The 72,089-nt window shown below is 30.7% G+C and overlaps 4 protein-coding genes across 5 annotated transcripts; all 4 read right to left on the bottom strand.

The window, feature by feature from the left end:
* Nucleotides 1-18,677: 18,677 nt before the first annotated feature.
* Nucleotides 18,678-31,252, bottom strand: LOC126837043 (cytochrome P450 4C1-like). 2 transcript variants are annotated; one of them, XM_050570764.1, is made up of 11 exons: nucleotides 31,162-31,252; nucleotides 23,190-23,375; nucleotides 22,417-22,523; nucleotides 22,263-22,353; nucleotides 21,998-22,183; nucleotides 21,551-21,620; nucleotides 21,318-21,444; nucleotides 20,996-21,241; nucleotides 19,417-19,585; nucleotides 19,176-19,355; nucleotides 18,678-19,091 (listed from the first exon to the last, which is right to left on the bottom strand). In XM_050570764.1, the coding sequence occupies exons 1-11, from the start codon at nucleotides 31,199-31,201 to the stop codon at nucleotides 18,916-18,918; spliced, it is 1,578 nt and encodes a 525-aa protein (XP_050426721.1). In that variant the 5' UTR covers nucleotides 31,202-31,252; the 3' UTR covers nucleotides 18,678-18,915. The 2 variants fall into 2 exon arrangements, with proteins under 2 accessions (XP_050426721.1, XP_050426720.1); XM_050570763.1 differs by lacking the exon at nucleotides 31,162-31,252 and having other exon boundaries at nucleotides 23,190-23,486.
* Nucleotides 31,253-34,488: 3,236 nt separating this feature from the next.
* Nucleotides 34,489-39,014, bottom strand: LOC126837041 (cytochrome P450 4C1-like). The gene is made up of 10 exons (XM_050570762.1): nucleotides 38,722-39,014; nucleotides 37,046-37,152; nucleotides 36,892-36,982; nucleotides 36,621-36,812; nucleotides 36,275-36,344; nucleotides 36,043-36,169; nucleotides 35,721-35,966; nucleotides 35,075-35,243; nucleotides 34,834-35,013; nucleotides 34,489-34,749 (listed from the first exon to the last, which is right to left on the bottom strand). The coding sequence occupies exons 1-10, from the start codon at nucleotides 38,945-38,947 to the stop codon at nucleotides 34,574-34,576; spliced, it is 1,584 nt and encodes a 527-aa protein (XP_050426719.1). The 5' UTR covers nucleotides 38,948-39,014; the 3' UTR covers nucleotides 34,489-34,573.
* A 2,991-nt stretch (nucleotides 39,015-42,005) lies between these two features.
* Nucleotides 42,006-46,523, bottom strand: LOC126837044 (cytochrome P450 4C1-like). The gene is made up of 10 exons (XM_050570765.1): nucleotides 46,259-46,523; nucleotides 45,494-45,600; nucleotides 45,340-45,430; nucleotides 45,075-45,260; nucleotides 44,627-44,696; nucleotides 44,394-44,520; nucleotides 44,072-44,317; nucleotides 42,507-42,675; nucleotides 42,266-42,445; nucleotides 42,006-42,182 (listed from the first exon to the last, which is right to left on the bottom strand). Exons 1-10 carry the CDS (start codon nucleotides 46,482-46,484, stop codon nucleotides 42,007-42,009), a joined length of 1,578 nt encoding a protein of 525 aa, XP_050426722.1. The 5' UTR covers nucleotides 46,485-46,523; the 3' UTR covers nucleotide 42,006.
* Nucleotides 46,524-49,145: 2,622 nt separating this feature from the next.
* LOC126836950 (uncharacterized) lies at nucleotides 49,146-62,798 on the bottom strand. The gene is made up of 23 exons (XM_050570671.1): nucleotides 62,487-62,798; nucleotides 60,415-60,456; nucleotides 59,345-59,664; nucleotides 58,967-59,073; nucleotides 58,813-58,903; nucleotides 58,542-58,733; nucleotides 57,554-57,692; nucleotides 57,332-57,458; nucleotides 57,195-57,255; nucleotides 56,938-57,119; nucleotides 56,227-56,395; nucleotides 55,981-56,160; nucleotides 55,706-55,887; nucleotides 52,370-52,640; nucleotides 51,636-51,742; nucleotides 51,460-51,550; nucleotides 51,189-51,380; nucleotides 50,902-50,971; nucleotides 50,671-50,797; nucleotides 50,349-50,594; nucleotides 49,732-49,900; nucleotides 49,491-49,670; nucleotides 49,146-49,406 (listed from the first exon to the last, which is right to left on the bottom strand). The coding sequence occupies exons 3-23, from the start codon at nucleotides 59,562-59,564 to the stop codon at nucleotides 49,213-49,215; spliced, it is 3,297 nt and encodes a 1,098-aa protein (XP_050426628.1). The 5' UTR covers nucleotides 59,565-59,664; nucleotides 60,415-60,456; nucleotides 62,487-62,798; the 3' UTR covers nucleotides 49,146-49,212.
* Between the last annotated feature and the right edge of the window lie 9,291 nt (nucleotides 62,799-72,089).

Below are 72,089 nucleotides of genomic sequence, written 5' to 3'. Positions count from 1 at the left end.
CGAATGAAATCGCAAACCTCGGTATAGAAAGTTTCAAAGGACTATTATTCTTTATTTGAAAACTTTTTTGAAATGTAGTACCGACCTTAAGTACTCGAGTAATTTCGAAACACGAGGGACAAGATACATTTACCAGATTCGTTTGTTTGATCATGTCAGAAGAGATTTTAAAAATATATTTGAATCAAAATATATGTTTAAACCTTTAAACTCATGTTGTTGTTTGTGTCCAAATTTAATGGGGCGATTTTATGTTCAGGTTATTTTACCGAATTTAATATGTTAAAATGACCGTTACTATTTAATTTCATTTCCACGACCAACCTTGTGAAATTAATCGTATATAGGAAATTCAATGGACAACATGGCCATTTATTTCCCCCATTAACTCGCCAATAACTTATGGTTTATAGCCAAGTAGCTATTACACTGCACCACTATATGTAGTCCTACTATGAAATACATTGTTATATAAAACTAGGTAGAATACTGGCTTAAGATGAGACCAGGTGGCTACGAATGAGGCAAATATAGAATTACCTTTTTTTTATTTATAAAATATATATTATGTTGTCTTTTTTTTTTCGCGTAACACATTGATGCGATGAAAGAAAAGATTTCCAGAGAGAGGCTAAGGAGGGTTAACACGCGGTTCATGACTTCTATCCTTAGTTAGTAGTGATAGGAGTTAAGTTAGTGTGAGTGAAGAAGGTGTTGGATGGAAATAACTTAAGAATAAGTAAGTCTAAAGTGCAAGACGTGGATATTAAAAATTGATAACGAGAAGTAAGTAGAGTAGAAAAAGTCAAAAGAGATCAAATTAGAGAGGAAGAATTGCCTACCCCCTCTATAATAATTATCCTCTCTAAGAGGTAGAATTTTGACCTTAATAATTATATAGTACACATTTTGTTGGAAATTTTAGTCATTTCTTTTATATATATATATCTTACACTTTACTCCTGTATAAAAATTGGTACACCGTTATTTCCCATTTCTGTTTTGTATTATAATATTTTAATAATGTATTTAATTTCTGGCATAAACATTGCAAAACTAGAAAACATTTTATTACATTTAAAACTAATATACTTAGCCGAGTGTTATTTATTTTTGAGCGGGTGAGTTCAAATTGATATAGAAATACTTACAGTTCAATGTGAAATATGCATTAAAGTTTATACGGGAAATATTATTTATGAGGTCGGATCACTAACCTAGCGTGTATGCAATTTACTTAAGTGTTTTTTAAAGTATATAATATACACAATAATACAGTGAAAAATGCTGAACTCAACATCATTCTAAAATACAGTTAACACGAGCAGTATTTTTAGGGGCCTATTTTTTTTCTGTAAAAGTGATTATTTTTTTAGTAAAGGACATAATATATTGTAACATAAGGTCTTACCTGATTTTTGAATATCGTGTCCAAATTAGCCAAAAATACATATTTATTAAGCACATTGTTGTCCTCACAGTGCTTTTCTCGATATTTGTATTCGTTTGCAAGTGATTTCACTACTTAACCTCGCCGACCCCGGTGTACTGGCTTTTTTTCTACTATAAAACAAACGAGGATAAAACGGAAAACATTTTTGTTACAAAACTATTTCCTATAATTTAATAAAGAAAGATTTAATTTAAAATGTGTTTAACTTGAAAGATTGTTTCTCAGAAAAACGTGTTCGCTCAACGGAAATTCCGTTTAACATAAAACGCTATTTTTCTCGGGAAATAATAATTACAATTTTATAGTTTTTCTTTTTTAAAACTAAAAAGGTTTTCTCACGCTGTTGTACAATATTATACCGCTTCCGAATGTTTACCTATTTTAGCCATTTGCATAGTGGTATCGACCAGTCATAATGTTTAGTACATTAAACTCAATTAAAAAATATTATGAATGAAATGTAAATTATATTACTGACTATTTAAATATTTTAATTATAAAAAAAAAGGTAGGCCTGATTAAAAATACTACGTTCTTTTCTAAATGGAAATTTTAATTATATTATTTAAACGGGAAAACGTCAGGTTTTATTGTTCAACGCACTTTGGTAACGCCATAGGCTATGTATTTTTTTTGTGTGGTTTTTGTTGTTTGTTAAAAGTAATTTAAAAAATAAAAAAAAATAAAAATTCGCTTGTCCTAGAACAAAGTGTCAAAAACAAGGTATGCCGATCAAATAACATTTCAATTTGTTCGAAGAAATATATATGATTTAAAAGTTTATATATTTTTGTTTTTTCTTCATGTTCAATATCGTTTGAGATCTTTGAGAAATTGATAGTGCAGCTTAGTGTGGTACTCGGAAGGTTTGTTTTTCCTCTTTATGAAACCCATCGACCGCATGTCAAAATGTTATCCACCTACGGTACACTATTCGCTTTTATCTCTAATTCTTATTGCTGGACAGAGTTCAAAATTACCAGATGTTTCTACGAAAAAATGGATAAGGAGGAAAACAACTAATAATTGAAAAAAAAGATAATCAAATTATAAGTACAAGTTCTACTTTAGAACATATAAAATTACTTTTTGTATAGATATACGATTATTTGTAATACTACTACCTATATTTATTGTTTTACTGTTATTTCAACTTTTCATAGCGAATCAATTATTTAAATATCAAAAGTATCAAGTATTTACTCGGAACCCAAAAATATTTTAACATAATTACCCATTTTCTTTTTCTAACAGCTTTAAAATAAACTATAACGAATACTAATAAATAGTAATTTAATATTTTCAAATAAAAATTAATAATATTGGAAGTTATGTAAATGAATGTGATCAATATTGTGAAGTCAAAAGGTAGATAGTTCATAATAAATATAGCTGTAACCTTAACCTGAGTATACTGTGTTTTTTCTTCCACAATTTGTCCAAAAAATCTGTTTTGACACTTATTTATATGTCTTTGCTCTGGCACATAACCGAAAAACTTGTTACCAAATGTAATGGGGATGGGGATGAGGGAATGAGGTTGTGGGTGGGAATGGGGTTGGGGGTAAGGGTAAGAGATATGAGATAGGGTAAGAGATAGGGGTAAGAGATGGGGGGCGAAATTTATTCGGTACTTCAACGAGACATGAAAATGCTATTTCGTGATTGCAGAATCGGCTGAAAAACTTTTTTTAAATTATGTGTTGTATTCACAACGATAAAAATATAACTGAAAAATAAATTCAATAGTTTAACAGGTCCATAGGCGTGAAAAATTAGTTTATGCATACAATTTTAAAATACAAAAATATATTTACTTATATATATATTTTAAAAAAATGTTCAGCCCCCCCCCCCCCGAGTTAAAAATTTAAATTGCGCCCATGAACAGGTCATATTCCCTTTGAATTGTTATGGGCCAGATATTATGAAACACTAAAATATTAGCCAAAAACTCGATGTTTACTAGCCACCTTAGATACTAACAACATAACATTAATCATCACCTACCTTTCGAGTACCGTGGTTACCATTGTTACAAACCAAGTGTTTATATTGGGTTAGCAACGAAAAATATTTCAACATAAAAATGTATCCCGTGGTGTTGCGGACGCAAGCTGTTAAAATATAATATGTAATACTCATCTTTATCGCTAAGATAGCCGACTTGGAGACTCCATTCACTTTACACATAAATTACATTTTTTGTTTGTAGCATGGCATCGAAAAAAATTATGGGACGTAGCAAAATTAGGAGGAAAGATCTATACAGCATATCTAGCCAGCAAGCAAATACGATGAGAAATTTCAATCATAGTATGTAATTTACAACTATGATTTACCTAAAATGTATTTAGGGCAATTATATTTACCCCTTGCTGATTTCAATTATTTTGGATTATTTGTAATTTCTGATTCATACTGAATAAAATAATAATATAAACCTTTGAAATACTGTTTAAGGATTGTTTCGTTAATTAATATTGTTGTAGTCTACCGAGTTCTTAATCAAATCGGGAGGATCTCGGGGATGTTTGTATTGGAATTTATGTAAAATAAAGTAATCATCGATATTATAAAATTAAAAATAAGAATAATTAAAAAGTACATATCATCAACACCGAAAAAAACATCAAAGACCCATTCCCCCAGACGGGGTGGACATTTTTTTTCTTCTATTTCGCTTTTACAGGTGTAGTCTTAGAAAATAAGGTGTGATAATTAGACTGAAAGAAGATCTTACATAAACGTTTTTCTTAAAATCCGTAGGCAAACTTCGTTTTTTTATTTTTATTAAGGAACAATCGACAAAAAATAGAGATCAGTGATAAGAGAGAAGTGATAATAGATAAATGATAACAAATCCATGATTCAATGTTTTTCCGTGGAGCGGAGAGAATAAATAGATTCTGTTTTTTTTCATTGTGTTGTCGGTTTACCTGATGATGTGACCTGAGCATGTGATCTCACCTTAGTAGCGTTCACTGTAATATTAAAAACTAAATGCTATATAATTAGTATTTCGGACAAATGTATTCATTTTTTTTTCTTAAGATTAATTCGATTTCATTTATTTCTCAGTCATAGTGGTGATTTGCCTTCGTCTCCGGAAAAAAGTTCTGGATAGCGCTATAAACCCTATCAAGTCGGTCTCGTCTGTTCAAAGTCGACAGTTTGCCGCTTGTTTATTTAACGAATCTGCGGATTTGGTATTAAATTATTCATCCGCTTGCCTATTGCAGTCGTTGCATAAACGAGTATGAATTAAATATAATCCGGTTGATCTGTGAACTTCGCCGGAGTTATTAACATTTTAATAGACCGAGAAGAGCATCTCGACCAAATTCATAATGTACAATGTGATATCCATTAACCCGAAGCCCTGGCCCTAACTCGAGTCTATATACTGCGTTAACGGTCGTGTTGTAATATTTACATTAAGGAATAATTTTAATAATAATGGCGCACATTTAGCTTGTTCGGATTTCGAACAACAGCGGCAGGTTAGTTACAGTAGCAGTTACAAAGTCGTTGCCAATGGAATGCCATCAAACCGTTTCAATATGAATTTATCCAATTTCTACGCTAAATTTAAGCATCTCCACAATATGATATCCAACAAATCGTTTTGAACTGCCTCAATATAATACTTAAAACTTTAACCTTTCGGTTAATTATGAATAGTTTGCTGAACATATTCACTGGTCGATAACCAGAGTTGGATGATTGCTTTTGAACTTTGTGTTGTGTATTTTTTGTAAGCTACAATTTTCAATTTAAATTTTAATAAAAATTATGTCAATATGTAATGTTATTATTATTTGTACGTTAGCTTTGTTGACATCTACTCTGCAGTTCTGGTATTTACCAATAATAAACATTTTTTGTTAAAAAATACTGATCTACTGTGCTTCGTTCAGTAGCCTTTTTAGTTTTGTTACTTTTTTTATTAATCAGTGACTAATAATTATTAGCCTGCAGTTCTGATAATCAATTCAATTTTTTATATTATTTTGTAATAAAAAAAACTACAGAAGTTTGTGCAATGGTATTAATAACATGCCTGTGTTATGTTAACCTTTATTATTTTATTTACATAGAAGGGGTTAGTTTTGACCCTCCGGCCCCTTTGAATGAGCCGCCGGTTACCTGGCAGCTCACATTATATGAAACAAAGTAATTAAAAACTTGTATTAAACATGTGTACAGTATTGGAACATTTTGTTTTCCAACTTAATTTGCTTACAGTAAAATTAGCTATTTATTATAAAAAGAACATATTAAATCGAGTGTGTTTTACAGATATTTTTTGAAATATGGACTATAAAGGTAGACTATATTTTAAAACCTTAAATTATTAATACCAGATTGAAATTGGGATCAAATGCAAAATAAGTTTAATTTCTCGAGTAATACGGTCATTCGTTTTTTAAATAAATACTGAACATGAATATCTTGCAAAATATGTATTGTATAATATAAGGGACAATACTTTGTCGACGATACTGAGTACACATGGACCCCAGTACAAAAATTGGATTTAGTGATTTATAGTCTGTATTGACAATAATAGTAATAACCGACCTGGATGGATACACACCGGGAAAGTTTTGTATCGAATGAATTTTGATTCTTTATACAAGTTATGAGAATGCTCATTTAATATACTTGGTCAAAGTTTACATTAAACTGAACCGCGACCGTTTTACTTCACTGCAAGCATTATGACGTGGGTTTATTGACATTTTCTGCAGTGGTTTGTATGATTTATTCGTGTACACTTATGTTGGGTTTATATTTATTTTATTTTTTAGTAGAGATTGTTTAGTGTTATTTTACTTGCGCTTGGCCAACCATTCGAGAACCGTCCAATTTATCTAACGAAATAGTTGATATTGTTATCCCTGTGTTTTATTTGTTATTGAATTCTGATGAACTTGTGAGTAAATAAACTTCATGGATTTAAAAGAAAAAAAAACTGTTGGTATTTTTTCAATAAATATAATATCTTATAATCTGCTGAGGGACACAAACAAGAGGGCTCTTGTCGTTTAGCTGTTTTTTTATGAGAAGGGCTTGGAGATAATTTTTCTACTCCCTAGTCCCCAAGTATAGGTCATAAGCCGAATGAAAATTTAATTCTATTCAATGTACAAATCTAGAATTTCACATACAGCCGAATCGTACAATTATTATCTTAAACTCTCGAAAAAACACTTGTGTGGAATAAAAAGAAATGAGAAAAAAAAATGCTAAGCGAATTCAAATCGCTTTAACGGTATTAAAAGCACTTTATTTTTTTTTTCGGAAAAATGTAATAAAATATAAATTTATCTCGTCCAAACGATGCGCAAACCCTCTCTCGTGTCATAACTTGAATACAATTTTGGTATAAGCACACACAGTTTTTGTACTCGAGAACATTTTAAAATACAATCTACTTTATATGGAAATAATTCAATTTGTATTTTCCATAATATCCCACACTACGGTGTAACACTTAAAACCGCCGCCTGGAAAGCATTAACGAATGTTTTTTATTTATTTTACTAGGCCATTTGTACGTTATACAAAAACACATGTACTTTGCAACCCTACGGCTAGATGTAAAGTACAACCATGGAGATATGCATTGCTATTGTTACTCACAAAAAATAGAAATTTTCTTAAAATGGTTGTATCCATGTAATTTTTTTTTTTTTAATGGATTAGCAATTTAAACCGAATATTGTTGCTATACACTGAATATGTATTCTATTGTGTATATTAAAAAACAATATAAATACAATATTCTGTACTTTCATAATATATTTTATATTATTATAAAATGAAATAGTAATTATTACAGCAGAGCGCAACGAGGCGAACAAATTTATTGATTTTTTCCAATGCCATAAGCAATAGCACCTATTATAATTATGTGGGTTGTATGTGGGTTGTATGTGTTATTACATTTTGATAAAATTTTCCAATTATTTTATCACGTTAAAGGTTAAGGAGCTAATTTTATGTTTTTTAATTAATTTTCAGTATTACACTTCAACTCGGGCGCCAATTAAACGACAACAAACTGTTATCCGTCTCACGTTATTGTAATTGTTTTTACTTGGTACAAAAATGTTCATTGCTTTTCCTTGTAAATTTTGCGTTCAACTTTAATGTCAATACACTTGTAAAAAGTAAACGGGTTAGAGTAAACAAAATAATCATAACGTTTTTGAATGGGAATGGTCCTTGGCCTCTGCTCATCCAGCTTTATGCAATTACTTCTGTTATCTTTTGAATGTTGAATTGTCCAAACAGCTAAATTAAAATAATTTTTAATTTCATTATACTTGAGAACTGGAAGTCGTTCACTCGAATGACTGTCTCGTCGAGCAATATCGAGTGAAATTTCAACAGCGAAAACAAACTTTAGACGACCAGGTGAAGTGCTGATAAAAATAACATTGAAAAAATACAATTTACCTGGCTAAACTTTTCAAAAAATACTTTGGGGATGTAATTGTTCGAAATTCTTTACCGGTTGACCGGCCACGGTTTCCATTATACGGTTGTTTAACTTAGAAAAATAATAAATACAATATAATATTATTGTTGCGCTAATAGTATAATACATTTTTAATAAGTTTGCTTTTGTAAATAATTGAATGAGCCATTTCGAAAACAGCATTTTCGACATTAGCCTTAATAGTGTAAATTTACATTAACCATAAACAACTTGAAATTAACACAAGTTTTTGGTTGTTTAATTAAGTACAAAACATAATGTGAGATAACAGACAACCGGAGGCTAATCTAAACCGGGTTTGAGGGTCATAGTCAAACTCTTCCACGAACGATTATCAAACAAGCACAAACTTGTATCGTACAAAATATGGTCAAACTTCATTCTATACAAAAACTTTCCTAACTGTCCAGATCGATTATTGTCCGTACAGACCATACATCATTAAATGACATGACCAACTTGAATTCCTTTTTTTTTTTTTTTAATTACTAATTGACTTACAGAAATTATCCATTCAATAGGTATATTAAAAGTATTAGTATGTTGTAAGTTGTAACCTTAAAAATATGTGTATAACATTCATCATATAATTAATGTTTGTTAAAGAAAATGCCAATTAAAAACCACAATAATATCGGTTTTTGTACAACTGCTCGTCAGCGATATTTCGGCCTTAGGTAAACTTTTTGGGTTTTTTTTTTTTTTTGGGTTGGCTTTTTGTTTATCGACTTAATGCAAACACCTAAGTACGATTTTTTTTTAGCTTCGATGCGTAGCTGAGAAGATATTATTGTTTTTGCAACGATGTGTATTTATTTTATTCGTTTGTGTGTGCACCCACGATATCTTCTAAACCGCTGAACTGATTTATTCAGACTTATTCGACTGTGATCAAATTAATGGAAACTATTTGGGAAAACTAAGTGAGAGCATCGCGTTTAATGACACAAAGGAGCTGGGCAAAAATCCCAACTTAAAATCCTCTAATAAATAATTTTGGATTAAACAAAAATTGGTTCGGATTTTTGGACTATTCTGTCCAGTTTGTTTATAGCTAATGCAAAAGTACCTGAAGGAAATATAACAAACAATATAATTTAAAATATTACAATCCGAATCATCTCTTTAAGGATTCTATGAATTCTCATGCAGAACTCACACAGAAATACATTGGTTACCCATTTTTATTTTTATTATCAGTTATTTTTTTTTTTACAATTTTTTATGGACTGAAAAAAAACTGTTTTTCCAAAATGTCTTGGGAATTTAAAGTGAAGAATGCTGGATCAAAGTGACCTCGGTTCGAATTGCTTTGCCTTTGGCTTTGCTGAAAATTATATTTTGGGTAAAACGCCATAAAGAATGACTGCTCTCGGTTTATTTTCATGCCGGTCAAATTAGTTTTCACAATAATAACAATATGATAATTCGGTCCGTGGGATGATTTCGCGTTATATAAAATGCAAGTCGACCAATTGTCTGGAATTCATATTGGCTGATTATTGTTAAATGAAAAACAAAAGAAAAATACTTGTCTTGTTCGCAAGCTCAATTTGGGTTGTTTGTACAACGTTTGTATTCAGTCGGTTCGGCCGAGTCGCGTTTCTGGATAAGAAGTTATTTAAGAGTAACATGCTTTTCTTATGTTTGAATTTCCATAATAAAAATGGCTGAATTCGACTAAAACCTTCTTATTTAGAGGGCGATTGTTTTTTTTTTTATTAAACATTTAATATTTAAATAAATATACATCTTATATTTATTTGTATTTTTTTGTTATTATGTCACTACCCCTATTTATTATTGATATCATATTTTCTACCCCCCCCCCCCCCGCTATCCTTTTTATTTTTTTATTAAACTTGGCAAGGCATTAGCGGGGGAAAACTGATTATTTTCAATAATAATAATTATTAAACCTTTGTCGTGCAGACTTCCATTAAAAGTTGTACACGACCAATAGCAATAATCGCTGTTCTTTAAGCTTTATTTAGTCAGTAGCCCGTGAAGGGCGTATTAAATATTGATGAACTTTGTGTTAACATTTCAAAACTTTTTGTTCAATCCGGCTTATAATAAAATATAAGTACATTACTATGCATTTCTACATATTAAACTGACGATGAATTTTTTTTAGCTTCGGCCAAGTAGTGGTTTGTTTTACAATAGCTTGTTTTTATTTCTACAGGGCGATCCAACTAGCGTAAGACACTCATTTTGTTATAAGTTTTACCCTGCGTCTAGTACCGAAAATTTAACTCTATAAGTACATCCTAGGTTTCACAATGACCCGTAGACTTGTAAAACAGCTCAGACTTGTGAAACAACTTAAGGGGGGCCCTTGGCGCGAAAAATTGGGTTATTCGCTGAAATGTGCTGTGTTCAAAACCGTGTGTGCTGTCGAGTAAAATGTAATTATCGCCAACGTCTCAAAAACGGCGACCGAGAAAATGTTTGCCACCCCCTTGGGGGGGGGGGGGGTCGTAAAAACACTACCACCCGGGTCAATACGGTGTGGTGCACACTCGTGGTCTTGCTTGTGTATACACAGTATATGAAATGTAGGTACTCGAACCGTGTACTAAACACATACACACATACACTTAGTTTGTGTACGGTTCGGACGCGGTTTGTCGACGAGTGCGTTTAATATTGTACATATAAATATATATATTATTTTACTTACATACTTACCGCGAGCGGGTACTTGGTTGCGTGCAACACGGGTGCCCACAAAGCGAATGGCTAATAATTAACCTAATGGAATATGTATGGGGTGCGGGTAGGTTCGTACACGGTATGTCGTGCACGGGTCCTGAAATTGCCGATGAATATATTATTATACATGATTAGGATCTAATAAGGAGGGAGTTGGAGGGGGGGGGGGTGATCGAAACAAATCAATAAGTGTATTGTGTGAACGCACAATTTGTCTATATCTTCTTCTTCTTCTTAGGCCTACCTCGACCTCTAAATCCCCCTACTGTGTAATCTCTCTTGACCGGTTTTCCTATTTCACTTTCCATCCTTTTTTCCCCGACTTGTCCAAACCGCATCTCGATCGGTTTCTCCTATATAATATTCTGTTAGTTTCTGTCCTTTGATGGTGATTCCTGCATGAGCAAGTAAAATCCTACACGGACATAGTGTAAACTCCTACAAACGTGATTGTTATTATTGCGCTGTAATCAAAACCGCAACCGAGTGCATTATATATATATTTATTTACTCCATAATTATTATCGCCATCGAATCATACGGATTCATTACCGGATGTCATGCACTTTGTAAATAATATTATATCCGTTTTTAAAACGTTCACGGGAGCGAACAACGACTGCCGCGGGGGATAAAACGCTGTCGAGTACTATTATGCTAGTAAAATAAAAAATATTAAAACGTTCGAGCTAGTAATGTTTTAATCATTTCGTCTATATTATATTAATATATACCGTCGACGAATACAAGTGTTTACGGTTTGTATGCTGGATATAACCCTAAAGGGTTTCCATTGCGTCCTCTGCAAACAAAATACATGTTGAGGCAGAGCAAAAGTTTATACTTGCTCTCTCTCCTGGAAAACATAACTAAGTTACAAGAATATTATGTTCTATTACTGCAACTAAATAAAAACAACAACCCTTCCATTGCGAAAACCCAGAAAAAATCAAACCGTTTTAGATATATTAGATCCAAATTTTTATGGAATTTTTTTGTAAGACATAGTGTTGTCAACATAGTGTTACATCTTTCCACGATCGTATCTTAAACAATTCGAGATGTTGTGCAATCGTACTCTGTTCATAGTTACACTTCTCGAAACTGCATTATAGAAACGTCGGAGGAGCTTAAGTGCGAAAGTAGTATCTAACATAAGCCGGGAATTATTGCCAGGGCGGGATTCGACGATAAAAGTACGGCTCATATCTGTCAATCTATCTGGCAGAGTACAAATTTCGCGGTGCTCGTTTTAATGGGTTTTCGTTTACGGTTAAACTATAAACCGTCGTTCTATTGCCGTACTTAAGTTTCGTCTCGTCTTGAAAAGGCAAGTTTAACGGTTGTCAATCACATTGTAGCTAAATATGAATAAAAAGTGCATGCCAGTTGCCACTACCAGACGTGTCATACGAACTTGACCAAAATCAAAATATACCTTTCAGTGCCACAGCCCTAAGTTCATTTCAATGCCGCACAATAGCAACATTTCTAAGGAGCCAATTAATGGAAATCAACTGTGATGGACTTGATGTGCTCTGAACCCTCCATATATGGGTAATTTTACTTAATGTCAATAAAGTATGTGTCACCTGAGTGTCCGTTGAAAATCTTGAACCATTCTAATGTGTCTGGAGTGTTTCAAAAATGTCTCGTTTTGGGTGTATTTAGGTCAACAAAGTATATCAATTTGAGTCGTTAATATGCTTCAAAAGCAAAGGTAAAAAAATCAGTGTATAGCCATTTCCTCACATCCCTGGCTTGTCCCAGCTGAGTTTTGAATTAGTCGCCAGGTTAGAGATGGTTTGAGACATATTTTTTTAAAGGATTCGGCAACCTTGCTACATTCCTTCTAAAACCAACCATAATTTGACATTATCCGGGAAGCAGTTTATTATCAGTAAAACGTGGTGATAGGGTGAATTTGTGAATGTGGCCTTCAATCACTTGACTCCTTTATTTAACTGCCAATCATAAGACACGCGGGTAATTTTATTCTAAGCCCCCATTAAAACGTAGCGTTATCCAGCAGTAGATCAGTGTCATTGAAATTCAATCTTTTTCATTTCCAAAACAACCAAGATAATTCCATTTTCCGTGGAAAATGTTTTTTAGTAGCATTAACCTATACCTACTGACCTAAATAACCGGTAGCTATTTGTTGCAAGCCGATATTGGTAAATATTGTTTTCCTAAAAGCCAATCAAAGCCTAGTCGATTAATCCGTCACTGATCCTCTCAAAACAAATCCCTGTAGTAATATTTAACATGCAATTACACCGGACAGCTGTTGTCGAGTGTATTTTAATCACCGGATTTCTATGGATTTAAACAAATGCGTCCAAGCTTATTAATAGTGGTCGAAACTGGTCGTTAAAAGTTTAAAGGGGATTCCCACATTATGGTAAGCACCGTGTTAGCCGTTTTGGACAGTACGCGAACAGCTGTAGAAATATATTCCATTATTTCGTTATACTAAATTTATCAAAATATATTTGACCATTTATAATATATTTATCTAAATTTTATATACAAAAGCGAATCAAGAACGGATTCATTTAAAAATTTGATTTACAGTATGCGATTATGGTAAAATATAAATCGCGTTACGATATTGAAATATGTAATTGCCTTGAAAACTATATCTCTTCATCTATCGATTCATTTTGTTCCATCAAAACACAATTATTGGCCATACAAGTTGGAAAAAAAGCCCAGTTATTTTCCTCGATCCACGGAAAAAAACATTGAACCATGGATATGTTATCTCTTATCACCAATATCTTATCACTTATCTCTTGTTTCTTATCTCTGATCACTAAACTCTAATCTCTAAACTTTAAACTTTTCTCTCTAACAGAAAAAAAATGAGGAACTACCTCGGGAATTTATAAATAAAAAAAATATATATTTTATAAAAATATGCCAGCGACACCTCATCAGTCCTTTTACGGATCGTCAAAAATGCTTTTAAACCATCTAAAGTAATATTTGAAAATAATCTATATTCATATATATATTTTTTTATCATCTCTATACATTATACTACTTATATAGAAACAAGAAAAGTATAAAATAATTGACTCTGTCAACCTGTCCACCGGCGTAAGTAAAAGTAATCTCAAAAGGATATAGCATGGGTTTTGTGTGGATCCTTTTTTTGCACACATTTTTTAGTGGTTATACTTACTTTTCGATTAGAAACAAATTTAACGGTCCGGTGCAAGAACCTCACTATTTATCAAAAATTGTTTTTCATTTTTTCAGTCTAGCTAAGTAATTAGCATCGAAGATAAAAAAAAAACTGAACCGAATAAACGCAACTATATTTCGACCTCGACTATAATAGTATAAGTTGTGCGGACGACGATAATTCGGTTGATTAATTTTGACGAAGATCTATATATTAATATTATTGCCGTTTATCACTTATTATTACCGCCGGCGCCGTTTGTATAATAATGTTTGATCGTGCGTGCGTTTCCATGGTGTCGTGTTCTCGGAACCCATTAAAATTCATTAATTAAACAGTACTTACGTATATGTATGTATATTATTATTATTTTTTTTTTTCATTTTATTTCCGACTTAGAAACTCCGTCATAATGAACGGCCCGGATGAAAAAACGCAAATTAACAAACGACAATAACGATAATGATAATAATTAAAAGAAATTCTCCCAGAGCTCGCAATTATTAAGGGTCACCGTCTTTGGGTTCAAATTAATTTCAATTTTAATTGCCGACACTGGCGAAGCCCAGTTGTGTTAACGCAACGTTATAATATTAGCTGTAGACCCAAACGTTTGTCGGCCGATAGTGTCCCAACAATCAGTGGAACCGATTAATTGTATGTTTATGTTATTGCGAACATTGGCAGTATGCTTGAAAGTCTTGGAGATAAAACTTACCTGGGCAGCAAGGCAACAAACCGGTCGTGAGTTGCGGTTAAAGGTGGTAGAAGAGAGAAATTTAAGTATTTGGGGCCAATTCACAGATAGAATGGTTGTATTGAACGAGATGTGGCGAGCAGAATAAAGGCATATGGTCAAACGTGTGAGCATTGTGGACATTGGCAACAGGTGTGTCGTGTGACAAAAAGGCGTACGGAAGTGAGTATTGGTGTCAGAGAGATGGGGGAAAATCGTAAGGGCTTGACTTGGTTGGAAACAATAAAACAAACAAAAATGTACACGAGGGGATGTATGCAGGAGTCGTGTCAAACGTTTTTTTTTAAAGTATTTTCGAATAACATAAAAAAAACCTATTACAAACACAAAAATGTAGGTTTTTGTTTGTTAGTTATATAAAAAATTTTTAATTTTAGTTTGATTTGGATTTCCATCATTTATTTTTTTATTGAAATAACCATTTCTTACTGTTTATAATTATACAATCATGAGTTATTGTGGTAATTTAATTACATTTTACTAATATTATTTACATCTCATGTTATACAATAATAACCAAATATAATAGCAAAAACAGAGAGAAAAAAGTAAATTAAAAAACAGTATTATAGCTAATTACGAATGAATTCATAGATATAATTATGTACATAATGAAATATATCTTCTAATTAGTTAACAAATATTTTACAGATCACATAATAATGATTGGCTTATTTAACTATTAACATTATAATATCAGTATTAGTTCTTAAGTATTTTTTAACAATTAAATTGAGAGAGTTGAGTAATTTAGATAATTTAGGTCCTAAGTAATCAATGAATTTTCGGCCTATATATTTTTTTTGCATAATTAATTTTTATTTCTTAAGCTATATTTTTGCTATCATTTGATGGTATATCTTTAAACCCGCCATAAACGGTTAATAAATATATATTTCTCAATTTTAATTACCATTTATTTGCTTATGGCTCACATTTTTTTTAACTGTACAGATTGTATATTTTTCTAATAAATAAATAAATACATATTTATTTATAAATTATGTAATTTATTTAGATCCGACGTTCTCAACGAAACCAAATGGGTCCAACGAAATTAATTGTTCTCCGCAAGAGACGCTTTAGCGGTAATGTATTACTTTCATTAACGTTTTAACCAAATTGGATTTACTGCATGACATAACAAATTGCACCATTTGTATTCGAGCGTAATAAATTGCTAATTGTTCCATTTTTTATCACCTACCACTCTCGTTTATTATTATTTTCGTTTAAAGCGTGCGTTGGATTCGGGCAAGTATTTTTGGGCGTTTATAAAAAAAAAATATATATATATATAAACAACACTATTATCTTATGGAACTAAGACATACAAAAAAACACTGTTTATTTATTTTTTTTTTTTAATTTATACGTTTCAAATTACTTTAAAAAAAAAATATTTTGTAGTGCTGTTCACCGGTGTCTTTTTTTTTTTTTTGTTCTGTTGTTGTAACATTTTATGGTTTTAATGGAATTATTTTCGCTCCGGGCCGACAAATCCTCGAGGACGGATAGTTTGCTGTTTGGAAAGTTTTATTTTTCTCTCTGCACACGAAAACAGAACTGTTTTGGAAAATCCTGTAAACGCCGACGGGAAAACATAGTTTTTCCAATTTTGCAGCCACATTGTAAACCGAAACGCCAAACACGGTACATTACCCTGACATTGTAATCCCCCCGGAGGAAATCGGATACTTAAACTCAAAATAAACCCACCGTTATCAGCTATTACGGTGAGTCGGGTCCGAAATTAGCGAAAATTTCCAAGAAAATTTGTGAAAATACTCCACGAGTCCACGGAAAACAGATACATTAAATATATTATTCGGCTATAAACAGTTGTAATAGTTGTCCAAAACTGGTTACCTAAACGTTCAGCAAATTATTCTTTATTTCAAAATTAACTAAACATCTATGTAGGTGTGTAACCTTGCCATTTAAGTGTCAAAAGTTGATCTTGAAAACTTCTGTAAAGATAAAATGTTAAATATTCTACAATAATACCAACTGTAGCGTGTCCATAAGGAACAACTACAAAATTGCAATTACTTTAAGTGCAAATGAGTGTCTGAATCGCCCTGTATTGGGGTATTGGAGTGGTCATTTGGCTAAATCTAAATGTTAAGTTTTAGTGAAAAATTGTCTACTCAATTTTTCTGATTGTCTTATTAATATTTCGAGTGTGTGTCAACATTGATTATTGCTCCGACCCGTCTTTGGTAAAATGTGCTGGATTCGTATTGAATACCGTGTTTTAGGTTGTTTTTTTTATTTATTAAATATTATTTACTCAAACCAACGTTATTCCGGTTCGTGTAGTAATATATACATATATATATGTACACACCGTGGAATTAAACGCATTTCCGTGTTTGCTCGAAGTTTGTACACAATGTACCATATTACATGTACATTCATTGGGGATTAGAAATGTCAGCGTTTCCCATCAAACCGTAAATCCAGGCACCAAGTTTTGCCGTGTACACGTGTGCATGAGTGATGAGTTCATGCTTATCGATTCCATATGAACACTTGTGTGGACTTGTTTATCGTTATGGAAAAACCACAAAAATTGTGTGTGGTTTTAAATTATGAAAATAACTAGACCTACTGGTGTACATCTTAAGGTCGAATTCGGAATCGGGAAAACACTGTTGTTTGGTTTTTGTTCATCAATTGTGTTTGAACGAAAATTTTGACCAAAACCCTATTGAAATGCTTGACTTTTAATTTTCAAAATAACAAATAATATCTACAGACTGATAACTGATTCGCCAACTATGAACCAGTCAGATAATGGTTTTTTTTTTTTTAAGTATTCTTTGTCATACATTCACAGTTAACAGTTTGAACCGAATTGGACATATTTTTCAAATACAAAACTCCATTTATTCTTTTGTGTTAAACATGATATACATTATAAAAAAACAAACAAAAATAATTTCCACAGCTATTGATCAGCACACTATACTATATGTTATTTCAACTAAATATTTGATTATGTTATTTTGTTCGAACCTTTTACACTGTCGTTTAATCAATTTACAGTATACACTATCGGTTACAACACACCGGATACAGCCCAACCCACATAATGTTACATTTTTATATACCCCGAACAAATTAAAACAACAAATTAATATTATAATAATTTTTCGGTACCGATTTAACTGACGTATTGTGTGTTCTCCATTTGATGTGGTTTTATTTATTGAGTTAAAAAGCGCTTGGACAACTTAGGTCATTAGCCTACATGTAGGTACAACAGCTATAATAAGATCTTCATTTCTATACTATCAGACATTAAAAAAACATCTCTAAGTATTTAACTGAAACCGACCTGAATCATTTGACTAGAAAACGTTGTAAAATGCCTGCAAACTTATCTGAACATTGTCAAGTATCAAAGTAATGATCCAAAAATGTACAAAACTCAATAAACGGATCTTTTATAAAAAATATTAATACCTTGACTAAAAAACAACTACTATAAGAACATATATTCATAAGGGTAAGTATGTTATGTTAAATGACAGGTTTAGTTCATTTTTTTTTTTTGAGATTATTTGTAAGGGAAAAAATAAACATAAATAATTTTAAAAAAACAAGACACTAATATTTTCTATCCAACGTTTTCGGAAAAACTGTAATACTTACTGACCAGCAAGTGTCCAAGAAAAACTACAATATATTATATCGAAAATATTGACAACTTTTAATAGTGTTGTAAAAAATAAAATAATTGAAAAGTAGCTCCAAATTAAAAGGTTCGAATTGACTTAGCCAAACGTTCTAATGAATAGGTTGTATGTCGGTGCTCTTTTGGCTTTTAAGTGAACTTCTACCTGAAACTTACTGGATAATAAAGTTTCGTTTAGCTGGAATTGTCAAATTAATTAAAACTCTATACCATTAGCTCGGCGTGCTTTGAAAATAGTCAATACGGCAAGGCAGTCCTTGGAAACGTTATATTTTATTAAAATGTAAGTGTGTGCTAAACATGTCGACTAAAAAATAGGCAAAAATGTTTATAACAATTTTTTATTTTTACAAACAACTATAGTCCACGTACAATATTACTTTTCCCGAATACACTAATAATTTAAAACAAATTTTAATAATATTGACATATTATAACATAAACATATTTAGCAAAAACTCAAGCACCACTTCTGCAGTTATAATATATAATAGTAAAAAATACATAAATATCCCTTAACCACAACAGCTAATACACCAAAATATATATAAGAATGGCTCCTCCACAGCGACCCAGGTACTTATTTCTTATGATTTTCGAAAAGTGGCGTTAATTTTAAGCTGGGCAAACGTTCAGCTTTTAATACCAGCCGTGGTTTAATCGCAATATCTTTTTGTGTTCCCAGTGTTTCCAATTTCATGTGTCTAACAACCGTTGATAGTACCGTCTTCATTAGATACATTGCAAATTTTTGACCTGGAACAGTAATTAATTATGGTTTATAATATGATAATCCAAATTGGTTTTGTTAGATTCATTTGTTAATTAATTATATCATACCAATACAGTTTCTTGGTCCTGCGCTAAACGGCAGGTATCCATATGGGTGTCGATCGTTACACTGCTCTGGTAAAAATCTGTCGGGATCAAATACTTCTGGGTTTGGATACATTGACTCGTCACGATGTAGTATATAAAACGAAACGCCTATAATACTATGTGCAGGTATTGTGTGGTTTTCTAGAATATTAATATGCTGATAACTTTAAGTCCAGTATAGAAATTAAGTTTTTAAACATACTAAGCTGTAATGGTTGGTTCAGTGTTCTTGTAACACCAGGAACACTGGGGTAAAGTCTCATGGTTTCTCTTATTACTCTTTCTAATATGGACATGGATTTAAGGTCTTCCATTGTAGCATCTCGATCACTGTCACCAAATATTCCCTGAAGCTCTTCTCGGATGTCGTCCTATAAATGTCACCGGTTATATAAAACAGGTGATAAGTGTTTTTTTTTTCGTTAGATTTTATTTTTAATGTTAAAACTTATGATAGTTTGTATGAAATATTGAAAGAAAAAAAAGAGGAAAAGGAAGTGTACAATTTGACCAAGATTCGAGAAAAGAGGTCCAGGGATTTTCAGAATGTGTGGTGTATAAATGGCGAAGATGAAGAAGTGCTAAGAAAAAGGTGATAGAAAAGAGAATACGGAGTGAGACTACAATATCGAAGAATCAATTTGGGTTTATGCCAGGGAAACAACAGTGGAAACATAATTTTGTATAAATCGGTGGTGCAAAAAAATAGTGGGTATGATGAGGATGTGAAAAATAGAATAAATTGTGAATGAATGACGCGTATGGGAGCGTCGGGTGTTTTTTGTGACAGGAGGATGCCTATTAAGGTGAAAGTAATTATTTGTAGGTCGGTAGTGAGGCAAGCAATGTTATATGGGTCAGAACGTTGGGCAGTTGATAAGAAAACTAAACAGAGAATGATTGTAGTGGAAATGAGAATGTCAAGATGGATAAGTGGATTGACTAAGGATGATAAAATAAGAAATCAATACGTTAGGGAGAGTCAATGGGTTGCATCAATTGTGGAGAAAATGAAAGAGAATAGGCTGAGATGGTTTGTTCAGTTTATGAGAAGAGATGAGGCAGAGGCAGTCAGAAGAGCTATGAAGATGAATATAGAGGGAAAAAGAGGAAGAGGAAGACCAAAGAAAAGATGGATGGATGGACTAGATAGTGGTATGAGGACAGCGGGGGTGTATGAACGAGATGTAGAACACCGAGCTCTATGGAGGTGTAGGACTAGGGTGCCCGACCCCCTGTAATTAAGAGTGTAAGGCGAAGAAAAAGGAGAAGACAATAATTTTAAAGAACTGTGAGGCTATATAAAATTGCATACAGTATCTAATTGTGATTAATTAATAAATTAAAAGATGGTATTATGGGATTAGGTAAATATCTATTATACTATTTGGTAAAAATCTACATAAGAATAAATGTTGGACATTTTCATTATCCTAAATTCATAGTAGTAGTTTAGTTTTTTTATTTCACTATCAAATATTAACTAATTTAATTGAATAATTTTTTCAATAGTATTTAATATATTACTTAGAAATCTTTGGTTGGAAATGAAATATAATCTACAAAATTGCCTTAACTTTAAGACTTATAATACTTTAGCACCTAAAAAATGCTTTAAACTATGTTTAATAAATAGAAAGATTAACTATTAAAAAATAATTTGTAAAATGTTGACCAAAAATTAGTGAATAAATGAAAAGATTAATTATTAATAATAGTTCACATAAAAAAATTGTCATATTTCATTTCAGATAATATATATTTATAGATATACTAAGCACCTGGATGTTTTGATTCATGCCGATGTGAATTAATGCCATTGTCATAGCTATTGAAGAGGTATCGTGTCCTTCAAATAGAAAAGTATCTACTTCTTCCTGAATGTCAGCATCTGTCATGGAGTTTGGATGTTCCTTGGAAATGCCGATTAATAGGTCAAGGAATGAATATACTTTTTTTCTGTCTTCCTTAGTCCCGGCTATTGGGTTTTCGGAAAAATTAAGTTTTTGTTTTCTTTGTTGAATAACCTAAAGTTTGATTTGTGTTAAAAATAGAACAATGACAAGTTGCGCATGACTGTCGATAATATTGTGTTTTTATTACATTTTTACTAAATTCATGTAGTACTTTTAACGACTTATAAAATTGTCTACCCCAAGTACTGACGTTGAAAATCGTGTCGCTCCAAAGCCAAACTGTTAACATTCTTTTCATAGCTAAATGACTCACACTTGTAAAACAAAGCATTTAATTAATCTTAATTTTTTACTTGGGTAAGCTTAAGCAGAGTAATAAATGTAATTTATACAAATAACTTTTTACTTGATTACACTTACGTTTTTACTGCTTTAACATAGTCAATGGATTGTCCTTCTTGTGATCTCACGTTGACGCCTAGCATTGTTTCTGTAAAATAAATCAAGAGCGGTATATTTAATTTTACAATCATCAAATAAATGATTTCAGAACGATAGTATTTTTAAGTAAAACTTCTTTACAATGGGTACGAACAAATATAGTAGGACGGATTATGGTGGGGTTGGGGCATAGTTATTGAAGAAAAATGTTATTGGTATGCAGTGATTAAATTTTTGTAAGAAATACATCTATAATTCTTTTTCGGAAATCATAAACTACTCTTCATTAAACTAATGCCAGCGTCACTCCTCATTTCTTTAACCAATTATATCACTGTCACCAGACATAGGTGACTTTATTTATTGTTACACCTATGTTTTAAAAAAATACCATCAATAAAATCAATAAACAGAAGAGCAACTTACCGCATACAATATCTAATGAGCATAGAGTCACGTGCGAGTGTAAGTCAATTTCATTGTTTTTCGATGCCTTGGCTAGGCTTTGCACTAAACCGTTTGCATGATGGTTAAAAGCTGGTATATATGATTCTAAAATTTTGAAGTGGAATGTATTAGTCAGTAGCTTTCTTCGCGTTTGCCATTTCTCGTCTAAAACATTACAATATTTAATAATAAAATATAGCGACCGCTTAATATTCGATGTAGACATTTAGGCGATAGATCATACCAGTGCTGGTCAGAAGCCCTTTTTTCAACCAGGGCTCGAGCATCCTGTATCCCGGTCCTTTGATAATATATTGAGTACTGGACAATAATATCTATAGCACAATAAAGTATTTCTTCTTGTATTAAGAATTAAGAATGTTGTAACTAACTTATACCTTTATGTCCTCTGGGTCGACTATAATGACGTAGTCCCGTAAAATAGTATTGATATGCACCAATGGTCCTATATTTTTAAGAACTCTGGTGTAATAGGGTAACAAATCTGAAATTTTCAGACAGTTGAGTAATTACATTTTCGACAACAGAATAATTTTTGATAATAATTGATTTATACTAAGGACGTGAATAAAAATAACTAATTATATGATACTAATTATATGAACTAATTATATTATTTTTCATGATTTTTACATTTGCCTGTGACCCTAGAAACGTCGACTAAATTTGATAATTTCCACCGGGTATTGGACATTAATTTAAACCGTATTCAATCCTGTTGAGTTATAATTGTATGATTTGACTTACCTACTACAGTGAATTATGAAATAAGCACCTACTATAACTGTACTACTCAAGTTATTAAGAAACTATTATTTAATACAACTTAATAGTAAATGATTTTCAATATTAAAAAGTAATAAATATTTCCTGACTATTTAAGACAACGATTCACAATTCAAGTAAGGAGGGTAAGAAGAATACCACTTTTTTATCTATAGTTTTAGTTAATAGTTTCTGTCTGAGTATGTTATACAATTTATTTTCGAAGGAATATTTAAAAAACGTTTTATGTTTAAAATATATTTTAATAGCCAGGGACATAAAGCCATTGAACAATATTTGGTCTATGCTATATCAGAACAAATCTTTTTTTAATTAGGCATCTACTAATAACTGAAAAATTCTAAATATATAACAAAAATACTACCTTGAGGGCTCATACTAGAGACGAGCCATATAAAATTGATTGTTTCCAAGTAGGTTTTCGTTAAACTCGGTAGTAGAGATATTTGTTTTCTACGTTCGATCGCACGTTCGTCATAATACATTTTGTAGAATCTGCAAGTTAGTAATATGATAAGCAATAACCATATTATTATAGAAATGTTCGAAACTGAAGCCAAAGCTCCAGAGAATATGCTCAGCAAGTTCATTGTGAGAAAACTATGAATCAAAGAACTGTTAACGATGGTGTGGAATCACACACTGTTGCATTCACAATATACGTTTGTACAAAAATGAATGTTAAACTCAATGTCAAAGAAAATCCAATTTTATTAAGCTGCTTTAATTTAATATAAATGTAAATTATTTAAATTTATTACTATTATACGTAATTTTCATAAATTATCATTTTACACATAAATTAAAGAAGTGATCAAATATATACAAAACTACAACTATGGGGGTTGTATGTGAACCTTACAATAGCTAATGACCATTGTAGTCGATACTTCATTAGTTAAATAAAAACAATATGCATAAATAATTATGAATAAATTTAAATTAATATTTATTTTCGAGCATCAATTCAAATTGTTTTCTCCACCTTCGTGCACACAGAAGGTCACGAAAACCCATGGAAAATAGGTTCAAGGCGTATTATCTAAAATATATCTGCAATTCAGTAGATTGTAAATTAAATTACCTATTAATTATAAACAGTGTCTTTGTATTAACGGTTTCGTGATTTTTAGTGCGCCAAATTTAACAACTAAATCATTTATTTATGAATTACGGTATTATGCTTTAGAAACACAACATGAAACAAATAATATAACACCAAAAATTGTTATCAAAACAATGGAAAAATCGAATAATTTTTCAATTCTAACTCTTGTGGGTCCTGAGTATACTTCTAGCTCGAAATGCTTAACGGTCTATTATACTACAGTTACAGGACCTCCTTATGCTCTACATCTCGGCTGTAAAGTTGTACATAGATCTTATAGGTTTTTATAGTTAAAACCGTTCATGAAGTGTTATTTATTTCAGAAATGTCAACAAGGTAATTATGTCCATTGTTAATGAAGCTTCACAATATTTTTTCTGTTTTTTATAATTCCTAATTTCTATTGTTCTAAATCTTATCGCCGCCACCAAACAATAAACATATTATGTATTCACTACTGCTGGTTTTCCTTATAATGTGTATAATATCAAATTGAATTTAAATATTAATGATTGAGGAATTAAAAAATTATTCAAATATAGCTGTTATCTTCTGACCTTGTGTTATTTTTTTTTTTTGTGTGTTTCAACTATTACCCACTTTATACATTTTAATGTACCCTAAATGTATACTTTGCAATATCATATGGTTTGCTAAAAAACAGATAGGCCCGTACTGCGAAACTCAGATACCAGTCGAAAAATGTTGTTAGGTATTTATGGGATTTGTGCAGAATCCAACATGCAAACATTCTTTTTGTAGACATGTTAAATCTTAAACTTCTGACCTTTTGTTTTTTTTTTTTTGTGTGTTTCAACTATTACCCACGCTACACATTTTAATGTACCCTTAATGTATCCTTTGCTATATCAAATAATGTTTGCAAAAACACAAATCGGCCTATGTGTGACACACAAATGCCAGTCGACAAATATTATTAGGTATATATGGCATGTGTGCAACATACATGTTACCGTAAGCGTTTTGATTTTTGCTAGAGCTTTTAACCTTACATTATTACATTATAATCATAGAATATAAGAATAATACCAATAACAGCTATTGAACTATTAAAATGATCTCAATTTCTAAACCACGTAGATGTTATATATCTCTCTACTCGACATTCGGTATATACGTACATATATAAATATATATATTTTTTTTTTTAAAGCCTAAAACGAAATGTCTTGCACTAGTGTATAACACAATAATATTATTGTTTCCGTGTAATTTTTCGGCTGACCGGAATAGGCTTTGTTCCGAAATATGTGAACACCAGTGTTATTATCTAAGCAATATTTCTATTGGCCTTAGCAATACTAAATACAAGGTCATTCACTTACTATAAGCGTCAGCTGGTTAATACATTTCAGAAGACATAATAAGACTTTTTGAATACTCTTACAATTGGCCCATTTTTTTTTTTATTAAAATCAATTTGCTCAGAATTTATAAAATAGATAATTAATAAAATTAAATAAAAAGTATTTGATATTTACTCTAACAGCTGTTGTTATAGATGAAAATTTAAGTAGGGAGAAATAGGTAAAGTGTCCTAAACAGGTAATCGACCAGTGGCCATTTTAATACTAGACGAATTAAATTTAATTACCAAATAAATATTATTACCTAATTTAAATAAAAATTATTTGCTTTTATTACTATCTACTGTTTATTACTATGATTTACAGGATATGTGAGGACCTGATGTTCTAAAGTATCTTTTTTGAATGATTCTGTCCTCTACAGTGCTAAATGATTTGACCAATGATTTTCGAAAAGTGGTGTTATTTTTAAACTGGAAAAAACAATCAACTTTAAATGTCAACAAAGGTAAAACAATAATATCTTTTTGTATTCCTATTGTTTCCCATTTCATGTATATAACAACCGTTGATATTACAGACTACATTTGATACATCGCAAATTTCTGACCTAAAAAGTCAAAACAGTCATTCCCACTTATTTTATAAAATGACAATCTAAATAGTTTTTATTAGATTAATTTGTTTAATAATTATATCATTCCAATACAGTTTCTTGATCCTGCGCTAAACGGCATGTAACCATATAGGTGTCGATAGAAGATAAATTATAGAAAATGGAATGGCTAAAATACGTTCTGCAGGTATAATGTGGTTTACTTAATTAATTATATTTTGACAACTTGTGCTCCATTTGTTGTGGTTTTTTTGTTGAAATAAAACGGACTTCGACAAATTAGGTCACAATTTAAAATATTTTACTATAAATAATAAGTAAAGCAATATTACAATCTTAACCATTTTTTCGTATAGCTACTCATTTTGGTTTCAAGTGTTTTTGTTTTTCATAAAAATATATAAGATAATTATTATAATCAGACATAAAAAACGTCTTTGAAATACAAAAAAAAACATATTTAGAAATACCTCAAGCTACGCTCGTGATGTTATAATATTTTATAGTAAAAAATATATAAATATCCCTTAACCACAACAGCTAATACACCAAAATATATAGAAGAATTACTCTTCTTCAGCGATCTAGGTACTTATTTCTTATGATTTTCAAAAACAAACAACTATAGTCCACCTACAATATTAACTTGGCCCGAATACACTAATAATTCAAAACTAGCTTTAATAATATTGACATATTATAACATAAACATACTTAGCAAAAACTCAAGCACCATTTCTGCGGTTATAATAATTTTATACTAAAAAATACCTAAATAACCCTTAACCACAACAGCTTATACATAAAAGTATATATAATAATAGCTCCACTACAGCGACCCAGGTACTTATTTCTTATGATTTTCGAAAAGTGGCGTTAATTTTAAACTGGGCAACGAATCAGCTTTTAATACCAACTGTGTAGAAACAACAATATCTTTTTGTGTTCCCAGTGTTTCCAATTGCATGTGTCTAACAACCGTTGATAGTACCGTCTTCATTAGATACATTGCAAATTTTTGACCTGGAACAGTAATTAATTGTAGTTTATAAAATGACAATCAAAATTGGGGTTTTGTTAGATTCATTTGTTAATGAATTTATCATACCAATACAGTTTCTCGGTCCTGCGCTAAACGGCAGGTATCCATATGGGTGTCGATCGTTACACTGCTCTGGTAAAAATCTATCGGCATCAAATACTTCTGGTTTTGGATACATTGACTCGTCACGATGTAGTATATAAATCAAAAAGCCTATAATACTATGTGCAGGTATTGTGTGGTTTTCTAGAATATTAATATGCTGATAACTTTAAGTGGAGTATAGAAATTAAGTTTTTTAACATACTAAGCTGTAATGGTTGGTTCAGTGTTCTCGTAACACCAGGAACACTGGGGTAAAGTCTCATAGTTTCTTTTATTACTCTTTCCAATATGGACATAGATTTAAGGTCTTCCATTGTAGCATCTCGATCACTGTCTCCAAATATTCCCCGAAGCTCTTCTCGGATGTCGGCCTATAAATGTCACCGGTTATATAAAACAGGTGATAAGTGTTTTTTTTTCGATAGATATTATTTTTAATGTTAAAACTCATTATAGTTTGTATGAAATATTGAAAGAAAAAAAAGTGGAAAAGGAAGTGTACAATTTGACCAAGATTCGAGAAAAGAGGTCCAGGGATTTTCAGAATGTGTGGTGTATAAAAGGCGAAGATGAAGAAGTGCTAAGAAAAAGGTGATAGAAAAAAGAATACGGAGTGAGACTACAATATCGAAGAATCAATTTGGGTTTATGCCAGGGAAACAACAGTGGAAACATAATTTTGTATGAATCGGTGGTGCAAAAAAATGGTGGGTATGATGAGGATGTGAAAAATAGAATAAATTGTGAATGAATGACGCGTATGGGAGCGTCGGGGGTATTGTGTGACAGGAGGATGCCTATTAAGGTGAAAGTAATTATTTGTAGGTCGGTAGTGAGGCAAGCAATGTTATATGGGTCAGAACCTTGAGCAGTTGATAAGAAAACTAAACAGAAAATGATTGTAGTGGAAATGAGAATGTTAAGATGGATAAGTGGATTGACTAAGGAAGATAGAATAAGAAATCAATACATTAGGGAGAGTCTATGGGTTGTATCTATTGTGGAGAAAATGAAAGAGAATAGGCTGAGATGGTTTGTTCATGTTATGAGAAGAGTGATAAGAATTATGAAGATGAATATAGAGGGAAACAGAGGAAGAGGAAGACTAAAGAAAAGATGGACTAGATTATGATATGAGGATAGCGGGAGTGTATGAACAAGATGGAGAACACCGAGCACTATGGAGGTGTAGGACTAGGGTGCCCGACCCCCTGTAATTGAGAGTGTAAGGCGAAGAAAAAGGAGAAGACAATAATTTTAAAGAACTGTGAGGCTATATAAAAATGCATACAATATCTAATTGTGATTAATTAATAAATTTAAAGATGGTATTATGGGATTAGGTAAATATCTATTATACTATTTGGTAAAAATCTACATAAGAATAAATGAAGGAAATTTGCATTATCCTAAATTCATAGTAGTAGTTTAGTTTTTTTTTTCACTATCAAAAATTAACTAATTTAATTGAATAATTTTTTCATTAGTATTTAATATATTACTTTGAAATCTTTGGTTGGAAATGAAATATAATCTACAAAATTGCCTTAACTTCAAGACTTATAATACTTTAGCACCTAAAAAATGCTTTAAACTATGTTTAATAAATAGAAAGATTAACTATTAAAAAATAATTTGTAAAATGTTGACCAAAAATTAGTGAATAAATGAAAAGATTAATTATTAATAATAGTTCACATAAAAAAATTGTCATATTTCATTTCAGATAATATATATTTATAGATATACTAAGCACCTGGATGTTTTGATTCATGCCGATGTGAATTAATGCCATTGTCATAGCTATTGAAGAGGTATCGTGTCCTTCAAATAGAAAAGTATCTACTTCTTCCTGAATGTCAGCATCTGTCATGGAGTTTGGATGTTCCTTGGAAATGCCGATTAATAGGTCAAGGAATGAATATACTTTTTTTCTGTCTTCCTTAGTCCCGGCTATTGGGTTTTCGGAAAAATTAAGTTTTTGTTTTCTTTGTTGAATAACCTAAAGTTTGATTTGTGTTAAAAATAGAACAATGACAAGTTGCGCATGACTGTCGATAATATTGTGTTTTTATTACATTTTTACTAAATTCATGTAGTACTTTTAACGACTTATAAAATTGTCTACCCCAAGTACTGACGTTGAAAATCGTGTCGCTCCAAAGCCAAACTGTGAAAGCTCTTTTCATAGTTAAATGACTTACACTTGTAAAACAAAACATTTAATTAATCTTAATTTTACACTTGGGTAAGCTTAAGCAGAGTAATAAATGTAATTTATACAAATAACTTTTTGCTTGATTACACTTACGTTTTTACTGCTTTAACATAGTCAATGGATTGTCCTTCTTGTGATCTCACGTTGACACCTAGCATTGTTTCTGTAATATAAATCAAGAGCGGTATATTTAATTTTACAATCATCAAATATATGATTTCAGAATGATAGTATTTTGAAGTAAAACTTCTTTACAATGGGTACGAACAACTATAGTGGGACGGATTATGGTTGGGTTGGGGCATAGTTATTGATGAAAAATGTTATTGGTATGCAGTGATTAAATTTTTGTAAGAAATACATCTATAATTCTTTTTCGGAAATCATAAACTACTCTTCATTAAACTAATGCCAGCGTCACTCCTCATTTCTTTAACCAATTATATCACTGTCACCAGACATAGGTGACTTTATTTATTGTTACACCTATGTTTTAAAAAAATACCATCAATAAAATCAATAAACAGAAGAGCAACTTACCGCATACAATATCTAATGCGCATAGAGTCACGTGCGAGTGTAAGTCAATTTCATTGTTTTTCGATGCCTTGGCTAGGCTTTGCACTAAACCGTTTGCATGATGGTTAAAAGCTGGTATATATGATTCTAAAATTTTGAAGTGGAATGTATTAGTCAGTAGCTTTCTTCGCGTTTGCCATTTCTCATCTAGAACATCACTGTATTTAATAATAAAATATAGCGAACGCTTAATATTCGATGTAGACATTTAGGCGATAGATCATACTAGTGCTGGTCAGAAGCCCTTTTTTCAACCAGGGCTCGAGCATCCTGTATCCCGGTCCTTTGGTAATATGTTGAGTACTAGACAATAATATCTATAGCATAATAAAGTATTTTTTCTTGTATTAAGAATTACGAATGTTGTAACTAACGTATACCTTTATGTCATCGGGATCGTTGATAAGTACGTAGTCGCGTATTATAGTATTCATATACACCAATGGTCCAACACTTTTAAGAACGCTGGAGAAATAGGGTAATACATCTGAAATTTTCAGACAGTTGAGTAATTACATTTTCGACAACGGAATAATTTTTGATAATAATTTACTTATACTAAGGACGTGAATAAAAATAACTAATTATATGATACTAACTATATGAACTAATTATATTATTTTTTATGATTTTTACATTTGCCTGTGACCCTAGAAACGTTGACTAAATTTGATAATTTCCACCGGGTATTGGACATTAATATAAAACCGTATTCAATCCTGTTGAGTTATAATTGTATGATTTGACTTACCTACTACAGTGAATTATGAAATAAGTATCTACTATAACTGTACTACTCAAGTTGTTAAGAAACTATTATTTAAAACAATATAAAAGTAAATGATTTCCATTTGTAAGAAGTTATATATATTTCCTGGCTATTTAAGACAATGATTCACAATTCAAGTAAGGAGGTTAAGAAGTTTACTAATTTTTTCATCCATAATTTTTGTTAATAGTTTCTGTCTGAGTATGTTATACAATTTATTTTCGAAGGAATATTTAAAAAACGTTTTATGTTTAAAATATATTTTAATAGCCAGGGACATAAAGCATTAACTATTTGGTCTATGCTATATCAGAACAAATCATTTTTTTATTAGGCATCTACTAATAACTGAAAAATTCTAAATATATAACAAAAATATTACCTCGAGGGCTCATACTAGCTAATTGCCATGTAAAATTAATAGTTTCCAAGTAGGTTTTTGTTGAACTCGGTAGTAGCGATATTTGTTTTCTACGTTCGATCGCACGTTCGTCATAATATATTTTGTAGAGTCTGCAAGTTAGTAATATGATAAGCAATAACCATATTGTTATAGAGATGTTCGAACAACCTGAAGCCAAAGCTCCAGAGAATATGCTCAGCCAGTTCATTGCGAGAAAACTATGAATCAAACAACTGTTAACGATGGTTGGAATCACACACTGTTGCATTCACAATGTAAGTTGTTGAGTAAGAAAATGTTTATTTGTTTATTTGTGTGTTAACATAAATTATCATAATACACATAAGTTAAAATAGGGCCCAAAAATATAACCTAGCCGAAGTAATTTCCAGAAAGGTTACACATAATTATATTAATTTTTAAAAATACCTTCAAACGTATGCTTCGTCGCATGTATTACATAACCAAAACACGTATCAGGTTTTCTAGTTAACTTTTGATTATACATACAGTCATTAGACTAGTTTTCCCATCGTTGGTTGCCTACGTTAAAAGTACACGCATACAACAATTTCAGTTAACGTTTTAGATGCTTAAGAAAAAGTATTTTGAATAGTTTAGACATGCTTGGTAGAAGCGATATCGCTGCTAAGAGGGGTTTTGTTCAGGAGAGACCTACGTTCTTAACGATAATATCAAAAGAATTTGGTCATATGTTAGATCTAATAGTTGTTCAACTTCAACGTAACTAGAAGAGATATCTTTAATTACGAAGAATTCAAGTAGATCTAAGGCTTCTTTAAATTTTTAGCTAGGAGGATGGCTTTTGAGATGAAATGATTTCAGAGTTTATAATGTCAGCTTCTTGGGGTGGAGCACGTTCTTTCGTATTCCCAGTGAGAGTGCTCGGCTTTATAGTCCCCACCGGCAATAAGCCTATGTCCTAGCGTTCAGAATGATTTAGTAAATTTAATTCCATATGCATCTCCTTGGTGTAAGTATTAGGTAATTTTTCAATTCAAACACTTGTGGGTTGTATGGGTAGTCCTGAGTATACTTCAAGCTCGAAATGCTTTATGATCACTATTAAACTACAGCTGCAGTACCTCCTTATGCTCTACTACTCGGCTGTAAAGTTGAATAGATCTTATAGATTTTAATATTTAAAACTGTCCATGATGTGTAATTTATTTTAGAAATGTTAACAAGGTTAATATGTTTATTGTGCAAGATTTTTCACAATATTTATATGGTTTTTTATTATTCCTTATCTGTTATTCTAAATCGTATCTTGACCACCAAACAATGAAATGTTATATAATCACTACCGCAAATTTTCACTATTATAATATGTTAATAATATCAAATTAAATTAAAATATGTATAATTAAGTAAAAACTTAAGTATTTTTCAATTATAACAGTAACCTTAAACTTCTGACCTTGTGTGTTTGTTGTTTGTGTTTCGACTATTACCCACCTTACAAATTTTATTGTACTCATTCAACATTTTTGCTAATATCATATGATGTTTGCAAAAACACAAATCGGCCCATGGTGGGACACTCGGACGCCAGTCGACAAATATTATTAGGTGTATGAACATTCTGTTTATAGTAATGTGTGTCTGATTAAAGAAATTATTCTCAAGGAGAGGACTGAGGGATGACTACATGTTGCTTAACACATAGCTTCAGTCGAAATTGATAAAAAAGATTCTTAAAATTAAAAAAAATAATTTAATATATTATACTTTACCGTAAGAGTTTTAATATTTTATAGAGCTATTAACCGTAGATTATTACCATACGTGTACAATCGTAGAATATAAGAATTATGCCAATAACAGTTATTGAACTAATAAAATGTTCTCACTATCTAAACCATGTAGATGTGTATAACTATGTTCTGTTATACTAGTGTGACTTACAGAATACCTCTAAGGCCCGTGCTAAAATCAAGTATATCATGATCACACAAGTTCATTCTGTACAAAACTCTATTCAGATCTATGTTAACCTATGGTATAACCATCTAAGACTCTGTAAATGTTAACGTCTGTTTAAAGATTCAACATTTTCAATACATTACAGCGACGATGGATGTCCCGTGGTGTACAATATAAAAATATCTCCTAAGGCTTTCCAAGATTAGGATTACTCTCTGCTCGATTTTCGGTATATACGTACATATATATATATATTTTTTTTTAAAGCCTAAAACGAAATGTCTTGCACTAGTGTATAACACAATAATATTATTGTTTCCGTGTAACTTTTCAGCTGACCGGAATTGGCTTTGTTCCGAAATATGTGAACACCAGTGTTATTATCTAAGCAATATTTCTATTGGCCTTAGCAATACTAAATACAAGGTCATTCACTTACTATAAGCGTCAGTTGGTTAATAAATTTCAGAAGACTTAATTAAACTTTTTGAATACTCTTACAATTGGCCCATTTTTTTTTTTATTAAAATTAATTTGCTCAGAATTTATATAATAGATAATTAATAAAATTAAATAAAAAGTATTTGATATTTACTCTAACAGCTATTGTTATAGATGAAAATTTAAGTAGGGAGAAATAGGTAAAGTGTCCTAAACAGATAATCGTCCAATGGCCATTTTAATATTAGACGGATTGAATTAAATAACCAACTAAATATTAGGTATTAACTAATTTAAATAAAAATTATTTGCTTTTATTACTATCTACTGTTTATTACTATGATTTACAGGATATGTGAGAACCTGATGTTCTAAAGTATCTTTTTTGAATGATTCTGTCCTCTACAGTGCTAAATGATTTGACCAATGATTTTCGAAAAGTGGTGTTATTTTTAAACTGGAAAAAACAATCAACTTTAAATGTCAACAAAGGTAAAACAATAATATCTTTTTGTATTCCTATTGTTTCCCATTTCATGTATATAACAACCGTTGATATTACAGACTACATTTGATACATCGCAAATTTCTGACCTAAAAAGTCAAAACAGTCATGCCCACTTATTTTATAAAATGACAATCTAAATAGTTTTTATTAGATTAATTTGTTTAATAATTATATCATTCCAATACAGTTTCTTGATCCTGCGCTAAACGGCATGTAACCATATAAGTGTCGATAGAAGATAAATTATAGAAAATGGAATGGCTAAAATACATTCTGCAGGTATAATGTGGTTTACTTAATTAATTATATTTTGACAACTTGTGCTCCATTTGTTGTGGTTTTTTTGTTGAAATAAAACGGACTTCGACAAATTAGGTCACAATTTAAAATATTTTACTATAAATAATAAGTAAAGCAATATTACAATCTTAACCATTTTTTCGTATAGCTACTCATTTTGGTTTCAAGTGTTTTTGTTTTTCATAAAAATATATAAGATAATTATTATAATCAGACATAAAAAACGTCTTTGAAATACAAAAAAAAACATATTTAGAAATACCTCAAGCTACACTCGTGATGTTATAATATTTTATACTAAAAAATATATAAATATCCCTTAACCACAACTGCTTATACATAAAAGTATATATAAGAATAACTCCTCTACAGCGACCCAGGTACTTATTTCTTATGATTTTCGAAAAGTGGTGTTAATTTTAAACTGGGCAACGAATCAGCTTTTAATACCAACTGTGTAGAAACAACAATATCTTTTTGTGTTCCCAGTGTTTCTAATTTCATGTGTCTAACAACCGTTGATAGTACCGTCTTCATTAGATACATTGCAAATTTTTGACCTGGAACAGTAATTAATTATGGTTTATAATATGTTAATCCAAATTGGTTTTGTTAGATTCATTTGTTAATTATATATATCATACCAATACAGTTTCTCGGTCCTGCGCTAAATGGTAGGTATCCATATGGGTGTCGATCGTTACACTGCTCTGGTAAAAATCTATCGGCATCAAATACTTCTGGGTTTGGATACATTGACTCGTCACGATGTAGTATATAAATCAAAACGCCTATAATACTATGTGCAGGTATTGTGTGGTTTTCTAGAATATTAATATGCTGATAACTTTAAGTCGAGTATAGAAATTAAGTTTTTAAACATACTAAGCTGTAATGGTTGATTCAGTGTCCTTGTAACACTAGGAACACTGGGGTAAAGTCTCATGGTTTCTTTTATTACTCTTTCCAATATGAACATGGATTTAAGGTCTTCCATTGTAGCATCTCGATCACTGTCACCAAATATTCCCTGAAGTTCTTCTCGGATGTTGTCCTATGAATTTCAGAAGTTATGTAAAATAGGTGATGAGTATTATTTTTACAAAAACTGTGTGACTATATTGACAGACATATAGTATCTAATTATGATTAATCAATAAAGTTAGAGATGGTATTATGGGATTAAAAATATACATAAATATAAATGTGACGAATATGCTATTATCTTAAATTCGTAGTATGTAGTAGTTTCAGTTTTTTTATTTCAACATGAACAATTAAATAATTGAATTGAATATTTTTTTATAATATTATTTATTATTTTATTACTTCGGAAATTTTAGTTGAAATTGAAATAATATTCAACAAAATTGCATATAGTATACTACTTCATTTTCTAAAAATTATGATTGAATAAATAAAAAGATTAATTATTAATAGAAGTTAACATATAAAAATGTTCATGTTTCATTTTAGATGATATATATATATATATATGATATTTATATATATCTATATATAAATTAACAACCTGGATGTTTTGATTCATGCCGATGTGAATCAATGCCATTGTCATAGCTATTGAAGAGGTATCGTGTCCTTCAAATAAAAAAGTATCTACTTCTTCCTGGACGTCAGCATCTGTCATTGAGTTTGGATGTTCTTTGGAAATTTCGATTAATAGGTCAAGGAATGATTGTACTTTTTTTCTTTCTCCAATAGTCCCGGCTATTGGGTTTTCGGAAAAATTAAGTTTTTGTTTTCTTTGTTGAATAACCTAAAGTTTGATTTGTGTTAAAAATAGAACAATGACAAGTTGCGCATGACTGTCGATAATATTGTGTTTTTATTACATTTTTACTAAATTCATGTAGTACTTTTAACGACTTATAAAATTGTCTACCCCAAGTACTGACGTTGAAAATCGTGTCGCTCCAAAGCCAACCTGTTATTATTCTTTTCTTAACTACACGACTCATTCTAGTAAAACAAAACGTTTAATTAATTTTAACTTTACATCTAGGTAAGCTTAAGCAGAGTAATAATAATATATGCAAATTACTTATATTGGTTAATTACACTTACGTTTTTATTGCTTTAACATATTCGATGGATTGTCCTTCTTGAGATCTCAAGCTCACGCCCATTATGGTTTCTATAAAATTAATCAAGTGTGGTATTATATAACCTAACAATCATCAAATATGTGATTTATGAATAATAGTATTTTGAAGGAAAATTTTACAGGATTTAAAAAAAAATTAGCTATAACTTTGTGAGAAAAATGTTATTGGTTTGTAGTGATTTAGTTATTGTGAGAAATGCATCTATCATTTACTCATCTTTAAACTAATGCCAGCGTCAGTCCTACATTAACTACATCAACACTCTCTCTCCTTCAAGGGTGTAAGTAACGCGAAACTCAACTTACCACATACAATATCTAATGCACATAGAGTTACGTGAGAGTCTATGTTGGTGACAAGTTGGTCGTTCTTTGATGCCTTGGCTAAGTTTTGCACTAAACCGTTTGCATGCTTGTTGAAAGCTGGTATATATGTTTCTAAAATTTTAAAGTGGAACGTATTGGTCAGTAGCTTTCTTCGGGTTTGCCATTTCTCATCTAGAACATTACAGTAAGTATTAATAAAATATAGCGACCGCTTAATATTCGATAAATGTCATTAGGCTATAGATCATACCGGTGCTGGTCAGAAGCCCTGTGCTCAACCAAGGTTCAAGTATACTGTATTCCGGTCCCTTGGTAATATGTTGAGTACTAGACAATAATATCTATAGCATAATAAAGCATTTTTGCTTGTATTAAGAATGAAGATTGTAGTAATTAACGTATACCTTTATGTCATCAGGATCGTTGATAAATACGTAGTCACGTATTATAGTATTCATATACACCAATGGTCCAACACTTTTAAGAACGCTGGAGAAATAGGGTAACGTATCTGAAATTTTCGGACAGTTGAGTAAAAATTACTTTTTCGACAACTGAATAATTCTTGCTATTAATTGATTTATACTAGGGACGTGAATAAAAATAACTAATTATAAATTGCTTTTCATGATTTTTACATTTGCCTGTGCCCCCAGAAACGTCGACTAAATTTGATAATTTCCACCGGGTATTGGACATTAATTTAAATCGTATTCGATCTTGTTGAGTTATAATTGTATGATACGACTGTGAACTATGAAATAAGTAACTAATATAACTGTACTACTAAAGTTATTTTTATTATTATTCTTATTATTAATATGGATATTATCCAATTACAATGCTTCACACAATATGCGTAACAGAAAACATTAACTTATGATCTAACTAAAACTTACACAAATAACAACTACAATTATAATAATTAGAGTAATAATACACGGATACAGGATATTGTTAAAAAAAGTGGGGGTGCTCATTGCCAAGAAACATCATGCTATCAATTGGGTGGTTTCTATTTTCTACCGTAATTAGTGCTCTGAGCAGGGATAATAAAAAGAGCAGATGACCTAGTGGGATAGGAAGGAATATTAAAGTTGACTTGTGAAAGTAAAGAGGGAGCATCAATACGCCCATCAATCAATTTACGCAGAAATGATAAGCTGGCCTCAACTCTCCTATTTACTAATGGGACAAGACCAAGCTTGTTTGCAACTGGTTGGTAGTCGTGTGGCTAGTGTTCAATATTTATAATAAACGAAGCACAGTTTAAAAATCGCCTTTGGACACGTTCTATAAGGTAAGAATCAACTGCAGTAAAAGGGTCCAGAAGACTGATGCATACTCTAGACGTGACCTAACGAGAGTACAGTAAATAGCCTTCAGTGAATGGGACAATTTGAACTCTTTAGACATGCGTATAACGTGACCCAGTGTTTTTAGAGCTTTACAACACATTGCTTCGATATGAGCGTGGAAATCTAGCTCGGGGGTAAATAAGACACCTAGGTCTTTTATGCTATTTACCGGCTCTAGGCTAATGCTGTTGATGGCATAGGTAAAGAAAATAGCAGACCGACACCTCATAAAGGACATTGAGTGGCACTTTTCACAGTTAAACTGCAATCCAATTGAGTTGAACCAAGTAACCAAAGCATTAAGTTCACTTTGTAGCGACTGACAGTCAGCTATTGAATTAACTCTATCAAAGACTTTCAAGTCATCGGCAAACAAGTTATTATGAAACTATTATTAAATACAATATAATAGTAAATGATTTTTAATATTAAAAAGTAATATTTATTTCCTGACTGTTTAAGACAATGATTCACAATTCAAGTAAGGAGGATAAGAAGATTACCAATTTTTTCATCCATAGTTTTTGTTAATAGTTTCTGTCTGAGTATGTTATACAATTTATTTTCGAAGGAATATTTAAAAAACGTTTTATGTTTAAAATATATTTTAATAGCCAGGGACATAAAGCAATATTTGGTCTATGCTATATCAGAACAAATCATTTTTTAATTAGGCATCTACTAATAACTGAAAAATTCTAAATATATAACAAAAATACTACCTTGAGGGCTCATACTAGAGACGAGCCATATAAAATTGATTGTTTCCAAGTAGGTTTTCGTTAAACTCGGAAGTAGAGATATTTGTTTTCTACGTTCGATCGCACGTTCGTCATAATACATTTTGTAGAATCTGCAAGTTAGTAATATGATAAGCAATAACCATATTATTATAGAAATGTTCGAAACTGAAGCCAAAGCTCCAGAGAATATGTTCAGCCAGTTCATTGCGAGAAAACTATGAATCAAAGAACTGTTAACGATGGTATGGAATCACACACTGTTGCATTCACAATATACGTTTGAACAAAAATGAATGTTAAACTCAATGTCAAAGAAAATCCAATTTTATTAAACTGCTTTAATTTAATATAAATGTAAATTATTTAAGTTTATTACTATTATACGTAATTTTCATAAATTATCATTTTACACATAAATTAAAGAAGTGATCAAATATATACAAAACTACAACTATGGGGGTTGTATGTGAACCTTACAATAGCTAATGACCATTGTAGTCGATACTTCATTAGTTAAATAAAAACAATATGCATAAATAATTATGAATAAATTTAAATTAATATTTATTTTCGAGCATCAATTCAAATTGTTTTCTCCACCTTCGTGCACACAGAAGGTCACGAAAACCCATGGAAAATAGGTTCAAGGCGTATTATCTAAAATATATCTGCAATTCAGTAGATTGTAAATTAAATTACCTATTAATTATAAACAGTGTCTTTGTATTAACGGTTTCGTGATTTTTAGTGCGCCAAATTTAACAACTAAATCATTTATATATGAATTACGGTATTATGCTTTAGAAACACAACATGAAACAAATAATATAACACCAAAAATTGTTATCAAAACAATGGAAAAATCGAATAATTTTTCAATTCAAACTCTTGTGGGTCCTGAGTATACTTCTAGCTCGAAATGCTTCACGGTCTATTATACTACAGTTACAGGACCTCCTTATGCTCTACATCTCGGCTGTAAAGTTGTACATAGATCTTATAGGTTTTTATAGTTAAAACCGTTCATGAAGTGTTATTTATTTCAGAAATGTCAACAAGGTTAATATGTCCATTGTTAATGAAGCTTCACAATATTTTTTCTGTTTTTTATAATTCCTAATTTCTATTGTTCTAAATCTTATCGCCGCCACCAAACAATAAACATATTATGTATTCACTACTGCTGGTTTTCCTTATAATGTGTATAATATCAAATTGAATTTAAATATTAATGATTGAGGAATTAAAAAATTATTCAAATATAGCTGTTATCTTCTGACCTTGTGTTATTTTTTTTTTTTTGTTTGTTTCAACTATTACCCACTTTATACATTTTAATGTACCCTAAATGTATCCTTTGCAATATCATATGGTGTTTGCTAAAAAACAGATAGGCCCGTACTGCGAAACTCAGATACCAGTCGAAAAATGTTGTTAGGTATTTATGGGATTTGTGCAGAATCCAACATGCAAACATTCTTTTTGTAGACATGTTAAATCTTAAACTTCTGACCTTTTGTTTTTTTTTTTTTGTGTGTTTCAACTATTACCCACGCTACACATTTTAATGTACCCTTAATGTATCCTTTGCTATATCAAATAATGTTTGCAAAAACACAAATCGGCCTATGTGTGACACACAAATGCCAGTCGACAAATATTATTAGGTATATATGGCATGTGTGCAACATACATGTTACCGTAAGCGTTTTGATTTTTGCTAGAGCTTTTAACCTTACATTATTACATTATAATCATAGAATATAAGAATTATACCAATAACAGCTATTGAACTATTAAAATGATCTCAATTTCTAAACCACGTAGATGTTATATATCTCTCTACTCGACATTCGGTATATACGTACATATATAAATATATATTTTTTTTTTTAAAGCCTAAAACGAAATGTCTTGCACTAGTGTATAACACAATAATATTATTGTTTCCGTGTAATTTTTCGGCTGACCGGAATAGGCTTTGTTCCGAAATATGTGAACACCAGTGTTATTATCTAAGCAATATTTCTATTGGCCTTAGCAATACTAAATACAAGGTCATTCACTTACTATAAGCGTCAGTTGGTTAATAAATTTCAGAAGACTTAATTAAACTTTTTGAATACTCTTACAATTGGCCCATTTTTTTTTTTTATTAAAATTAATTTGCTCAGAATTTATATAATAGATAATTAATAAAATTAAATAAAAAGTATTTGATATTTACTCTAACAGCTATTGTTATAGATGAAAATTTAAGTAGGGAGAAATAGGTAAAGTGTCCTAAACAGATAATCGTCCAATGGCCATTTTAATATTAGACGGATTGAATTAAATAACCAACTAAATATTAGGTATTAACTAATTTAAATAAAAATTATTTGCTTTTATTACTATCTACTGTTTATTACTATGATTTACAGGATATGTGAGGACCTGATGTTCTAAAGTATCTTTTTTGAATGATTCTGTCCTCTACAGTGCTAAATGATTTGACCAATGATTTTCGAAAAGTGGTGTTATTTTTAAACTGGAAAAAACAATCAACTTTAAATGTCAACAAAGGTAAAACAATAATATCTTTTTGTATTCCTATTGTTTCCCATTTCATGTATATAACAACCGTTGATATTACAGACTACATTTGATACATCGCAAATTTCTGACCTAAAAAGTCAAAACAGTCATGCCCACTTATTTTATAAAATGACAATCTAAATAGTTTTTATTAGATTAATTTGTTTAATAATTATATCATTCCAATACAGTTTCTTGATCCTGCGCTAAACGGCATGTAACCATATAAGTGTCGATAGAAGATAAATTATAGAAAATGGAATGGCTAAAATACATTCTGCAGGTATAATGTGGTTTACTTAATTAATTATATTTTGACAACTTGTGCTCCATTTGTTGTGGTTTTTTTGTTGAAATAAAACGGACTTCGACAAATTAGGTCACAATTTAAAATATTTTACTATAAATAATAAGTAAAGCAATATTACAATCTTAACCATTTTTTCGTATAGCTACTCATTTTGGTTTCAAGTGTTTTTGTTTTTCATAAAAATATATAAGATAATTATTATAATCAGACATAAAAAACGTCTTTGAAATACAAAAAAAACATATTTAGAAATACCTCAAGCTACACTCGTGATGTTATAATATTTTATACTAAAAAATATATAAATATCCCTTAACCACAACTGCTTATACATAAAAGTATATATAAGAATAACTCCACTACAGCGACCCAGGTACTTATTTCTTATGATTTTCGAAAAGTGGCGTTAATTTTAAACTGGGCAACGAATCAGCTTTTAATACCAACTGTGTAGAAACAACAATATCTTTTTGTGTTCCCAGTGTTTCTAATTTCATGTGTCTAACAACCGTTGATAGTACCGTCTTCATTAGATACATTGCAAATTTTTGACCTGGAACAGTAATTAATTATGGTTTATAATATGTTAATCCAAATTGGTTTTGTTAGATTCATTTGTTAATGAATTTATCATACCAATACAGTTTCTCGGTCCTGCGCTAAACGGCAGGTATCCATATGGGTGTCGATCGTTACACTGCTCTGGTAAAAATCTATCGGCATCAAATACTTCTGGGTTTGGATACATTGACTCGTCACGATGTAGTATATAAATCAAAAAGCCTATAATACTATGTGCAGGTATTGTGTGGTTTTCTAGAATATTAATATGCTGATAACTTTAAGTGGAGTATAGAAATTAAGTTTTTTAACATACTAAGCTGTAATGGTTGGTTCAGTGTTCTCGTAACACCAGGAACACTGGGGTAAAGTCTCATGGTTTCTTTTATTACTCTTTCCAATATGGACATAGATTTAAGGTCTTCCATTGTAGCATCTCGATCACTGTCTCCAAATATTCCCCGAAGCTCTTCTCGGATGTCGGCCTATAAATGTCACCGGTTATATAAAACAGGTGATAAGTGTTTTTTTTTCGATAGATATTATTTTTAATGTTAAAACTCATTATAGTTTGTATGAAATATTGAAAGAAAAAAAAGTGGAAAAGGAAGTGTACAATTTGACCAAGATTCGAGAAAAGAGGTCCAGGGATTTTCAGAATGTGTGGTGTATAAAAGGCGAAGATGAAGAAGTGCTAAGAAAAAGGTGATAGAAAAGAGAATACGGAGTGAGACTACAATATCGAAGAATCAATTTGGGTTTATGCCAGGGAAACAACAGTGGAAACATAAGTGATTCATAATTTTGTATGAATCGGTGGTGCAAAAAAATGGTGGGTATGATGAGGATGTGAAAAATAGAATAAATTGTGAATGAATGACGCGTATGGGAGCGTCGGGGGTATTGTGTGACAGGAGGATGCCTATTAAGGTGAAAGTAATTATTTGTAGGTCGGTAGTGAGGCAAGCAATGTTATATGGGTCAGAACCTTGAGCAGTTGATAAGAAAACTAAACAGAAAATGATTGTAGTGGAAATGAGAATGTTAAGATGGATAAGTGGATTGACTAAGGAAGATAGAATAAGAAATCAATACATTAGGGAGAGTCTATGGGTTGTATCTATTGTGGAGAAAATGAAAGAGAATAGGCTGAGATGGTTTGTTCATGTTATGAGAAGAGTGATAAGAATTATGAAGATGAATATAGAGGGAAACAGAGGAAGAGGAAGACTAAAGAAAAGATGGACTAGATTATGATATGAGGATAGCGGGAGTGTATGAACAAGATGGAGAACACCGAGCACTATGGAGGTGTAGGACTAGGGTGCCCGACCCCCTGTAATTGAGAGTGTAAGGCGAAGAAAAAGGAGAAGACAATAATTTTAAAGAACTGTGAGGCTATATAAAAATGCATACAATATCTAATTGTGATTAATTAATAAATTTAAAGATGGTATTATGGGATTAGGTAAATATCTATTATACTATTTGGTAAAAATCTACATAAGAATAAATGAAGGAAATTTGCATTATCCTAAATTCATAGTAGTAGTTTAGTTTTTTTTTTCACTATCAAAAATTAACTAATTTAATTGAATAATTTTTTCATTAGTATTTAATATATTACTTTGAAATCTTTGGTTGGAAATGAAATATAATCTACAAAATTGCCTTAACTTCAAGACTTATAATACTTTAGCACCTAAAAAATGCTTTAAACTATGTTTAATAAATAGAAAGATTAACTATTAAAAAATAATTTGTAAAATATTGACCAAAAATTAGTGAATAAATGAAAAGATTAATTATTAATAATAGTTCACATAAAAAAATTGTCATATTTCATTTCAGATAATATATATTTATAGATATACTAAGCACCTGGATGTTTTGATTCATGCCGATGTGAATTAATGCCATTGTCATAGCTATTGAAGAGGTATCGTGTCCTTCAAATAGAAAAGTATCTACTTCTTCCTGAATGTCAGCATCTGTCATGGAGTTTGGATGTTCCTTGGAAATGCCGATTAATAGGTCAAGGAATGAATATACTTTTTTTCTGTCTTCCTTAGTCCCGGCTATTGGGTTTTCGGAAAAATTAAGTTTTTGTTTTCTTTGTTGAATAACCTAAAGTTTGATTTGTGTTAAAAATAGAACAATGACAAGTTGCGCATGACTGTCGATAATATTGTGTTTTTATTACATTTTTACTAAATTCATGTAGTACTTTTAACGATTTATAAAATTGTCTACCCCAAGTACTGACGTTGAAAATCGTGTCGCTCCAAAGCCAAACTGTGAATACTCTTTTCATAGTTAAATGACTTACACTTGTAAAACAAAACATTTAATTAATCTTAATTTTACACTTGGGTAAGCTTAAGCAGAGTAATAAATGTAATTTATACAAATAACTTTTTGCTTGATTACACTTACGTTTTTACTGCTTTAACATAGTCAATGGATTGTCCTTCTTGTGATCTCACGTTGACACCTAGCATTGTTTCTGTAAAATAAATCAAGAGCGGTATATTTTAATTTTACAATCATCAAATATATGATTTCAGAATGATAGTATTTTGAAGTAAAACTTCTTTACAATGGGTACGAACAACTATAGTGGGACGGATTATGGTGGGGTTGGGGCATAGTTATTGATGAAAAATGTTATTGGTATGCAGTGATTAAATTTTTGTAAGAAATACATCTATAATTCTTTTTCGGAAATCATAAACTACTCTTCATTAAATTAATGCCAGCGTCACTCCTCATTTCTTTAACCAATTATATCACTGTCACCAGACATAGGTGACTTTATTTATTGTTACACCTATGTTTTAAAAAAATACCATCAATAAAATCAATAAACAGAAGAGCAACTTACCGCATACAATATCTAATGCGCATAGAGTCACGTGCGAGTGTAAGTCAATTTCATTGTTTTTCGATGCCTTGGCAAGGCTTTGCACTAAACCGTTTGCATGATGGTTAAAAGCTGGTATATATGATTCTAAAATTTTGAAGTGGAATGTATTAGTCAGTAGCTTTCTTCGCGTTTGCCATTTCTCGTCTAAAACATTACAATATTTAATAATAAAATATAGCGACCGCTTAATATTCGATGTAGACATTTAGGCGATAGATCATACTAGTGCTAGTCAGAAGCCCTTTTTTCAACCAGGGCTCGAGCATCCTGTATCCCGGTCCTTTGGTAATATGTTGAGTACTAGACAATAATATCTATAGCATAATAAAGCATTTTTTCTTGTATTAAGAATGAAGATTGTTGTAACTAACGTATACCTTTATGTCATCGGGATCGTTGATAAGTACGTAGTCGCGTATTATAGTATTCATATGCACTAATGGTCCTATATTTTTAAGAACTCTGGTGTAATAGGGTAACAAATCTGAAATTTTCAGACAGTTGAGTAATTACATTTTCGACAACGGAATAATTTTTGATAATAATTGATTTATACTAAGGACGTGAATAAAAATAACTAATTATATGATACTAATTATATGAACTAATTATATTATTTTTCATGATTTTTACATTTGCCTGTGACCCCAGAAACGACGACTAAATTTGATAATTTCCACCGGGTATTGGACATTAATTTAAACCGTATTCAATCCTGTTGAGTTATAATTGTATGATTTGACTTACCTACTACAGTGAATTATGAAATAAGTACCTACTATAACTGTACTACTCAAGTTATTAAGAAACTATTATTTAATACAACATAATGGTAAATGATTTTCAATATTAAAAAGTAATAAATATTTCCTGACTATTTAAGACAATGATTCACAATTCAAGTAAGGAGGGTAAGAAGAATACCACTTTTTTATCTATAGTTTTTGTTAATAGTTTCTGTCTGAGTATGTTATACAATTTATTTTCGAAGGAATATTTAAAAAACGTTTTATGTTTAAAATATATTTTAATAGCCAGGGACATAAAGCAATATTTGGTCTATGCTATATCAGAACAAATCATTTTTTAATTAAGCATCTACTAATAACTGAAAAATTCTAAATATATAACAAAAATACTACCTTGAGGGCTCATACTAGAGACGAGCCATATAAAATTGATTGTTTCCAAGTAGGTTTTCGTTAAACTCGGTAGTAGAGATATTTGTTTTCTACGTTCGATCGCACGTTCGTCATAATACATTTTGTAGAATCTGCAAGTTAGTAATATGATAAGCAATAACCATATTATTATAGAAATGTTCGAAACTGAAGCCAAAGCTCCAGAGAATATGCTCAGCAAGTTCATTGCGAGAAAACTATGGATCAAAGAACTGTTAACGATGGTATGGAATCACACACTGTTGCATTTACAATATACGTATGTACAAAAATGAATGTTAAACTCAATGTCAAAAAAAACCCAATTTTAATTAACTGCAATATTTTAATATAAATGTAAATTATTTAAATTTACTACTATTATACATAATATTCATAAATTATCATAATACACAAAATTTAAAATAGAGATCAAATATATGTAAAACTATAACTATGGAAAAAAACTGTTAATCAAACTTATTGTTAAATATATAGTAAAGATATAAAATCTACTTGAACCCTAAATCATAAAAATTATACACTTGTTGCGTACACGTGTATAATTTTTATGGTTTAGTGCTCAAGTAGATTTTATATCTTTACTATAACTATGGGGGTTGTATGTGAACCTTACAATAGCTAATGACCATTGTAGTCGAAAAAATCAAATAATTTTTCAATTCAAACTCTTGTGTATTGTATGGGCAGTCCTGAGTATTCTTCTAACTCGAAATGCTTAATGGTCTATTATACTACAGCTAGAGTACCTCCTTATGCTCTACTACTCGGCTGTAAAGTTGTATATAGATCTTATAGGTTTTTATAGTAAAAACCGTTCATAAAGCGTGTTATTTATTTCAGAAATGTTAACAAGGTTAATATGTCCATTGTTAAGGAAGTTTCACAACTATGTTTTTTATTATTCCTAATTTTTATTGTTCTAAATCGTATCGCCGCCACCAAACAATAAGCATATTATGTAATAATCACCGCAATTTTTCACTATTTCCCTTATAGTGTGTATAAAATAAATTGAATTTAAATATGAATAATTAAGTACAAATGAAAGTATTATTCAATTATAGCTGTAACTTAAAACTTCTGACATTGTGTATTTGTTATTTGTGTTTCGACTTTTTTGTTTTTTATAATTCCTAATTTCTATTGTTCTAAATCGTATAGCCGCCACCAAACAATAAACATATTAAGTATTCACTACTGCTAGTTTTCCTTATAATGTGTATAATATCAAATTGAATTTAAATATTAATGATTAAGGAATTAAAAAATAATTCAAATATAGCTGTTATCTTCTGACCTTGTGTTATTTTTTTTTTTTTTTTGTGTGTTTCAACTATTACCCACTTTATACATTTTAATGTACCCTAAATGTATCCTTTGCAATATCATATGGTGTTTGCTAAAAAACAGATAGGCCCGTACTGCGAAACTCAGATACCAGTCGAAAAATGTTGTTAGGTATTTATGGGATTTGTGCAGAATCCAACATGCAAACATTCTGTTTGTAGACATGTACTCCTAATTAAAGGAATTAATTCCAAGGAGAAGGCTGAGGGATGCTCAACACATAGCTTCAGTCGAAATTGTCAACAAAAGATTCTTAAAATAAAAAAAAAAATGAATTTAGTATATTAAACTTTACCGTAAGAGTTTTGATGTTTGATAGAGCTTTTAACCGTAAATTATTACCATACGTGTACAATCATAGAATATAAGAATTATACCAATAACAGCTATTGAACTATTAAAATGATTTTAATTTCTAAACCACGTAGATGTGTATAACTATGTTCTGTTATACTAGTGTGACTTACAGAATACCTCTGAGACCAGTGCTAAAATCAAGTGTATTATGATCGCACAAACTCATTCTGTACAAAACTCTATTAAGATCTATGATAACCTATGGTTTAACCATCTGGAAGTCAGTAAATGTTAACGTCTGTTTTAACATTCAATATTTTCATTACATTACAGCGACGATGAATGTCCCGTGGTGTACAATATAAAAATATTTCCTAAGGCTTTCCAAGATTAGGATTACCTTTACTCTCTGCTCGATTTTCGGTAAATACGTACATATAAATATATATAAATATATATATATATAGATATATAGTTTTTTGAAAGTTTCTGTCCTCTACAGTACTAAATGATTTGACCCATGGTTTTCGAAAAGTGGTGTTATTTTTAAACTGGAAAAAACAATCAACTTTATTATGCCAACAAAGGTAAAACAATAATATCTTTTTGTGTTCCTACTGTTTCCCATTTCGTGTATCTAACAACCGTTGATATTACAGACTACATTTGATACATCGCAAATTTCTGACCTAAAAAGTCAAAACAGTCATTCCCACTTATTTTATAAAATGACAATCTAAATAGTTTTTATTAGATTAATTTGTTTAATAATTATATCATTCCAATTCAGTTTCTTGATCCTGCGCTAAACGGCATGTAACTATATAGTTGTCGATAGAAGATAAATTATAGAAAATGGAATGGCTAAAATACATTCTGCAGGTATAATGTGGTTAACTTAATTAATTATATTTTGACAACTTGTGCTCCATTTGTTGTGTTTTTTTTGTTGAAATAAAACGGACTTCGACAAATTAGGTCACAATTTAAAATATTTTACTATAAATAATAAGTAAAGCAATATTACAATCTTAACCATTTTTTTTGTATAGCTACTCATTTTGGTTTCAAATGTTTTGTTTTTCATAAAAATATATAAGATAATTATTATAATCAGACATAAAAAACGTCTTTGAAATACAAAATAAACATATTTAGAAATAACTCAAGCTACACTCGTGATGTTATAATATTTTATACTAAAAAATACATAAATATCCCTTAACCACAACTGCTTATACATAAAAGTATATATAAGAATAACTCCACTACAGCGACCCAGGTACTTCTTTCTTATGATTTTCGAAAAGTGGTGTTAATTTTAAACTGGGCAACGAATCAGCTTTTAATACCAACTGTGTAGAAACAACAATATCTTTTTGTGTTCCCAGTGTTTCCAATTTCATGTGTCTAACAACCGTTGATAGTACCGTCTTCATTAGATACATTGCAAATTTTTGACCTGGAACAGTAATTAATTATGGTTTATAATATGTTAATCCAAATTGGTTTTGTTAGATTCATTTGTTAATTATATATATCATACCAATACAGTTTCTCGGTCCTGCGCTAAATGGTAGGTATCCATATGGGTGTCGATCGTTACACTGCTCTGGTAAAAATCTATCGGCATCAAATACTTCTGGGTTTGGATACATTGACTCGTCACGATGTAGTATATACATCGAAAAGCCTATAATACTATGTGCAGGTATTGTGTGGTTTTCTAGAATATTAATATGCTGATAACTTTAAGTCGAGTATAGAAATTAAGTTTTTTAACATACTAAGCTGTAATGGTTGGTTCAGTGTTCTCGTAACACCAGGAACACTGGGGTAAAGTCTCATGGTTTCTCTTATTACTCTTTCTAATATGGACATGGATTTAAGGTCTTCCATTGTAGCATCTCGATCACTGTCACCAAATATTCCCTGAAGCTCTTTTCGGATGTCCTCCTATAAATATCACCGGTTATATAAAATAGGTAATAAGAGTTTTTTTATTTATTGCACATTATTTTTAAAGAACTATGTGACTATATTGACAGACACATATTATCTTATTATGATTAATCAAAAAACTTAGAGATGGAATTCGATAAAATAAATGTGATAAATTTGTTATTACCCTAAATTCGTGGTAGTAGTATTAGTTTTTTTATTTCAATATGAACAATTAAATAGTTAAATTGAATAATTTTTTATAATATTAGTTATTATTTTATTACTTCGGAAACTTTAGTTGAAATTGAGATAATATTCAACAAAATTGCCTATAATTGACTACTTCATCTACTTAAAAAATGCTTGAATAAATGAAAAGATTAATTATTAATAATAGTTCACGTATAAAAATGTTCATATTTCATTTCAGATAATATATATTTATAGATATACTAAGCACCTGGATTTTTTGATTCATGCCGATGTGAATCAATGCCATTGTCATAGCTATTGAAGAGGTATCGTGTCCTTCAAATAGAAAAGTATCTACTTCTTCCTGAATGTCAGCATCTGTCATTGAGTTTGGATGTTCTTTGGAAATTCCGATTAATAGGTCAAGGAATGATTGTACTTTTTTGCTGTCTCCTTTAGTTCCGGTTATCGGGTTTTCGGAAAAATTAAGTTTTTGTTTTCTTTGTTGAATAACCTAAAGTTTGATTTGTGTTAAAAATAGAAGAATGACAAGTTGCGTATGACTGTCGATAATATTGTGTTTTTATTACATATTTACTAAATGCATGTAGTACTTTTAACGATTTAAAAAATTTTCTACCCAAAGTACTGATTTTGAAAATCGTGTTATTCAAAAGCCAAATGGTAAACATTCTTTTCATAAGTATATGACTCACACTAATAAAACAAAACATTTAATCATACATAATTTTACATTTAGGTATTTACGCATAGTTATAAATGTAATACATACAAATTACTTTTTGCTTGATTACACTTACGTTTTTATTGCGTTAACATAATCGATGGATTGTCCTTCTTGAGATCTCAAGCTCACACCCAGTATCGTTTCTATAAAATCAATCAAGAGCGGTATGTATAATCTAACAAACATCAAATATATGATTTATGAATGATAGAATTTTGAAGAAAAACTTGGTTGAATTGGTTTGTGTAAAGGTACATTGGCATTGCTGGAACTTCGCCAGCGCACTGCCGTGTACTCAGATTTAACTACATCAACACTCTCTCTCCTTAAAGTCTGTAGATAATGCAAAACTCAACTTACCGCATACAATATCTAATGCACATAGAGTCACGTGAGAGTCTAAGTTCGAGACAATTAGGTCATTCTTTGATGCATTGGCTAAGTTTTGCACTAAACCTTTTGCATGCTTGTTGAAAGCTGGTATATATGTTTCTAAAATTTTGAAATGAAACGTATTGGTCAGTAGCTTTCTTCGCGTTTGCCATTTCTCATCTAGAACATTACAGTATTTAATAATAAAATATAGCGACCGCAATATAATCGATGTAGGCAATTAGACGATGGATCATACTAGTGCTGGTCAGAAGCCCTTTGTTCAACCAAGGTTCGAGCACCCTGTATTCCGGTCCTTTGGTAATATGTTGAGTACTGGACAATAATATCTATAGCATAAAAAAGCATTTTTTCTTGTATTAAGAATGAAGATTGTTGTAATTAACGTATATGTCCTTTTATATGTATATTAACCTTTATGTCATCGGGATCGCTGATAAATACGTAGTCACGTATTATAGTATTGAAATACACTAATGGTCCAACACTTTTAAGAACGCTGGTGAAATAGGGTATTATATCTGAAATTTTCGGACAGTTGAGTAATTACATTTTCGACAACGGAATAATTCTTTATATTTATTGATTTATACTAGGGACGTGAATAAAAATAACTAATTGTATATTACTTTACATGATTTTTACATTTGCCTGTGACCCCTGAAACGTCTACTAAATTTGATCATTTCTACCGGGAATTGGACATTAATTTAAACTGTATTCAATCCTCTTGATTTATATGACTTACTACAGTGAATTATGAAATAAGTAACTAATATAACTGTACAACTCAAGTTATTAAGAAACTATTATTAAATACAATATAACAGTAAAGGATTACCATTTGTAAGAAGTTATATATATTTCCTGGCTTTTTAAAACAATGATTCACAATTCAAGTAAGGAGGATAAGAAGAATACCAATTTTTTTGTCTATAGTTTTTGTTAATAGTTTCTGTCTGAGTATGTTATACAATTTATTTTCGAAGGAATATTTAAAAAACGTTTTATGTTTAAAATATATTTTAATAGCCAGGGACATAAAGCCATTAAACAATATTTGGTTTATGCTATATCAGAACAAATCATTTTTTTATTAGGCATCTACTAATAACTGAAAAATTCTAAATATATAACAAAAATACTACCTTGAGGGCTCATACTAGCTAATTGCCATATAAAATTAATAGTTTCCAAGTAGGTTTTTGTTGAACTCGGTAGTAGCGATATTTGTTTTCTACGTTCGATCGCACGTTCGTTATAATATATTTTGTAGAGTCTGCAAGTTAGTAATATGATAAGCAATAACCATATTATTATAGAAATGTTCGAAACTGAAGCCAAAGCTCCAGAGAATATGCTCAGCCAGTTCATTGCGAGAAAACTATGAATCAAAGAACTGTTAACGATGGTATGGAATCACACACTGTTGCATTCACAATATACGTTTGTACAAAAATGAATGTTAAACTCAATGTCAAAGAAAATCCAATTTTATTGAACTGCAATATTTTAATATAAATGTAAATTATTTAAGTTTATAACTATTATACGTAATTTTCATAAATTATCATAATACACATAAATTAAAGAAGTAATCAAATATATACAAAACTACAACTCTGGGGGTTGTATGTGAACCTTACAATAGCGTGGAAATCTAGCTCGGGGGCAAATAAGACACCTAGGTCTTTTATGCTATTTACCGGCTCTAGGCTAATGCTGTTGATGGCATAGGTAAAGATAATAGCAGACCGACACCTCATAAAGGACATTGAGTGGCACTTTTCACAGTTAAACTGCAATCCAATTGAGTTGAACCAAGTAATCAAAGCATTAAGTTCACTTTGTAGAGACTGACAGTCAGCTATTGAATCAATTCTATCAAAGACTTTCAAGTCATCGGCAAACAAGTTATTAAGAAACTATTATTTAATACAATATAAAAGTAAATGATTTCCAATAGTAAAAGTTATATATATTTCCCTGCTATTTAAGACAATCATTCACAATTCAAGTAAGGAGGATAAGAAGATTACCAATTTTTTCATCCATAGTTTTTGTTAACAGTTTCTGTCTGAGTACGTTATACAGTTTATTTTCGAAGGAATATTTAAAAAACGTTTTATGTTTTAAATATATTTTAATAGCAAGGGACATAAAGCCATTAAAAAATATTTGGTAAATGCTATATCAGAACAAATCATTTTTTTAATTAAGCATCGTCTAATAATTGAAACATTCTTAATATATTACAAAAATATTACCTCGAGGGCTCAAACTAGCTATTTGCCATAAAAAATTGATAGTTTCCAAGTAGGTTTTCGTTAAACTCGGTAGTAGAGATATTTGTTTTCTACGTTCGATCGCACGTTCGTCATAGCATATTGTGTAGAGTCTGCAAGTTAGTAATATGATAAGCAATAACCATATTATTATAGAAATGTTCGAAACTGAAGCCAAAGCTCCAGAGAATATGCTCAACCAGTTCATTGCGAGTTAACTATGGATCAAAGAACTGTTAACGATGGTATGGAATCACACACTGTTGCATTCACAATGTAAGTTGTTGAGTAAGAAAATGTTTATTTATTTATTTGTAAATTATCATAATACTCTTAAATTAAAAAAAGGGCCTAAAAATACTATTACACATAATTTTCATAAATTATCATAATACTCATACATTAAAATGTTGATTAAATATATGCAAAACTACAACTATGGGGGTTGTATGTGACCCTTACAATAGCTAATGACCATTGTAGTCAATTCTGTATTTGTTAAATAAAAACAATATGCCTAATTATTTATTAATAAATTTAAATTAATATTGATATTCGTGCATCAATTCAAATTGTTTTCTTCACGATCGTGCACAAACTAACAAACAGAAGGTTACGAAAACCTAAATTTTTTTTTTTCCTAGATTTTAATCTTTGAAACTGTCCATGATGTGCAATTTATTTTAGAAATGTTTACAAGGTCAATATGTCCATTGTTTTAGAAGTTTCACGACATTTTTTTATTTTTTTAATATCTATTGTTTTATATCGTATCGTAACTACCAAACAATAAGCATATTATTTCTTCATTACTGTCAATTTTCACTATTTCCCATATAATGTGTATAACATCAAATCATATTTCAATATTAATGTTTATGGAAAAATTAAAGAATTATTCAATTATAGCAGTAACCTTAAACTTATAACCTTGTGTATTTTTTTTGTGTTTCGCTTTATGATCACTATTATACTACAGCTGCAGTACCTCCTTATGCTCTACTACTCGGCTGTAAAGTTGTATAGATCTTTTAGATTTTAATATTTAAAACTGTCCATGATGTGCAATTTATTTTAGAAATGTTAACAAGGTTAATATGTTTATTGTGCAAGATGTTCACACTATTTTTAATGGTTTTTTATTATTCCTTATCTGTTATTCTAAATCGTATCTTGACCACCAAAAAATGAAATGTTATATAATCACTACCGCAAATTTTCACTATTATAATATGTTAATAATATCAAATTAAATTAAAATATGTATAATTAAGTAAAATAAAAAGTATTATTCAATTATAGCAGTAACCTTAAACTTCTAACCTTGTGTATTTTTTTTGTGTTTCGACTATTACCCACCTTACAAATTTATTGTACTCGTTCAACACTCTTGGTAATATAATATGATGTTTGCAAAAACACAAATCGGCCCTTAGTGCGCCACTCAGACCCCAGTCGACAAACATTATTAGGTCTATAAACATTCTGTTTATAGACATGTGTTCCTAATTAAAGGAATTAATCTCAGGGGGAGGACTGAGGGACATGTTGCTTAGCACAAAACTCTAGTCGATATTGTCGCATTACTCTCTATATTTTTTTTTTGAAAGCCAAAAACGACAGGTCCTTCACTAATGTATAACAAAATAATATTATTGTTTTCGTGTAATTTTTCGGCTGTCGATAGACCGGAATTAGCTTTGTTCCGAAATGTGTGAACACCAGTGTTATTATCTAAGCAATATTTCTATTGGCCTTAGCAATATTACATACGAGGCTATTCACTTACTATAAGCGTCAGCTGGTTAATACATTTCAGAAAACATAATTAAACTTTTTGAATACTCTTACAATTGGCCCATTTTTTTTTTTATTAAAATTAATTTGCTTAAAATTTATAAAATAGATAATTAATAAAATGAAGTAAAAAGTATTTGATATTTACTCTAACAGCTGTTTTTATAGATAAATATTTAAGTAGGAAGAAAAAGGTGAAGTGTCCTAAACAGGTAATCGTCCAATGGCCATTTTAATATAAGATGAATTAAATTAATTTACCAAATAAATATAATTAACTAATTTAAATAAAAATTATTTGCTTTTATTATTATCTACTGATTATTACTATAATCTACAGGATATGTGAGGGCCTAATGTTCTAAAGTATATTTTTTTTAATGTTTCTGTCTTCTACAGTACCAAGTGATTTGATCTTTGATTTTCGAAAAGAGGTGTTATTTTTAAACTGGGCAAAGCGTCAGCTTTTAATACCAACAGTGGTAAAACAACAATATCTTTTTGTGTTCCTATTGTTTCCAAATGCTTGTATCTAACAACCGTTGATATTACAGTCTTCATTTGATACATTGCAAATTTCTGACCTAAAATGTTAAAACAGTAATTCCCAATTATTTTTTAAAATGACAATCTAAATAGATTTTGTTAGATTAGTTTGTTTATTATTTATATCATACCAATACAGTTTCTTGGTCCTGCGCTAAACGGCAGGTATCCATATGGGTGTCGATCGTTACACTGCTCTGGTAAAAATCGATCGGGATTAAATACTTCTGGGTTTGGATATATTGATTCGTCAAGATGCAAAATACAAAATGGGATGGCTATAATACATTCTGCAGGTATAATGTGGTTTTCTAAAATATTAATATTTTGATAATTTCCAGTCGAGTATAGAATTGAAATTAAGTTTTTAAACATACTAAGCCGTAATGGTTGATTCAGTTTTCTCGTAACACCAGGAACACTGGGGTAAAGTCTCATGGTTTCTCTTATTACTCTTTCTAAAATCGACATGGATTTAAGGTCTTCCATTGTAGCATCTCGATCACTGTCACCAAATATTCCCTGAAGCTCTTCTCGGATGTCGTCCTATAAATTTTAGAAATTATATAAAATAGGCGATGAGTTATATTTTTAAAGAACTATGTGATTATATTGATAGACACATAGTATCTTATTAGGATTAATCAATAAATTAAAAGATGGTATTATGGGATTAGATATGCGTTAAAAATGTACATAAATATAACTGTGACGAATTTGCTATTATCCTAAATGCGTAGTAGGTAGTAGTTTTTGTTTTTTTATTCCCTGATGCTCTTCTCGGATGCCGTTCTATATGTGTCAGGAGATATATAAAATAGGTGATAATTGTTTTTTTTTTTTTGGATTATATTGAATAATACTTATTAATACATGACTTCGAAGATTTTAGTTGTAAAATGTAATATTATTTAAAAAAGGATTGTCTAAATTTTACTACTTAATTTACATTACCGCCTAAAAAAGTCTTCAAACTATGTTCATTAAATAAAGAAATTAATTATTAATATATAATTTGTAAAATATTGACCAAAATTGTTCATATTTCGTTTTCCATAAGTTAAATAATAAATAAATAAACTTAGCACCTGGATGTTTTGATTCATGCCGATGTGAATCAATGCCATTGTCATGGCTATTGAAGATGTATCGTGTCCTTCAAATAGAAAAGTATCTACTTCTTCCTGAACGTCAGCATCTGTCATTAAGTTTGGATGTTCTTTGGAAATGCCGATTAATAGGTCGAGGAATGAATACACTTTTTTTCTTTCTATAAATAATTACAGTATTTTAAATCATGTATACCAAAAATTTATAGTAATTATAAAGAAACAAAAATTTAAACCCTTAGACTCGGGAATTAGGTTTTCGGAATAAATGAGTTTTTGTTTTCTTTCTTGAATAACCTAAAATTTGATATGTGTTAAAAATAGCACAATGATATGTTGTGTATAAATGTCGAATATTTAGTACTTTAATTACATTTTTACTAAAGGTGTGTAGTACTTTTAACGATTTATAAAAATCTCTACCGCTAGTACTGACGTTGAAAATCGTGTCGCTCCAAAGCCAAATTGTGAATATTCTTTTCATAAGTATATGACCAACGCTAGTAAAATAAAACAAAATTATTCCTGCTTTTACACTTTGAGCAGCTGAAGCAGAGTTATAAATATAATATATGCAAATTACTAATTTGCTTACGTTGTTATTGCCTTAACATAATCGATGGATTGTCCTTCTTGAGATCTTAAGCTCACGCCCAGTATTGTTTCTATAACATCAATCAAGAAAGGTTTATACGACTCTCGACAAGAACCTAACCGTGAAAAAAAGCCATGTTCTGCACACAAATAAAAATCACCCCATCAAAAATGAGGTATTTACATTGTGGTTAAGTCTGTTCTTTCATTAGTACATAAACTCGCTTTACTCCTACTTCCATTAGGTATTCTGTTGTTTTTTTTTTTATTTATTTTTCTCAACACTTGGTCAGGTTTTGAATGAGACACAGCCTTTTTAGATCTGAACTTAATACTGCCGTTCAAGTATTGCATTGACTTAGCAATTTGTTATCTTTTAGCTCAATGTTGCTTGTGTAGAAATATTAAGTATAATAATATTGTGAAACTTTTTTCTTTTATTCCGAGTTTTCTCATTCCCATCACCCACATAACTCCTATGTTGTTTTATGCCTCATTCAAAAACTGACCAAGTGTTAAGCAATTAAAAAAAAAAACCGTGTTGCTCTTGAAAGTATAAGTGAAGAGCAAACTTGGCCACAATGTGGATATGATTGTTGTAGAAAATCAAGAAAACAACCATTGATAGTCTTAATCAGTGCCTTTGCGGTACTAATTTGAGAAAATTGCAGAAAGTTTCAGAGATCTCAAGCTCACGCCCGTTATGGTTTCTATAAAATCAATCTAGAGTGGTATTATATAACCTAACAATCATCAAATATATGATTTTTGAATGATAGTATGTTGAAGAAAAATTGTATAAAGGTTAAAAAAAAAAATAGCAATAACTTTTTGAAAAAATTGTTATTGGTATGCAGTGATTAAGTTATTGTGAGCAATGCATCTATCATTTACTCATCTTTAAACTAATGCCAGCGTCAGTACTACATCAACTAAATCAACACTCTCTCTCTTCTACAAGGCTGTAGGTAACGCGAAACTCAACTTACCGCATACAATATCTAATGCACATAGAGTCACGTGAGAGTCTAAGTTCGTGACAAGTTGGTCGTTCTTTGATGCCCTGGCTAGGTTTTGCACTAAACCGTTTGCATGCTTGTTGAAAGCTGGTATATATGTTTCTAAAATTTTGAAGTGGAATGTATTAGTCAGTAGCTTTCTTCGCGTTTGCCATTTCTCATCTAGAACATTACAGTATTTAATCATAAAATATAGCGACCGCTTAATAATCGACGTAGGCAATTAGGCGATGGATCATACCAGTGCTGGTCAGAAGCCCTTTGTTCAACCAGGGCTCGAGCATCCTGTAATCCGGTCCTTTTGTAATATGTTGAGTACTAGACAATAATATCTATAAGACAATAAAGTATTTCGTCTTGTATTAAGAATTAGGAACATTGTTATTAACGCAAACCTTTATGTCATCTGGGTCGCATATAATGATGTAGTCACGTATTATAGCACTGAAATGCACCAGTGGTCCGACTGTTTTAAGAACGCTGGTGAAATATGGTATCATAGCTGAAATTTTCAGACTAAATTTTTGATTGCTGAATTTTAACGCATGAAAAATTTCAAGTAAATTTAAAAATTAAAGTAAATCTAAGTAGTTTACAGCTATAGATGTAGAGCTATGGCTATAGCTATAAAATGATCTTCTCCGTTTAAAATGTTAACTTCATATTTAATACTAATGTTTCTAATTAAAACTATATATTTTCTTCTATTAATTTTAAATCCTAGGCATCCACTAAAAAATTGAAAAGTTCTTAATATTTTACAAAACTATTACCTTTAGGACTCAAGCCAGCGGCGTGCCATGTGTGCTTGAGTACTTCCCAGTGGGTTTTTGTTATACTCGGTAGTAGAGATATTTGTTTCCGACGTTCGATCGCCCGTTTGTCCTGATACATTATGTACAGTCCGGAAGTCAGCAATATGATAATCAATGTCCATATTATTGTGGAAGAACCTGAAGCCAAAAACCCGGAGAATATGCTCAGCCAGTTCATTGCGAGATGACTATGGATGATCAGAGAACTGTTAACGCTGGTATGGAATCACACACTGTTGCACTGCTCACAATGTTAGTTGTTGAGAAATAAAAATAACCTATTTGTTTATTTGTACATCAATATACATTATCAAGATACGCACAAGTTCAAATAGAATAGTATTATATTAAAAATAATTATAACGATAATTGTTTGTTGATTAAATAGGCCATAAATAGTATAAATAAGTGATACAAATGCCTAACAATGAACCGTCAAACATCTGCAACACACGAGAATTTATCAAAACCACCAACCTCAACGAAATCATATAACGCTTGTGGGTTAGGTTTGGTCCTAGATGCTAGTCGATTATTCAAATGTAACAATATTTTTCAATCATGTAAACACATAACCGAGGTACTTAAGATTTGAGACCGACGTGCTTTGAATGGATTTTGAATTTAACAACTTGAGTGTCAAATCATTGTGCATTGTGTCATTGTTTAAAACAAATCTGGGCTGCTATATTATATTATTATGGTACAACACTTTAACCATTGACGTCCGACTAAAATAACATTTTCTCTAGGTCAAAAAATTTTGTTCTAAAGTCAAGCAAATACCTGTTTATTTATAAGTGATCTCTACGTGATTTTACAAATATCAGTAATAAATTATCATTATCATATCATATAAGACACACCGTGTTATGCATACATAATCAAATTGTTATTTGTAAACTTTAATTAACTGTGTTCTTCTTATCGCATGTAGTCCTACAATGTTATGCTAAAATAAATATTGACCTAATAAAGTTCAAATTCATTTGCATTGGAAACACTATTTTCCATAGGATTATTCTTACCTGGTAGCCAGGACGTTTGACTTTGACTTTGGTTTTTTGTATCTAAAATTAAATATAAAACGAGCGTAATTAATTGCATGTACTGATTAGTTGTTTGCTACATTATGTTGTAAACAAGTTAATGAACGAAATCGAAGTTGGACCATACATACAGGTTTGCGTTAATTACAATGTGCCTAATTATTGATATTAGAAGAAATACTTTGCTGTCTAAGAGATAATATTTTCCTGTACTCAACATATTGCCAAAGTACCGGATTACAGAATGGTCCATCCCGGGTTGAACAAAGGGCTTCTGACCAGCACTGCTATGATCTTTTGCCTAATTGCCTATGTCGAATATTAAATACTGTAATGTTCTAGATGAGAAATGGCAAACGCGATGAGAGTTACTGACTTATGAGTCCCACAAGCATGCAAACGGTTTAGTGCAAAGCCTTGCCGGGACATCGACAAATAAAATAACTTTAACCACTATAGAAAGTTAAGCATAATGAAGACTCCCCAAATTCCTAGTTATGTAGATTTTTACCACACACTTAATCCCATAAATCCAACCCTGATTATATTGTTAAAATATAATGTATGAAGCATTAAGTTCACATCTAGAAAGGCTGTGTCACATTCAGAAACTGGCCAAGTGTTGAGCAATATAAAAAAAAAAAACAGATGGCTCATGAAAGTGCGAGTGAAGTTATGTTATGTACTAAAGAAATATCAGACTTGGCCACAATGTAAAATATATCACTACTTTGATGGACTGATTTTTTTTTTTGTGAACGAAAATTAGTAATTTGCATATATTATATTTATTACTCTGCTTAACCTGCTCAAAGTGTAAAAGCAGGAATAATTTCATGTTTTATTTTACTAGCGTTGGTCATATACTTATGAAAAGAATATTCACAATTTGGCTTTGGAGCGACACGATTTTCAACGTCAGTACTAGCGGTAGAGATTTTTATAAATCGTTAAAAGTACTACATACCTTTAGTAAAAATGTAATTAAAGTACTAAATATTCGACAGTCATACACAACATAATATTCTTGTGCTATTTTTAACGCATATCAAATTTTAGGTTATTCAAGAAAGAAAACAAAAACTTATTTATTCCAAAAAAACCTAATTGCCGAGACTAAGGGTTTAAAGTTTTGTTTATTTATAATTACTATTTATTTTTGGTATACATCATTTAAAACACTGTAATTATTTAGAGAAACAAAAAAGTGTATTCATTCCTCGACCTATTAATCAGAATTTCCAAAGAACATCCAAATTCAATGACAGATGCTAACGTTCAGGAAGAAGTAGACACTTTTCTATTTGAAGGACACGATACATCTTCAATAGCTATGACAATGAAATTGATTCACATCGGCATGAATCAAAACATCCAGGTGCTTAGTTTATTAATATGTATATTTAACTTATCTACAACGAAATATGAACAGTTTTGGTCCATATTTTACAAATTATTTATTAATAAATAATCTTTTTTATTTATTGAACACAGTTTGAAGCCTTTTTTAGGCGGTGATGTAAATTAAGGTAGTAAAGTTTAGGTAATTTTTTTATATGATATTGAAAAATTAATCAATTAATGTATTTAATTGTTGATAGTGGGATATACAAACTTAAACTACTACTTAGAATTTAGGATAACAGCAAATTCGTGACATTTATATTTATGTAGATTTTTACCGAATACCTAATCCCATAATACCGTCGCTAATTTTATTGGTAATCTTAATAAGTTAATGTGTGTATGTCAATATAGTCACACAGTTCTTTGAAAATAATGCCCAACAAAAAAAAAACATTTATCACCTATTTATATTACTCCTGACGTATATAAGACGACATCCGTGAAGGGCTTCAGGGAATATTCGGTGACACTGATCGAGATGCCACAATGGAAGATGATAGCCATACAGGTAGGGGAACGAGTAATAAAAAGAAACCACGAGACTTTACCCCAGTGTTCCAGCCATAGTATGCTCAAAAACTTCATTTCCATACAAGGCTTAAAGTCATCAAAGTATTATTATACTTAAGAAAACCACATAATACCTGCAGAATGTCCCTGTAGTCATTCCAATTCATTTAATGCATCGTGCCGAGTCAATGTATCCAAACCCAGAAATATTTAATCCAGATCGATTTTTACCAGAACAGTGTATCGATCGACACCTAAATGGATCCATGCCGTTTAGCGCAGGATCTAGAAACCGTATTGGTATGACATAATTAATAAAATATAAATTGATCTAACAAAACCCCAATTGGATTTTTTTTTTTTGTACTATTGATATTTAACAATATTATGGATTGAAGTTATAACTTAAAAATTGAGTGTTTTACACAGTCAACGACCGGAGTGAACCAGTTAAATGGCTGTACTAATTTGATAATAATAATATTACATTCACTGTAATATTTTTATCTTTTTTTTTTATCTATAACTTTGAAACTATATATAATTGATTATGGGTTTTTTCACTTCAGACATTTATTTTGAACGCAAAAAATTACATTATTTTTCTTTTTTCAATTAAAAAGTGTTATCAAGTTAACTTGTTGACGAGTTATAGTAATAGTATAGTGGTAAAATAGCTAATGTTTTTCGAGTTAACTTAAAAATGAATAATAAACTTTCATAATAATAATAATACAAATAATAACGTTTTAGTATTTGATCCTCCGTCAGTTTTATGAAGGGAAGAAATATATAAATTTTCATTACTTTTGCAGTTTTCCTTAACGATATTGTTATTACTTTTTTTTTATTGTTAGGCCAACGGCAGTAATTAATAAAATATAATATCTAAATGGGAGAAATGAGAAGGTACACAATTTAATCAATCACACAATATAATATTAAAAAACAGGCTTTAATAGAGAAAAAAAAAGAAAATAATAATATTCGATTGTAAAGTGAAACCTAAACAAAACGATAAAATTAATAATGGTATTTACATATTATTTTTGGTTCAATTGCAACATTTATTGGTCGCACTAATAATAATATTAGTAAAATCAAATTTATTTTCAGTCTAGTTTAAAAAAAAATTGTTTTATTTAAGACGTAGGTATTTCAATGAGAGTCCAGCTAATAAAATTGACAAAAAAAAACAAGTTAATCATATTTGAAAAATAAAATGTTGATAGTAAATACCTAGGAGTTTTTCTTAAAATAACAATAAAATTATTTGAATTGATCTGATATTGTAAACAAAAAAGTATTAAAAAAATCATTATTCAACAAAATCATTATTCTGTTATTTAGGTAAGAATTGTGTAGGCTGAGAAAATGTCGATAAACTATTAAGTTAATTAGTTTATCTATTGATAACTGTTTTTGTTTACAGGACCTGACAACCCATTTCACTACTTTGTGTGTCCTTTTTGCAAAAACATATATTTTTACCAAACGACAGCAATATATTTTTAATCAATACACTCAAACACAATAATAAAATATTATTATTACACTCTAACACGTTTCCTCGACGCAAACACTTCTGAACGTTATCCTTCTTTACTTTATTTTTTTCAATAATTTGTGTAATTTATTTTGTATGAATGAAATCGATCGCCTTCAATGCGGTGTTAAGTGTTCTCATTACAACATGAACTGTGTACTCGGTTTGTATTGAGAATAAAAAAAAAATATTATACCACCTTTAACTATGAAAATATATGCATAGAGTTAAAAAATAATATATATTTTTCCTCGTTTGGTATTTGAATTGCCTAAGTAATACACACCCCTAAAATTAACGGTTCCATTAATAATTGTGATGTACAAAACGTGCCTTTTTGTATACTAAAGCAAAGCCCGAATGTCTTAGATGACAAACCAAAACAATCTATATCCGATCTTTCATTGAAAACAATGCAATAAAGGAATTTCTTTTAGCCTGTAGGATCAATTCAAAAGTTGTGTGGACTTTTTCGCGGTACAAAATCGATTACGTTTGATAAGTGACAGCTGATAAGGGAGTAGTGATAAGAGACAGTTGTAAGAAATACGTGATGAGAAACAGATGATAAGAGATTAGCGATAAGAGTAATTATTCGAATAATGTCCAACACTACAATGAACACAATAGTAAAAAAAAATTTATATTTCCAGAAATTTGTATTTCAAACTATACCGCAGTAGAAAATCGAACAAGTAGGTATAGAAAATAGTTTAAATACATGTAAAATGAAAATAATGTAAAAATAATCTCCTCAAATTAAAAAAAAAAAAACAATTTTCTTTTGAGTTATTTTCAGTGTTTTGTACGTTTGAATAATTTTCTTTAAAAAATCAGCTTGTGAAATTTGTTTTTCAAATAGAGTTTTTTATTCTATTTCTTGACTCAACTAAGATTTGGTTTACTGAATTATTGTAGAATTTGTAGGTATTTGTTTCTTCTAACTGGCTTGCTAGATAAAATCCGAGAATAATTATTTTTAAATTAATTTTTTAATTTTTAAAAAAGTTCTTTTATTGATTTAGCTAAACATCGAGCCATAGCGAGTTATATTCCGTTGAAAACATAACGTTTTGTGGTCTGATTTTACAATATTCTGTAGGTTTCCTCTTCGAAAACTTTATATTTTATTGTGGTTTTATAATATTGTATATGACATCAAAATACTAACTGTTCTATTTTACTGCTTAGGGCTGACTTTTGTAAAGTTTCTGTATTTGCAATAAAATATACACAAATTGTATTCTGTAAACTTATCTAAAGTTGACAATATTATTCAAACTCGGCGGGTGCTTCGGTTATCAGTTCTTCTTGTTCAAAGCGAGGAATTACTGATGGTATTTTAGGTTAGGTCCTATTTTAGGTAGGAGGTTTATCTCATCGAATATAAAAGTCCTAATTGACAAAAAAAAAAAACCCACGAACCGATCATTCCTGACCTTTTGCCGTGCATGCCTCTCGATGGTGAAACCGTATTGAAAGGTGGGTTAGGTCAAAGGAACTCCCTTTGACAGAAAGGTAGAAGGGGTTAAGCGGCAGTCGAGTATTTGCATTTCATTTCTTACAAAAAATAAAAAGTGGTCAACAGAATTTATGCAGAAAACTGTACTGTTACAGCCCCTCCTTCTTCTAGATCTAAGTTCTTCGGACCTTAAAGCCTTGAAATTGCAATGGAAAAAGCGAAATTTAGAGAAAGATTCTATTCCTTCTTGTAGCGAATCACAGGAATGACTCATATGCATGTTATTATCAAGACCATTCGGGGTATAGTCCATTTCAAAACCGTCCAGAGCTTATTTAGCAGACTTGTCGAATTAAATGAATGCGTTAAGAGGGCGTCGCACCGCCCATTTTTAAGGAGTAAAGTATAGGCAATTTTTTACAAAATCTTAATTTAAAGGTTAAACTTTGATGTGCAATTATTAGTTCAATAACAAAGACTCTATGTTGGTAGTTAATTTATTTTTTTGGACTATCACATCATCCTTGAAAGCGATTTAAAAATGTTTTTTCATCTCTACTTGTTTAAGCAGACTGAAAATAACTCTATAGCTTAATTTTGGATTTAGAGTAAAATCACCCATTATAAAATTAAAAGATAACAATATTTCGGAGGGCAAGACGGTGCGTTTTTTTCATTATTCCAAGTATAGCGCTCAATACACAGTTTAAAAATAACGACTATTTTAACATTTTTAAATGACTGTAACTTTCAAAAAAATTAATTTTTTTTTTAAAACGCACCGTTTTACCCTCCGGAATATTGTTCTCTTTTAATTTTATAATGGGCGCTTTTACTTTAAAACCAAAATTAAGCGAGTTATTTTCAGACTGCTTAAACAAGTTTTTACCACTGAAAATCACCGATGCGACGCCCTCTTAACTGCATTTTATCTGACGGCCTAAGACGAAATTCTTGCAAACTCTCAAGATTGATTGGACACCGTTGAGCAATTGTAAACTCCAAATGAGACTCGCAAAAATATTGTCATATTCGCCAGTTCGATGCCAACGGATGGAATATTCCTGGCAATCACCCGCCTTTTGCCCTTCAGCAAATAAGCAAACCGCTCTGTCTCCCCCTTCAACCGCAACCGTTAGGCCTCTAAACACATTCCAATCAAGGCTGTGAACCGGCATTGTCAGACATCCTGCACATGCGCCCATCATAATGGCTGTAATGACTGAGAGATCACAGAGAGATGTGCTACTGTGTATTCTCCGGCGCACAAAGGTTAACAGGTTGTCGTGCGAACAAGCCGGCCCACAGTAGCTATTTCGGGATAGACATACAATCACACTCCGGAGTTCTGATAGTAATAATATATAATTATAAATTTTTTATTTTGTTTTATTCGCATTGTTTTCTGGCAAGTCTATCGCGGCGGGGCTTACATGCTTAGCAGATGGCGCGCGGTGACACGACAATTGAATTTTTTCTTCTTCAAAATTTTAGTCGGTCAAATGGCTGCTGGTGGGCAGCACAACGGCTGTTGTGCGATAATAAGAATTATATTTTTACACCTACCATGTTCAATAGTAAAAATAATTATCGGTCGGATGTTTTTTACGATTATGATAATACCCGGAAACCGATATTATGTGCGCCAATCCCCGGCATGCGGTTCATCGCAAATAGAAATATTGTCAACCGAGTGTGTGTGTGTTAGAATAAAATAATATAGAACAGCAAACAAAAAATTTGCCTAAAAAAACGCTCCCGGCTTGTCTAAGTAAACCCACGTTCCGTCCAAATAGCGCCAACATATTTCTAGACACGGAGTAATAATTTTAAAAATATTTTCCGGTAAAAAAATCTAAAAAAAAAATCCCTAATAAAAACAAATTGATAATATACTCAATAGTTTATACAATATGTATTTTATTATTTGGTCAGGAACGAAAAATTAAGATATTACTGCTAATAGTTCAACACGGTTAGTTACTACTTGACTGTTTTTTGATTTTTCGTTTTGAAACCATAAATTAATCGTATAATATTATAATGTTATATAACCTATGTTGTATACAACGCTGATGTAATTAATAATTTAAACAATAATGATACGTTAATAACCATTTATATTACCATTATTAACAAAAAACCGATTAAAATCTACTAAAAAAAATATGAACTAATAGAAAATTTAAAAAACCGCAATACAATATATTTTTCATGTTTTCATCTAATGTCACAAACTAAGTAACAACCAAACATATTAAAAAAAATATATTAGTAACAATTACTTGGAGTTTTTATTTTTGAAAGTCATCCATTCTGACCTGAACAAAAAACTTTGCTTTGAAAATTATAAAAAAAAAATTTTTTTTTAAAGATTTTCCACTTTTAACATAACTAAAACAGTAAAATCAGTAATTTTGGATAGTTGTCTATATAATGGCTTTTACGGTTTAAAAAAAAATTACAAAAATATTCTCAATAACTTTACCGGAGTAAAAAATAAACCATTATAAAATAAATTCTAAAAAAAATAGTACAGTGGGGTCGTGGGGCAATTTCAATATTTTGCTTATTGTGCAAATTTTCAGTTGTTCTAATTTTTAGTATGATTGTGATTTTATTTATATTTGTGCTTTACTTAAATGAAGTTTAATTAATTAACAAAATAATAACGTTATTGAAAATAATGTTCTAAGTATCCAAAAATTATAAGTTGACTTTTTATATAAATAATAAAAAAAAATACCTTTCTTCTTCGAAACGGAATTATTCGAAATTATAATACAAACAATAACAATTGTTCATAAATAAATTGCGTTTTTATCATCAACCACGTTATTGTTATGCTTTAAAAATACAATTTTTTATTTCACCAAGGCTTTAATGCTGTAAAAGTCATTCCAATTGAAAAACTCTACCGACGGTGCATTACTGTTATTATAATAATGTTATGACTGTATATATTAAATAAGAATACAAATATTATGTCAAGAGAAGACATCTGTCAAGAAATGTTTTTTATAGCTTTTATTTTCCACGAATTTATTGTAATAAAGATGCAAAAGAATGAGGCTTAACGTGTCGTTCCAAAATAATCGCTTTAAAGTAAAGCACTTTTTTAAACGGATATTTTTCCTTAAAAACCAGCAAAAAATGTATTTGTAAAGAACAAATTGTCTTAAATATGTAATATACGACATATTGTTTATAACGAAGGTGTATTTAAACATTATTTAAAATGTGGTACTATTCAGCTAAAATCTGTATCGCATACAATAAAAAAATATAAACTCTGATAGATTGTTGGCACAATAAAGATTAACTCGAAACTGTGTCAAAAATTTACAAACAACTCCATTAAGTGTTGACCAATATAAATCCAGACTACAAAGATTTAACACAATTTTTTTAATTAACTGAAATTTTGTGGACCAATCGAATATTATTAGCTATATATTATAATATTATAGATCTTAAGTGTGAACAAATTTATCCCCAACCTAAATTCCTAGCTACGCCACTGTTGGCAATACACAGTTGCAAAAAACTCAGGTTTTTACGTTACAGAACATTGCGAACCATATTTTAACGTACACATTATATTATTACAAGTGTGTACTACAATATTATTATGTTCCAAGGCACGTTTCTGACGCCAGATTGTATGCATGGCTATTTTACAGCGCTTGTAATATTGTATTGTTTCCTATACAGTATAACTTCTTGGGTCTTATTGCGTCTTATGGGAGTATAAGATTCCTCTGCATCCGTCGATTCCAATTTCCAAAACCGTTTGTTGTCAGCGTTCGAAGCCGATAGCATACTATAGTACCACTGCTTTCGGTCGGCAGCTTTTAACTGTTGCACTGGCTTCGACACAATGATATGGTATGTATGTACACAAAACGACAACGTTGCTCAAAGGCTAATAAATTCCATACCTTTGTGTTGTCTGCAATCCGCTTAAGGGGGGTGACTTTTGGTGTACCGCAGAGTAGCTACTTACTAACCCACCCCAACCGTATTATGTGTATGGATGTTTAAACCTTCGTCAAATATTATTCGATAATAGTATTATATTATTATTACAGAGTACACTATAATAAATCATTACAAAAAAACATCTAACAAACATACAAAAACTCAATAAGGTAGAAAGTATTACACTGAGGTGCTGTATTTAAAAATAAGCATCAAAGCGTTTATTTGAAATTGATTTTATTCAATTTTTATCACTTTTATTTATAATAATTCCTGTACGCCTGTGACCTCTCCGCCTCCTCTTTGCTTTGATTCCATGATGCCTAGTCCTCACGGATAAAATCACTTTTAAATTAACGGTATGGTTTTTTTTTCAAATTTTAATTGTGAAGAAGTAAAGTTTTTCAACTTTTACCCCTACTCAAAGTACCGACTAGATGACATTTGTGATTTATAGAGTTGCTACAGACAAAAATTAAGCCCTTGATCATTGTAAAACCAATAGCATCTCTGCTTTGCAGCGAAGCTAAAACCTATGTGTATAATGTTATACGAACCAAAAAAAGATAAATATTTACTGAATGTCTACCGAGCCCTTCGGGTCTAGGTTTCCCATAATTGTTTGGGAAGTTTAAAATGAACGCAGCATCTTAAACCCCGAGTGGATAACCCCGAAACCGATGGCCTCCGGGGCTTTTTCGACTCGTTTGCCAGACATTTTAATCAATCCGTCGACGGATCAGTGTGTTCGGTGTAATCGCTCGAAGCCGCTATAGCCGGTCGTCGTGTTTACCAGAGAGCTTTGTGTACCAAACCAATGTAACCGTCCAGCGCGGTCGCCGAACCGTGATCCGAACAATCCGATTACTTGTTTCACTAGCTCATGTCCGGACTGACCCATTCGATCAGAAATTTCCGCATTGTATTTCCTACAAACTCGGTGATCTCTATCGAATCTCCGCGATTTCGCTGAAAGACCAGCACAATGTCTTTGTAGCAGAGCTGAGAATGCTAAGACGGATAAGTAAAGTGACTAGGATGGATTGGTATAATAAGAAATGAATACAGAAAGGGAGTCTGGTAGTTGCATCAATTGAAGGGAAAACCGGAGAGAGAATAGCTTAAGATGGTTCGGTCTTGTTGTGAAGAGAAACTAGGCAGAGGCGGTAAGAGTTGCTATGACGATGAATAAAGAGGAGGAAGAGGAAGACTTGAAGTAAAGACGGATAGACGAAATGGAAATTGATATGAGGATAGCTGGGGTAATTGATTTAGAAGATCGAGATCTATGGAGGTGTAGGACTAGGGTGGCCGACCCCATGAATTGAGAATGTAAGGCGAGGATAAAGAAGAAGCAGCTGCAAAACAAATTTCTCTCCATTTCTTCCTGTCCTGTGCTACATCATTGAAATGGTCTATTCCTAGCAGTCTTTCAATTCCTTTCTAAAATCCTAAAAGACTATATCATATTATGTCGAATGTGAATTTCTTTTCCCCAACATCTGAATTAATTTGTTTACCTAAGTCTTGTATAGTTGATAAAGATGTGTCAACTTTGACATTAGTACAAAGCAAACGCAACGTACGCTTAATTGCAACTAACGAGCTAAAAACTAGTTTTGGTAAATGTTACAAAAAAAGTAAAAGATTATTGACACTAACTAAAATTATTGTACTTTTTATTAGGCTTACCGGGTAAATTTTAAAAAGTCACTGCACCGTTTTGACGAGCAATCCGACAAGGTGGTCAGACGCTAAGAGATTAAAGGATTTGTCGAGAGGTTTAAAAGGAGATTTCGGGTATATTTTATAATGGAGCTTAGCCACTTCACTTGCAAAGTGAGTGTTGTGTTCGTGTCATTAGTCTCGTTTGAGTTATTTACCGGACCATCAACAACGGTACGAGCGACTGGGATTTTATACACTTGAAACCCCTAAAGAAATAATCTCATAAAACGCCCTTTAAATCAATGGCAACAATGTCACTAGTAAGAAGAATAAAAACAAATAGGCATTATGTATTTGAGTTTTCAGTATTTTTTTAAATCCTATTTGTAAGGGTCAGGTAGATTATCAAGTTCATTTTTTAATAGAAAAATTGGACCAATTTTAAAACTTTATAATTGCAAACAAATTAAAACATACATTTTCTTAGATATATCTTTTTTGTAGCATTAGACATTTGAAATTTGTACACGATAGCTAATTTATATGAAAACATTATTATTTTTTTACAATTCCAAATAGTTATTGATATTCATAGACCGTAATCGTAGCTAAAAAATTGTTTTAATTGAATTTTTTAACGTTTTGGAAAATTTCACAAAAATACATTTCCTGAACTTGTCAATAAAACCATATTCAAAATTTATACATAATATTTATGTGTCAAGTGTATATAAATATATAATATATTATGTAATAAAGTTTTAAGGTAATACAAAAAAAAAATCCCGACTACAATTTAAAAGCGTGTCCTAATTAATGGCAATAAATACCAAATGAAATAAAAATACTTCATACTGCATAAAAAAAAACGTCAAATTTTTTTTCAATAATAATTTTGTTTGTAAATAAGAAAAGACATCTCGTTTGTAGCAACTTTTAACACAAGTTTTGTACAAATATAAAATATTTTATTCTACTTGCAGAAATTAAGGAAATTTGGAAATAAAGCAATGTAGGTAATACTAATACTGGGTTCGGTTTATTAATTTTTATAAGCTGTAACAAACGAAGTAAATCAAC

Source organism: Adelges cooleyi, unplaced genomic scaffold (assembly GCF_023614345.1).
Source record: "Adelges cooleyi isolate 19-005CV unplaced genomic scaffold, UGA_ACOO_1.1 ACOO_flye_CR_arks_rails_tigmint_CR_PRNA_247, whole genome shotgun sequence".
Lineage (NCBI taxonomy): Eukaryota > Metazoa > Arthropoda > Insecta > Hemiptera > Adelgidae > Adelges > Adelges cooleyi.
Note: the sequence above shows the minus strand (reverse complement) of the source record. Positions and strands in the feature narration are given on the sequence as shown.

What these genes read in the sequence shown, in the direction of transcription:
- LOC126837043 (XM_050570764.1), bottom strand. Translation starts at nt 31,201, where the DNA reads ATGAACTGGCTGAGCATATTCTCTGGAGCTTTGGCTTCAG. An exon ending in CTCTGGAGCTTTGGCTTCAG is followed by an intron (nt 23,376 to 31,161) that starts GTTGTTCGAACA and finishes CTTTGGCTTCAG; the next exon opens with TTTCGAACATTTCTATAATA. An exon ending in GAACCAACCATTACAGCTTA is followed by an intron (nt 19,356 to 19,416) that starts GTATGTTTAAAA and finishes TTAATATTCTAG; the next exon opens with AAAACCACACAATACCTGCA.
- LOC126837041 (XM_050570762.1), bottom strand. Translation starts at nt 38,947, where the DNA reads ATGAACTGGCTGAACATATTCTCTGGAGCTTTGGCTTCAGTTTCGAAC. An exon ending in CTCTAGTATGAGCCCTCAAG is followed by an intron (nt 37,153 to 38,721) that starts GTAGTATTTTTG and finishes CGAAAATTTCAG; the next exon opens with ATACGTTACCCTATTTCTCC. An exon ending in ACGATCCTGATGACATAAAG is followed by an intron (nt 36,983 to 37,045) that starts GTATACGTTAAT and finishes ATTATGCTATAG; the next exon opens with ATATTATTGTCTAGTACTCA.
- LOC126837044 (XM_050570765.1), bottom strand. Translation starts at nt 46,484, where the DNA reads ATGAACTTGCTGAGCATATTCTCTGGAGCTTTGGCTTCAGTTTCGAAC. An exon ending in TACATGAATTTAGTAAAAAT is followed by an intron (nt 44,318 to 44,393) that starts GTAATAAAAACA and finishes ATCAAACTTTAG; the next exon opens with GTTATTCAACAAAGAAAACA. An exon ending in GCATGAATCAAAACATCCAG is followed by an intron (nt 42,676 to 44,071) that starts GTGCTTAGTATA and finishes TGACATTTATAG; the next exon opens with GCCGACATCCGAGAAGAGCT.
- LOC126836950 (XM_050570671.1), bottom strand. Translation starts at nt 59,564, where the DNA reads ATGAACTGGCTGAGCATATTCTCCGGGTTTTTGGCTTCAGGTTCTTCC. An exon ending in AGGACCAAGAAACTGTATTG is followed by an intron (nt 55,888 to 55,980) that starts GTATGATATAAA and finishes TTAACATTTTAG; the next exon opens with GTCAGAAATTTGCAATGTAT. An exon ending in TGCATTAGATATTGTATGCG is followed by an intron (nt 50,972 to 51,188) that starts GTAAGTTGAGTT and finishes TTGATTTTATAG; the next exon opens with AAACGATACTGGGTGTGAGC.